A 61,664-nucleotide genomic window follows, 5' to 3' on the forward strand; every position below is an offset into this window, starting at 1 on the left:
AGAACTTTTAGAAGTCAACAATGAGAAAACAGACAATCTGATTAAAAAATGTGCAATAAACCTGAAACACATTTCACTAAAGAGGATATGGAGACAGCAAATGCGCCCATGAAGAGACGTTCCACACCACATGTCATCAGGGAGGTGCAAATGAAAACAACAATGAGATGCCACGACACGCGTGAGATGGCCAAAATGCAGAAACTGAAGGCACCAAATGCTGGGAGGAAGTGGAGCAGAAGAACTCTCTGCACTGCGGTGGGAATGCAAAATGGTACGGCTACTTTGGAAGAGAGTTTGGCAGTTTCTTACAAAATTAATTATACTTTTACCATATGATCCAGGAATCCTGCTCTTTTTTACTCAAATGGTTTAAAAATATACACCTACATAAAAACCTGCACACAGATGTTTATAACAGTTTTATTCACAATTGCCAAAACTTGCAAGCAGCCAAAATGTCCTTCAGAAGGTGAGTGGATAAATTGTGACGTATCCAGACAATGGAATATTATTCGGCACCAAAAAGAAATGAGTGATTGAGCTATGAAAAGACATAGAGGAAACAAAAATGCACACTGCTAAGTGGAAGAAGCCAGTCTGAAAAGGCTACGTACTGCGTGATTCCAATCAGATGACATTCTGGAAAAGACAAAACTACAGAGACAGTACAAAATTCAAAGACTGCTAGGGGCGGGGAAAGAAAAGAATGAGCAGGCGGCCCACAGAGGAGTTTCAGGGCAGTGGAACGATTCCGTAAGATGCTATGATTGTAGGAACCCGTCACTACAAATCTGACCACGCCCATAGAATGTACCACACCAAGAATGACCCCTAATGTGAACTCTGGGATTCTGGTGACGATGGGTCAGCATGGGTTCCTCAGTTGGAGCAAGTGCGCCACTGTGCTGGGGGTGTCGCGAGTGGCGGAGGCCGTGCGTGTGGGGGGCAGAGAACATACGGGAACTCTCCGTACGTTCTGTTCAACTTCGCTGTGAATCTAAAACTGCTCTAAAAACAAAGACTATTTAAAAATAAAATAAATAACAAAAAACTAAAACATTGTCAAGTTTGTAAAACAACAACAACAAAAGCTACACTAACCAAGACAGTGTGATATGACATCAGGATAGACACATAGACCAATGGAATAGAATTTAAAGTTCAGAAATGAACCCTCACCTTGATGGTGAATTGATTTCTGAACAGGGTATCGGACCCCTCACTGGGGGAAACAGTGGTTTCAGCAAATGGTGTTACAGCAGAGGGAGGCTCACATGCAGACCAATGAGCGTGGACGCCACCTCACCCCACACACAAACGTCAATTGTTAACGCAAGCGGACATCAATGTCCCTTCTGATGTGAAGCACTGAGGAGGGCACACCACGTCTGGACATTCCTGCCAAAAAGCCAATTCCCTCAGTCCAGTCGTGTGAAAACATCAGACGGAACCAGATTGAAAGCCGTTCTCCAAAGGAACAAAAAGGTGTTCTTCAGGGGTCCAGATCACAACAGGCGACAGACTGAGGACTGTGGGATTGTCCCAGATTGGAGGAAACCGAGGATGAATGACAACTCAATGCCATGTGGGACCCTGGCCCAGAAAAAGGACCTGAGGGGATGATCACTGAAATGTGAGTAAGGTCTGTGGATTAGTTAGTACATGTTAATTTCCTCATTTTAATAATTGTGCTGTCATTATATAAGATGTGAACATTTGAGGAAGTTGGGTGAAAGGTATACAAGTATTCTTTGTGCTATTACATTAAGTTAATTCATTATTTTATTTATTTTTGGAGAGTCTCCCTCTGTCACCCTGGCTAGAGTGCCGTGGCGTCAGCCTAGCTCACAGCAACCTCAACTCCTGGGGTCAAGCGATCCTCCTGCCTCAACCTCCCAAGTAGCTGGGACTGCAGGCACGTGACACCAACAATTTTTCTATTTTTAGTAGAGACAAGGGTCTCGCTGTTGCTCAGGCTGGTCTCAAACTCTTGACCTTGAGCAATCCTCCCATCTCAGCCTCCCCAGAGTGCTGGCATTACAGGCGTGAGCCACCACGCCTGGACCCTTTGTGCTATTTTTAAAAACACCTTTATTGAGGTATAATTTATGTACGATAAAATGTGCCCATTTCAAGCATACAATTCAAAATTTTTAGTAAATGTACTAAGCTGAACACACATCACCACAAGCCAGTTTTGAACATTTCCGTCACCCCAGTAAGATGTCTCACGCCCCAGCCCCAGGCGACCACTGATCTGGTTTCTCTCTATAATAGATTTGCCTTTTTTAGCCATTTCAAGTAAATGGAATCATACAATATGTGGTCTTTCGTGTTAGGCACAGCATGATGTTTTTGAAGACTTTGTACCGTTTTGGTGGGTCAGCTGGTGAGACTCGAATAAGATCTGGAGAGCGCCTTGATGGCATTGTATCGACGTTCCTCTCTTGTTTTACATAATGGAATTACTGTTATATAAGACTTTAACATTGGAGGAAGCTGGGTGAAGGGCATATGGGGAGCGTGTACTGGTTCTGCAATGTTTTTGTGAGTCTAAAATAATTTCAAAATAAAATTTTTTTTCAAGCTCAGGGTCTGAGCTGTGCACTGCTTATGATGGTCTAGTGCTCAGAAGTTCCCACCTCTTTTCCATGCGACGGCTCTGTTGACCGTTCTACCTTTCAGGGGTCTTTGGTGAGTGGGCGTCCGGCAGCTTCTCAGGGCCTTGCGGGGGCTGCAGTCACACAGGGCACCCGCAGGGGCTGGGGAGGAGCTTTAACTTCCTTCCTGATTGTTGGTGCCTCCAGGGCTGGCCAGGAGGATGGAGGCTGGGTGGCCTGAGCCTGGAGCGCCTTGCCTGGCCCTGCTGTCCGCTGGAGCTGGCTCAAGCCCAAACCCTGAGAGGCTGAGCAAGCTGAGAGGGAGGGAGGTGAGGACCCAGGACCTGAGGAGGCTGCGGGGCCGAGACCCACTCCCTTGTCTTGGACATCTGCCCAGGGACTTCCTCAGAAGCTGCCAATGTCAGGCCTCAGCTTCCTGTTGCCAGCGCTGAGGGGACGAACTCGGTCTGGAGGATGTGCAGGCCTTGGAAAAAATGAGAGCTTGGCAGAGAGGAGGGCCTGGGCTCGAGCACATGGACACATGGCCTGTGGACCAGCCCACGGCACTCAAGCACAGAGACACACATGGGTGGGTAACAGGGAGCTGACTGGTACCAGGGCACACAGACACACACGGTGCACGTGAACACTAATGCCAATGCCAATGCCTGTGGCAGCCTGTGTCCCACCCCTCAGGCAGGGCTGGCTGGGGCAGCAGGGGCCGCAATCAGGGGAGGTTTCAGGGAGGAAGGTGACTCCATGGGCACAGACAGGGCAGGAGGACGGGGATCGCTTTGCTTGCTGGCACTGTTGTCTCTGCGTCCCTGCTCCTAGGAGGCATTCGCTGCTTCAGCTCTTGGTCTCAAGTTGGGGCCAGGCATGGGCACAACCTCGACCCTGAGGAGCTTCCAGGGTGCCCAGCAGGGAGCATGTGGTTTCCTGGGGGCAGTGGCCAGGTGGTGGCAGGCAAGGGTTGAGGGGAGCCCAGCAGGCAGCACGCCCTCAGGCCCAGGACCCGTCCCTGCCCCCAGCACCTGGCCTCGCCCGGCTATTGCCTGTGCACCTCTGTCAGTCTGGACTCGGCCAGCACCGACCAAAACCCACCTGAAGCCCACTCAAGCCAAAAGCAGAAGCGGCATCTCACAACACTGGGAAGGCTGAGCTGCCCAGAGGAGTGGCCAGGCCAGGGGGCCCAGGGCGTCGTGACTCGAGTCCTCAGCCGCCTCTCTCCTCTCCTTGCAGCCCAGCCCTATGTGGCTCCATCCTCCCAGGGTGGCCAGTGGCCAGCAGCCCTCAGTCTTCTCGCTCCCCCCAAGCTTCCTGTCCCAGAGTTTCCAGAACTGCACTTCACTGTCTGGAGTCAGCCTTGGCTCACGTGTCCATCCCACAGGCCTGAGTGCAGGGAGGGCTGGGGACTCGGGAAGGCAGGGGGTAGCGGGTGTTACCCTGGGGGATGCTGGGCAGGCACAAATGGCAGGTGACTATTCTGGGGTCAGAGGCCCATCAGAGCGAAGGCTTTGGCCATCCCAAGTGGGCTGACCCACTCTGCCAGCTGGGAGGCCTTGGGACAGGTGCCGTTGCCATGGCAGGACGGCCTTTGTGCCTCGAGCCCGTGTGAATGGGAGACTGGGGGGCATCAGGTGTCCTGGAAGGAGCAAGAACTCGGTGGGGCCCAGTGTGGCTGGGGGGGTGCGGTGGAGGGGGAGGGCTTAGACTCCATTCGAGGCCACAGGGACGGTTTGGGCAGGGGAGGATGCAGTCAGAGTTGCACGTGACAGAACCGCCCTGGTTGGGGGCGGGGACACAGATAAGTGTGTGTGCACACGGGTGGGGGGGAGGCAGGGCTGGGAGTCGATGAGCCTGGGGCCGGGGGTGGCCCCAGGATGAAGGGGAGGTCTGAAGAGCCAGCCGGGACCTGCCAAGGGTGCAGAGCCTGTGAGACACTGGGCGTCGCTGCAGCTGGACTCACCCGGGGGTGGATGGCTTGGGCTCTGTCGGCACAGTGCCAGGCGTGGATGGGACAAGAACAATTGGGGGAAGTGGCCAGGCTGACCCCAGCTTGCTGCTGTCCCACTCCCAGGCCTGGTTTCTGCCCTGGTGGCCTGGCCAGCTCCCCAGCTCCGTGTGGGCATGGTCCCCCCCAACTCCACGGAGACGGAGGCGGGGCAGGGAGAGCGGGGCAGGGAGAGCGCTGAGGCTATTCTTCCTCTCTTGGGCCAACCTCTAAGCAGCAGGAGATAAGAGCTCTCCAGCTAGCCCTTCCACACACCAGCTTGGGCCTGCCAAAGCCACCGGCACCATGAAGGACGACGTGGCTCTTCTGGCCACCGTCACCCTCCTGGGAGTCCTGTTGCAAGGTAGGCTAGCTCCTGTCTGGGAGGTGGGTGGGTCTCAGAACCCTGTCGCAGGCCTTCTGCCCGCCAGTCCCTGGGGGAAGTGCTGGCCGGCCCGGGCCCAGGCAGAGGGCAGAGGTGGGACCCCTAGCCCAGGCTCCAGTGCCAAGGCCCAGGCCCCTCAGAGCTCGGCCAGCACAAAGAAGCCTGGAGGAGGGCAGCGGCCCTGGGGGATCCGGGTGGGGCATGCGGCTGTGTGAGCTACAGGATGTGGGGAGCAGGAGGGTACCAGGAAGAATGCTCAGACAGCTATGGGCTTGGGGCAGCTGATCCTGCCCTTTCCAGCTGTCCTCTCTCTGGGTGTCCCAGCAAGCAGCCTCTATCCCTCAGCCCTGCCTTCAAAGGCGCCCTCCATGCTGGGACCATGTGGAGCTGGACAGGGTTGGAACCTGCTCTCCCAGCCCCACAAAAGGTGCCAGCTCCGTGCCTTTCCCAGACTGGGCTAGAAGACATATTCCTGGACCAGACATCTCTGTGGCTTGGGGACGACACTGCCCTGCAGTGTGTGGGGTAGGATAAGGCACAGCCTCCAGTGGGGGCCCTGAAGTGGCAGAACAGACAGGCCGATTTGACCACCAGAACTGTGCTGACCTAGCCATCCCTGGGCACTTGCAGTAGGACATGTCAGTAGAGGGCCTGGCACCAAAGGCACCAGGGCCACAGGACTCACTGGGAGATTGGCGGACACTTAGCACTGGGGCCGAGTGTGTGGCCCAGGGCCAAGAGAAGGGCCCTTGCTCACAGGGAACCTTGAGGGCCAGCCTGCCCCCTGCACCTACCCATGTTGGAATGGAGGGCGGCAGAGCCCTGGGGTCCTGGAGTTAAGCTGGGAGAGTCCCAGCTGCAACCAACCACCTGGCAGCAGGAGAGAGAGGGTCTGTCAGATTTAGGCCTGGGTCCAGAATGCCTGAACAGAGAAACTGAGGCAGATTCCCATGTCACAATTTGGAGGCACAGGGACCCAAGCTTCAGTGACTTTGGCCTGGGTCCCTTCTGGTGGTCTCTGTAGGTGGGTGACCAGGGACCACAGGGTGTGTGTTTCCTTGCACCTTGAGCAATGCAGCCAGTTCTGTCCTCAGGCCCTGGTGGCACTTCCTGGTCAGGGACTCTGAAGCTGAGGCCTATGTCTAGATAGCAAGAGCCGGGTATTTGCCTGTGTTTTTCAAGTCAAATGATTCAGGGGCAAAGTCTCACGTGGCTCTTCCTGCGACAGGTGTCCCTGTGGCTGTATCAGCCTCCCTCCCCACCCCCCCCTGCACACTCACAGGGTGGGACAGGGCCTCTCTGCACCCCAGGCCTCAGCCCTACCCTGCCCTGTAGAGTGTAGACTGCCCGGGAGGTCTCCACCTCCTCCGCAGGGAGTTGGCGGGGAAGCAAGCAGGAGGGAAAGTGCAGGGCCAGGATGGAAAAGCCCTCCGGCCCCACGAGCTGCGGGGTGTCCAGACCTGACTCTCCCCCTCCTCCGCAGCCTACTTCTCCCTGCAGGTGATCTCGGCGCGCAGGGCCTTCCGCGTGTCGCCGCCACTCACGACCGGCCCACCCGAGTTCGAGCGCGTCTACCGAGCCCAGTGAGGCGCGGGCGGGAAGCGAGGGAGCCCCGGGCGGGTCAGGGTCCCGGGACCAGCCCGCCGGGCATCCTCATCCCAGCCCGCCCCACCGCAGGGTGAACTGCAGCGAGTACTTCCCGTTGTTCCTCGCCACGCTCTGGGTCGCCGGCATCTTCTTTCACGAAGGTCTGGGCGCGGGGCAGGGGCGCACGCACCGGAGCCCCCTGAGGCCCCCGGGCGTGCTCACCCGCACCTCTCGCAGGGGCGGCGGCCCTGTGCGGCCTAGTCTACCTGTTCGCGCGCCTCCGCTACTTCCAGGGCTACGCGCGCTCGGCGCAGCTCAGGTGAGAACCGGGGCCGGGCCCAGCCGTTCGGGGAGCAGGCGGGCGGGCCCGGGCGGCGGCGCTGGGGGTCCGGTCGGGCTGGGGGCGGGGCTGGGGGCGGGGCTGGGGGCTGGGGGGCGGGGCTGGCCTGGCGGTCCGGCCGGGCTGGGGGCTGGGCTGGGGCTGGGGGCGGGGCTGGGCGGGCTGGGGGCGGGGCTGGGGGCGGGGCGGGGGCGGGGGCGGGGCGGGCTGGGGGCGGGGCGGGGCGGGGCGGGCTGGGGGCGGGGCGGGGCCTGGCTGGGGGCGGGGCTGGGGGCGGGGCCGGGCCGGGCCGCCCCGCTGACCGCCGCCCGCAGGCTGGGCCCGCTGTACGCGAGCGCGCGCGCGCTCTGGCTGCTGGTGGCGCTGGCGGCGCTCGGCCTGCTCGTCCACTTCCTGCCCGCCGCGCTGCGCGCCGCGCTACTCCGACAGCTTCGGACGCTGCTGCCCAGGGCCTAAGGAGACGGCCGCCGGGTCGGCGGACCGGGGAAGAAAAGCCGGAGCCTTCAGGAGCACCGGGGAGGGCTGCCCGCCTCCGCCTCCCAGTCCCTAATTAAAGTTGTCGTGACTGGCCCCCAGCTGCGTTCTCTGGGTCGGAGGGGTCGCGCGCTGAGGGCTGTGGAGGCTGGAGGGGCCCGGCTCCGGGCCATGCCAGTCCGCGGGCATGCCGGAGGGGGCATGGGTGGGGTCGCGAAGGAGAGGGCCTCCCCCGGGACCGGGCTCCATCTGGTCTTCTGCCCTACACTCAGCCTCTGCCGCCACACGCCCGGCCCGGAGCGCGTCTGCCCAGGGCACCCGTTTCCTCCGGGGGTTCACCCCACGGCTCCTCCTCCCCACGCTCAGGCTCTCTCCTCATCTCTCCCCTCCATCTGGCCTTCCCCGCCCCTGAACCGCGGACGCAGGAGCCTGTCGGTCTCTCCCCAGGTGAGGGCAGGGACCTTTTCTGTCAGCACTGGTTCCCAGCGTCTGGAACAGTGTAGGTGTTCAGGACAGCCCTTCGAGACCACTATAGGAATGCAGTCAGTGACAGGTGCCCTCAGGAGAATGGCCAGGTGCCTTGGGGGACCAGACACGGTGAAGACTCAACCAAAGCATCTCTAAAGAAGTAACCTTCAGGCCAGGTGCAGTGACTTACACCTGTAATCCTAGCACTTTGGGAGGCCGAGACCGGAGGATTGCTTCAGGTCAGGAGTTTGAGACCAGCCTGAGCAAGAGCCAGACCCCTGTATCTATTATACAAAAAATAGAAAAATCAGCCAGGCATGGTGGTGGTGAATGCCTGTAGTCCCAGCTAAGAGACTGAGGCAGAAGGATCGCTGGAGTCCAGGAGTTTGAGGTTGCAGTGAGCTATGATGATGCCATTGTGCTCTAGCCCAGGTGACAGAGCGAGACTCTGTCTCAATCCTTTGGTCAATGTAAAGGAGTGACTTTCAGCAAGGCTGCAGAGGAACAGCTTTCCAAGCAGGGGCAACAGTGTGTGCAAAGGCCTGGGTTGGACAGGAGACACTAAAGGTGTCAGAGACCAGGGATCAGCGAAGAGAGCAGTCTTGGGGACCCAAGATGAGGACAGAGCTGAAACCCACAAAGCAGGGGAACAAAGAGGTTGGGAAATGCCTTTGGCTCGAGGGGCAAAGGGAAGGCCTTGTCTCAAGCAGCTGGAACCAGTTGGAGCCAGATACTTGGGGCACCCACGGTGACACGGGAGAGAGCAGTGGGGGTTCCTGACAGGGCAGGGGCAGCTGTGGGTGCCTGGGCCCGGATTCTGGGTGGGCTCCACCCATGAGTTACTGACTGGCTGCCTCAGACCCTCCTGTGAAATGGGGGTGAGGTCAACAGAGATGCTTGCTGGGAGCACTGGGACATGCCACCAGCAGTTGCAGCTACTACGGGTGGGGCGGCCCGACAAGGCTACTGGGCACAGGCCAGACACCTGAAGCGAAGCAAAGCAAAGCGCAAAGGCAGAGGTGGAGTTGTCCAGAGCACTCGTGTTTGAGGCACACACTTCATTAATCCTTTATTACAAGTCACGCTCTTAAGAAGTATATGTGGACTTACGTGAAAAAATCAAATGTATCCAAGAATAAAAAACACAGCACAGAAAGTAGTATATGCATTCCAGTGTTCCCGCCGGAGACAGTGGGCGCCCAAGAAAAAGCTCTTCTAAAACGGCCTGACGGGAGCCAGCCGGGTGCGAACGGTTCCGGGTGGCGCGGGCCGGCCTCAGGCACAGTGTGGGGGCCGCCTGCCTCCTCCCCCGGCCCAGCGGGCTGGGCAGCACCAGCTCCTGGGGCCTCCGGGCCAGCGGGACCCCAGGCCGGCCCGAGCCCGCTCCAGGCACAATCCTGCGGCCCGGGCGGCATGCCTGGCCCTCCGGGGGCAGCAGCGACGACATCCCTGGAAACGCAGGCTCCAGGCTGATCCTCAGTGCACCCTCAGAAGACCTTCCTTAGTCGGCCTTTTTCAGGAAGATCTAGAAGAGCCAGACTAAGGGTTAGTGGGGCCTGAGAGCTCCGCCAGGGCTTTGGGGTTGTCCGCTGTACACTCCCTCCCCCCTCACCTCGCTCAGAATGACCCACACCGGCGAGTCGGTCTGGATGGAGAGGCGCAGGGCTTCCAGGGGACCGAAGGCAGGGTCCACCTCGCCCTCTGCCACACCCTTGTAGAAGGAGCCTGGGGGAGGGCAGTGCTGAGAGGGTATCCCCCAAACCCCAGCCCGAACAGGGCCTGCCTGCTCCGCCCAGCGTCTGCTCTCCCCACCCCCACTCACCGATCTGGAGGTAGCCGTCGGGGCTCCGTGGGTACCGCAGAGTGGCTGAGCGGCCCTCCTGCAGGGCTTCCTTGTCCGACTGGGGGTTCTGGGGACAAAAGGGGCTGAAGCAGGTGGCCATGGGAGGGCCAGACCTCAGTGACACCCACACCCTTCCACACTCACATCAAAGGGCAGCACCTCCACAGAAGTGTTGAAGAGCTTGTCCTCTGGGTGCTCAATGTTCCCACTGCGGAAGAAGAACCTACGGCCAGGCAGGCCTGTGAGCCGCTGCAGGGGCGGCACGCCGGCACACTGCCCAGGCCCCCGCAGCAAGGCCAGGCCCGGGCCCCGCGCAGCAAGACCAGGCCCGCGCCAGGAGCACACCAGGTGGGCGCCAGGGCGGCCGTCAGGCTGTGCAAGGCCACCAGAGCCTTTCTCTGGGACCATGGTGACAGGCAATGGCACTGTCTGATTTGTTATTTACAAGGTAGCTACTCTCAGGAGCCCCAGTTTTCAGGTAAGTAAACTGAGGCATGGTGAGGATAAGTTATTTGCTAGGGGTCACCTAAAGACCTAGAAATTTGTGGTGAGGCCTATACCTGGTGGCCACCCAGCCCCCACCCCCAAAGCGGGCCTCTGGGTTCTGGCACTGACCGCTCCAGGCGCAGCGGCTGGAAGAAGCGGAAGCGGATGAAGTCCCCCGCAGCGGGGGTGAAGGCCCAGAAGAAGTCCTCGCGCAGGTAGGCCTTCTCCAGGGTGAAGTGCTGGTATGTCTTGAGGCTCGTGCTCACCTCCGCCGGCGGGTTCACGTGCTCCTTCCGCAGGGCCTGCTTCCCAAAGTCCTTGTCCTGCAGCCGCATAGGGACAGTGGTGCTGGCGTGGCCTCACCCCCACCCCGTCCCAGCCAGCTCCGCCCGGGGTGAGCCTGGGGCGCGGCCCACCTTCAGTTTCTGGATCTTGCCTGCCAGCGAGGAGTGCGTGCCCACGTGCTGGAAGAGGGACGGCTTGAAGCGGATCCTCAGGTTGGCCTTCTGCCGGTCACAGTGCTTCTGCAGAGGGAGGGTGACACCCCAGGGCTCAGCTCGGCCTGGTCTCCCACAACTTGGCCTTGCCAAACAGCCACCAGGGCCCTCCGGTAGCCTGCAGTGCCCTCCTTGTCAGACACCGGGAAGCAGTCCCTGCTGGCCGCTGCGAGCCCCTGCCCTGGGCGCCCTGCCTGCCTCTGCGCAGGCCCCGCTCACCGCGTCCTTCTCGGGGTTGCAGACTTTCACCCACAGAATGTGGTCCAGGAGCCAGTCGATGGGCTTGTCCCGGTAGAACATGAGGATGAACTCCACAATCAGGCTCAGGTCCAGCGACTTGAACATCTTCCCTGGGAGTGGGACAGGGACGAGGGTGCTGGGTGGGCAGCGCTGTACTGCCCACTTCCTCTTAATCCCTGTGGGGGCCGTTGGGAGGGTCCCACTCCCACAGCAAACCCCGTGGGTGGACTTCAGGTGGGTGTGGACACAAGGGGGCAGGCAGGGACGGTGAACGGAGACACCCTCCATGCAGAGAGCAGATGGGAACAGGCCAGGCCAGGCCCAGTCTGGGCAAAGGCTATCACAGCATGACACAGCACAGCACTGGGACCGGAGGATGGCAGAGAGGCGGAGGAGCTACACTGAAGGGCGTGGGGGGCGGGGCACACCAATAAAGCCCAGCTGGGAGAACTCCAGGATCATCCAGTCCTCCGAGGGCTGCTGAAGTGCGAAGTTCTTCATGGTGCTCAGGTAGTGAGGTTTGGCCACGATGTCATCCTCCAGCTGCACAGGCAGGCAGAGGGGCCAGGACTCAGATGGGCGTGGTGGCAGGGGCAGGCCATCACCCAGATCTGACCAGAGCTGGCCAGGTGCGCTGCAGGACAGGGCTTAGTGCCAAGGCCAATCAGGGACAGGGCAGTGGGGTAGTGGGTCCCAGGGCTGACCTGCACGTAGTAGACGCCCTTGGATTGCGCGTACATCATGAGGAAGCAGTAATCCAGGTTCTGTTTGGTCCTCCACCTGCGGGCCAGGGGCAGGGGCCTCAGGAGCTCAAACCCTCCACCTCCAGGGTGGCTGCTACACAGATGCTACTGGTGGGCAGGCCTGTCCTCCCACCCTCATGCAAGGTCCTCCCAGGGAGAATGGGGAGTGCTGCAGGCAAGTGCCAATCACGGTTCTCAGCACAGGCGGGCAGGCTGCCGGGGTCTGGGGGAATGCTAATACCTGACTCTCTCCTTGGGGTCCCCAAAGGACTCTCGGAGGCGGGAGAAGTCAGGATAGAAGTGGGGGGAAGGGGAGATGACCTCTAGGAGTCCAGAATGGATCTCTGTGGCGAACCTGAGGGACGGGAAGGCCCAGTGGGTGTGCAGCCTCCAGGGGCTGAGGGACACTGAGCCAGCCAAACCCTGTCCCCTTCTCCAGGCTCACCAGGCAGACACAAGCCCCCTCCCCCACAGAGGGAAGGCACTAGCATGTAGGGGAAGCAGCAGGTGCCTGCCCGACACCCCACAAAGACCCTTCCCGGCACCAGCTCTCTGGGGCGGCCAGTACTCACAGGGCCTTGATGTCCTCTGTCACTGCTGAAGTGTACTGTGGGTCAGTCTGTGGGGAGACCAAACACCCTCCTTTAGCTCAGCTGCCACCCCACATGGCCAGGAGGAAGGGGCAGGGGCACAGGCTCCAGATGTCCCCGCATGTGGAGGGAGTGAGCCCTGGTGCTGAGGGCCGAGGAAGGCTGGGCCTCAGAAAAAGCCCTTTGGGGGACACAGGACCGTGGGCGGGGCATCCCGGTAACCGGCATCTCCACGAGGGGGCGCTAAAATGTTTCTTTCTTTTTAACTTTGTCTTGATAAATTGTGGTGAAACTGACAATTGAACTTCTGATAGCTTTTTCCTCTGGGATGATGTTCTGTTTTTATTTCTCCTTCTTGTTATTTTGTGCCATGGCTCTTCCTCTGAATGGCCCCTAGACCCGCGCACTCGCCTCGGCGATCAGCACCACGATGACCGAGTCCTCCTTCTCCTGCGGGCTCAGCTCGGAGATGAGCGAGTGCAGAGTGTCCGTCAGGTACGAGTGTACCTCACGCCGCACGCTCGGGATGCCCATCACCACCGACACTGCGGGGGCACGGAGGGGTGACACAGGGCAGGGCGCAGGGGACGGCCCCGGCACCTGCCTTGCACCCCTCCCTGGCCACGCCCCTACCTCCAGTGCGGCCCTGGCCCACGCGCACCGCCGGCTGCAGACTGCTCTCCTTGGCCAGCAGGTGCGGCAGGTGGTGGAAGACAGTGGGCAGGTGCAGCACGTGCCTGTGCGAGACGTTCCACGGCTTCAGTCGGGGGTCCTCTGGGTGGTCAAAAAGGGACAGGACAGATTAAGACAACGCAGCCAGCCTGGCCCCCCACCTTGTCCTGCCCCGGAGCTCACCTGCTAGGCGGCCCCAGGTGCGATTGCTGTCTCCGTCTCGCAGAGCCTGCCTCTCTGACACGGCCCTCTTGATCTCGTCCAGCACCAGGTTGAGCTCCTTGGAGCGCTTGAGGCTCTCCTGCTCAGCCGCGTGCAAACGGTCCCGCAGTGCCAGGAACTCCCGCTGGTAAATGTCTACCACGTCGCCTGCAGGCGGTACGCACGCCGTCACCAGGGGGCGGCCTGGAGCTGACCTACGGCACACCCCTCGAGTGTGCCACGGGATACATCTGGGCAATAGCCCAGCTACTGCCTGATCCCGTGTCTGCCACACAAGAACACCTGGAGTTACACAGGGCCACTCTAAAGTCGCACTGACACATGCTTGTCCACCAGGGGGGTTAGCACTCTTCCAGTACTCTCCCCGAGCCATCTGAAGCGGGAGCCACAGGACCACTTCCAGCCCCAGGCAGGGCAGTCCTAAGCAGGGGCCGGAACAGCTCAGACTGCGCCCTCTTTGCCCACTGGCTTCTAACCCCTCTTGCTTTTCACAGCACATGCTGCTTCCCAGAGTGGGCGGAGGGGATGCCCAAGGCCCCACCCAAGGCACGAGGATCACCCCTTCCTCAAGACTCCAGCCTTCCCCTACCTCCCTTCAGCCCCTACCTCCTGGGATGATGTCACGGACAGTGGAAGGTGGCCTTGTTAATTAAGTAGCTAACAGAGGAAAATAAACTATCAAACAGAAGAGAAATAAACTCTCAGCATATCATTGCCCCTCCAAAGAAAAACTCACTGCACAAGCGCCCCTTTGTTTTGTTTGATTAAACACCTGGGACCTCAATCGTCTCTAAGAGTTTCCCGAAGAGGCCTAAGCGGACAGCAGGGGTGCGAGCCGCCTCCAGCTCTCGGCCTCAGTTCCTGTCAGGACTACGTTTCAAGGACTTTGATAAGCCGGCCTCACAGAGAAGAAAAAAAAATTAAAAAACACATGCAACAGTTTCACAGCTGTTTTTGCTATCAGTAGGCCACAATTACTTTTTTCTTTCTCTTTGTTCCCAGATAACCTGAAACCTCCTATCCTCCCCACTTTCCTGTTGTGCCCTTCCCGCCTTTGAGAAGTAAAATAAACTTTCTTTCCTAAAACTATTCTACTCCTGGCGTGAGAATTCTTTCTCCAGCCCGCACCGTGAGCTCCTGGTGCGTCCCCACCCTGAGGCAGCAGCATCGCTATGGCTCTCTGGGGACAGCCAGCCTCCCTAGACTCCTTCTCCCACACTCCAAATAGACTGAGCCTGGGCACAGGGTCACCGTCCTCATGGCCATCGCTGGCTGCTCACTCTACACGGGGTTCTCAGCCTCTGGGCTCCGGGCTGGCAGCTGCAGTGGAGGGAGCCCATGCACCTTTGTCCTGGGGAGCAAACCAAGGTGACAAACTAGCCCCGAGGTTGCTCAAGGAAGAGTCAACAGCAGCGAAGGGACAAGCTCTGAATGCCCTGGTGCCTGTGTCTCTGGAGACCTGTGATACACCTGTGCCACCTCAGAAAAGGGTCCACTTGCCAACCCATGTCCCGCCAAGGCCCCCCCGCCAGGTGCCAAGCAACTGGCCGCACTGGTCTGGCAGGCCGTGAGCCGGAGTCAGTAAACAACATCCCTGTGGCGGGAGCCAGCAGTTCCTGTCGCGCTCGGCCTCGCCGTCTAGCCTTTGCCCTCCATCTGCCGTTACATCCGCCTCCTTTTTCGTGTCCAATGTCCACGCCTTCGCACACGCTGTTGCTTCCCGGGAATCCCCTTTTGTCTTCCGGACCCAATGAAAACTATGCAGTGCCTAGGGCCTGTTTCCAAGCTGTGGAGTCTAGGAAGCCTTCCAGAACCACCCTACCCCCAGGCAGCTCTTCCGTTCCTTGACCTCCCTGGGTTCACAGCCCCCAGTGTGCCCTGGGGTGGTGTTGGGGCCCCTACGCTCTGTGCACCAAAAGTCACAATCAAGGCAAAGGTTGGTCACTTCAGGACACACCCGCTTCCCAGCTGGGGCAGAGGTCTAAGTGCTAAGTCCCAGGGGAAGAGGAAGGGGCAGCCCAGAGGAGGGAGAGGCTTGGGGGGAGGGGAGCCAGGCAGATCCTCCCTACCCAGACCCTGCCTAAAGGCCAAGGCAGAGCTGGGGGCAGCCCCTGGGGGAGGGAAGGGGAGTCCGGTTACCAGATCTGTGGTCTGCGAGGCTGAAGCTGGGCTCCAGGCTGGGTTACCCTGGAAACCTGATCCCCAACCCTCACCAGTCCTCCTCTCAGTAACAGCCCACAGGGACACTGCTGACAGGACCAGGAGTACGGAAGTGCTGAGGCCCTAGAGCCCTCAGGAGGGAGCTCAGAGCTCTGGACCTGCCTGGACAGCAAATCCCCACCCACCCCCATGCAGTGGAGCCACTGAGTCCTCTAAGGATTGTGGTTTGTGGATTGTGCCACAGGCCTGTCCAGAGCGGCCTCTGTGGCGGGACCACTCTGTGAAATGAGGGGAAGGGCAGAGGGCTCCCTGACCCTGGCCTTCTCTGTGCCTTACACGGGACAAGTCTGCTCAACATCGGCTCGTCCAGGTGGACAGGCCAGTGGGCGATGCTGCTCTGAATCACCCTGGGCACCTAGGCCTGGGCACAGCCTGCTCCCCACTGTGGCCTCCCTTCCCGCCTAGGTCCTTTGTTTATCAGGAGGGGACCAGCCCCCTGGGCTCCTGTCCACATCAGCCCTTTTGTCATTTCCTTGAACACTGAAGGCCCTGTCCCTGCGAGGCCCCCAGCTTGACCTTGATCCTGGCTTCTCTGATTGTGGGTCCACTCTGTCCTTGACTGTCAAAGCCAGAAACTCAAGCTCTGTGACTGCTTCCCCAAGGGCTGGGCCTCATGCCAGGCTTTACCAGGCCACGCCGACACCCCATACCCTTCGTGGGCCGGGAGGGATCGCAAGTGTTGAAAGGGGCAGCCCGAGAGCCCCTGGCCCTCTGGGCAGGTGCGTGGTGGCAGCAGTTCTGGAAGCTGGGGCTGGAGGGACTTTGGCTTCTCCTTCCATCCACACCTCCCCACCCCAGGGAGCAGTGGCAGGGCCGACCCTGGGAAGGGCTGCAGCTGCGGCCAGCTACTGGGAGATACCCTGCAGCAGTGAGGACTGGGGCCTTTGTCACCCTCCTGCCCAGGGCAGGATAATTGGGACACCCCCGGCCCACAAACCACAATGTTCCCCACTGGTTCCCTGTTGCTGCGGGAGAGATTAAAGACCAAGCGAGGGCACAACCCTTGCACCCTGTTCCGAGCGAAAGGGAACAGACTCCGAGGGGCACAGGCAGGTGCCAGGCCCAGCCAACGGTCTGCCATTCACCTGCAGGTGGGTGGCAGGTGTTGGCCTTTTCTCCGGGCCTTGCACGCTCCTGGGGGGCACAGGGGGCTGTCGATCATCGCTAAGGTGCAGGCCCAGGGTGGAGGACAGCCTGGATACTGGGGAGGGCTGTGTGGCTGAGGCCTAGGGTCGCCCCCCAAGGGTCTGCCTCCCTGGGAGTGGTCCTCGGCAGGTGCTTGGACCAGGCCTACAGTTTGCGCACTGGCAGAGCTGCTTCACAAACTTAGCCAAGCAAGGCAGGATGTGAAATTGGGCCCCAAATCCTCCTCTAAGGCCCATCTTGCCAAGGTCTAAGAGTCCTTCCTGGGCTTGACCCTGGGCTTCCAGGATGCCACCTGCTCCTGCTGAACCTTCCTCTCTGGTTCCTGCCCACCTTCTCCATTCTCTGAGAATTCTGGTTCCTTTGCCTTTCTAATAAGTACTGGGCCTGCTCCTGAGACCTCTACCCTCGGCAATCTGGAGGCCAGGATCCCATCTGGCTTCAGACTGGCTTAGTCTGGCTCTGCCAGGGACCTGATACAGTTACGTATATGTAAGAACGAGACGGGCTCTCTTGAGGCCTCCAAAGACCTGGCCCTACTGGCCCCCACAGGAAGAGCGAGAGCCTTTCAAAAAGAAAGGCCCAGATCACCCCTTCTCCATGCCTCCCTGGCTCGTGGGCTTCCATCCCCTAGGGGAAGGACCCTTGCACCTAAGCCCCTACCTTGAGGTGTCCTCCTGCTCCCCAGGCCCTCCGATGCCAGCCTCCTGATGCCTCCCCCAGGCACAGTAGGCCCTAGATGGAGCCACTTGTAAACGCTCACTCTGCTCTCCCCGAGACCGGCTCCCTATGGCCAGCTGGGCTTCCAGAGGCACACTGGTGGGGCCCCTGATACCAGCCTGAGGGCGTACAGCTGCTGCAGGAGGCACAGGAGCTGTGGGACTGGGTGCAAGGGCTCACTACCCACCCACACGGATGGACGTGCCCCAGCTTTCAGATACGGCCCACCTTGGCCTCCGTGCCAGCCTGCTTTCATGGCCACTCTCCCAAGTGCTAGAATGCCCTCCTGCAGGTGAGACACTCTACCTGCAAAGAACTCTGTCCCAGCCATGCCCTTCCCTGTACCAGGCCCTAGCAGTTTCCCTGAGTCCCTGGGTTGTGGAGGCCCAAGGGATTCTACCCCAAGGACAAGTGCAGTAGATTGGGCTGGGCTAGCAGGAACCCAGTGTGAGTAGCAGGGCTTGGGGGACCAGGAAGGCTCCAGGACCTCCCACAGCCACATGTGCTGTTAGGGAACAGGGAAGCAGTGGTAGGACAGGGGCAGAGGGTCAGCTGGCCCAGCCTGATCCTGCTTAGGCCTCCGGCAGGAAGGAAGCAGCTCTTCCCTGTACCTCCTGTGCTTCAGGCTGGGTGGACAGGAGCCTCAGGCCCCACTCGGCCCAAACCACCCCTACCACCAGCAAGTGACTCCAGCCAGTGCTGGGGTCTGCTGGCACCCTCCACCCTCAAGTGTGCCAGCCAGCCCCAGAGGGCCTGGGGAGCCTGGGCAAGCTTCAGGGGCGGGGAGGGGTAGGGGTGGGGGTTGGCCCAGTGAGGCCATACAAAGTAAGTTATGGGGGCAGGGGCTGGGCTGGCTGCTCAGGAGGCCTCCGCTCATTCCACAGGCCGGAAGCCACAGGCTTCCTGGCCGCCCAGGCACCTGCTGAGGCGTCCTCTGGCCCGATGTCATGGAGGGGGCTTCAGGGGGCTCCGAGGAGCACCACAGGCAGGAGGAGCACCGCGGTGGACTCGGGCTGGGGTGGACAGGAGTGCCTGGATGGAGGGTAGTGCCTGGATGTCTGGCTGTCCCCTCACACCTGTGTAACACTGTACCTGCTCCTGCCCAGGTAACTGGAGCTGGCGCCCTGGGACTACCTGGTCACAGCTCCCTCTGTGACCTTGTGTCTTGCCCCTCTCGGAAAACTCCGTGAGTTCTCAGCTCGTCAGTGGCAGCCACCACCGCAGCATCGGGATAACTGTGCCCACGGAGGCCGGTCCCAAGCACCCCATTTGGCGGGTTGGCCCAGTCAGGCCGGAGAATTTCGTTATTCCGGCAGCAAACAAGTGGGGGCGAGGATGGGAGGGGCATCTTCCCTCGCCGCCCGGCGGGGAGGGGGCGCCCGCGTCGGCTTCCGGCCGCCTCCCGCGGCCGCGGCCCAGGTGCGCTCAGGTGTGGGAGCGGCGCGGGCCCGGGCGGCGGCGGCGGGGGAGGGGGCTCACCTTTCTGGCCGCTGAGAGCTGCGTACCAGGAGAGCGAGAGGAAGGCGCACAGGCAGAAGAGCAGCAGCGTCAGGAAGGTGCCATTGCGGAGCCTCATCTCCTCCGGTGCGCGGCGGGCGCCGGCGGGGCCGAGGCCGCATGGCCCGGGGGACCGGGGCCCGGGCGCGGGGGCCAGGGAGCGACGGGGGCCCCGGCCCCGGGGCGCGGAGGGGCTGGGGGCCCGGGGCCGGGCGGGGATGCGGCCGGGCCGGGATGGGGACCGGGCCGGGGCCGGGGACCGGGCCGGGGACCTCGCAGGCTGCTCCTCCGGGGCGCGGGACACTGGCGGCCTCGCCTCCGCGGCCGGGCCGGGCTGAGCTGGGCTGGGCGGCGGGAGCCGCGGCCCGGCCTGGATCTGGGGCCGCGGCGGAGTCGACAGCGAAGGGCGGGGCGGCCCGGATTTAAAGGGGCCGCAGCACCCGCCGCCGCCACCATCGCCACGAGGGGGCGGGGCAGGGGACCGCGGCCCGCGATCCCGGTCGGCTGGCTGCGGATGGCGGCCCCCGCGTGGGCTCGTGCGACCCGGGCTGTGGGCCCACCCGGGCTCCAGCCTCAGGTAGGTCGAGGCTGGGGCCAGCGCTAGTGCGGGTCTCTTGCGGTGGAGGCGCCGCACCCCGAGCCCCCACACCCCTTCTCGGTAACATCCTCCCTGTGACCCCACCGCACCCAGACCCGGGCCCCACTCCTCTTCTCCTGGGGACCTCAGGCCCTTCCCCAAGTCCGAGGGGGTCAAGGAGGTGGGAGGGGACAGATAATGGCAGGAGCTGGTGTTGCCTCCGGCAGGGCCACTGCGCCGGGAGTGGCCGCTGCTTCCCCGACGCCCACGGGCACTTCCCTGGACCTTTGTCTTGTCTCCGGGATGAAGGCGTGCTGGGGCCCGGGGAGGCGCTCCTCCTCCGTACGTAGGAACAATGGGCTGTGTTCAGGAGTAAAAGCCGGCTTGTCAGTGTAGTGCAGTGACCGGCCCCGGGCCCGGGTGGCTTCCCGGTGCCAGGCGCGGCGCGGGTGGGGCAGGCCGAGCCCCTACGGTACCGCCGCCTCGCGCCGCGCTCCCCTGACGGCCGCTCACGTCTTCACTCTGTACCAACTGCAGGCTGTCCCCAGACCTAGCGGAACTGGGGAGGGGTCCAGCTCCGCCCCTGGGCAAGCATTTGGCGAGCGCCTCGGGGCCTCGCCGCCACCCCGGCAGCCCAGCCCGCACCTGGAGGGCAGGATGGAAGCCCAGGGCCCGGGCTCGGGCTCCGTGGGGTCTGGACGTCACCCCTACAGAGACACTGTCGCCAGGAGCAGGGGCGCCGAGCCGGCGCCGGGGCAGACTTGACCCTGGGGCCGTCAAGGCGTAGGGCTCCATTCTTCGGTGCTCGGTCGGTACTGCTCTCTGCGCTTGCCCGGGAACTTTCTGAGCTAGAGACCCGGCCCCGTTGGAGTCTTCCGGAGGAAACTGTACCATTTTGTGTTCCTGTGTTTTCACTGATGTCTTCTGTTTGTGGCAAAGGATAATGGTTTTCATTTGGATTGTGATATAAAGGGTCCTGAAATTTTTTTTAAAATAAGTATTTAACTTTAAAAGTGAGTTTATTTAAGGAAAAATATTAAAATTATTAAACCAGTAGACATGAAGGAGATGTTCTATCAGCGACCGAGTTTGGGAAGCTCTCCTGGGTCCCCTCCCCCTCCACACTCGGTGGCTCTGGGGCAGGTGGAGCCGGGATGAGGGGCGGGGGGAGCCTGATGTCCCAGTGCCAGGGCCATTTACCCTGAGCCCTACTCTAGCCCATTCATTCCCAACCGTCTCTCTTTGAAACAGAGGCAGCAGTTCTTTTCCGCTTCAGTAATTAATTCATCTGGGCCTGCCTGCGCCCTAAACTCCCTGCACTTCCAGGCAGGTAGCATGCCTGTCACCTGTGCTAGGAGTGGGGCACTCGTGTGCCTCAGGACAGCGACTCCTGCCTGCAGCCACATGGGCACAGGGAAGTCCTGCTTTCTCTGCAAACCCCAGCCTGTGGGCCGTTCCTTGTTTGTCCTTCCTGCTTCCCACACAGCGAAATGCCCTTTTGTGCTGGGATTACCTGCCAGCTCCCAGCCACTTTGTCTTCCTGGAGATTTCCTGAGACAGCCCTTGGAGGGGCCGCTCTTTCTATCCTCCTTAACCTGTGGTCCAGGGACTGGGAATTGGGGCGGTCCAGGAGCTGAGGTGAGAAAAACCCCCATCCTTATTTTCACTAACCTAACTGAAACTTGTGTGAGTGGAACGGCAAAGTCCAGCAGAATTAACAGTCCCTGTGACTGTCATGACAGATCACAGGGACTTCCATATATTGCTCTACAGGTGTTGCAGACACTTCAAAATGGTGGTTACATTCACAATAGTAACTTTATGTTTCTGGTACTTATTAGTTCTGCCTCTAGATCTTATAATTTTATAAGTTAATAAAGAAGCACAGATATTTATATATCATGAATATGTTTTTATATTTTGACATTTGTATTTCAGTTAAAAAAATTTTGGCATTGCAATGCATTTCAAAACATGGTTCTGAGTCCTTCATCTTCTGCAGATACTCAGGGCATCCCTGGCACAGTGAGTTTGGCAGCCCTGCCCTGAAGGCTCACCTCATCGAGCTGATAGCCCTTTCCTTAGATGCCTCAGTCCCTTGTTCATTCATAACAAATGTTCTGTGTGTCCACCGTGTGCCCGACACGCTTGAGTCACTAGTGATACGCACAGTACAGACACACGTGCGCAGAAATCGACCTGGTCACTGCCTTCGCACAGTCTTGCCCATAGCCACCTCACCCAGTGCTGGGAAGGCAAGGTCCATGGGGCTCAGAAAGCTTGTCACGGGGGACATTACCATGCCTGGACTGGCAGATGGACTCCGGGGGAGTGAGGGTAGCAGTAAGACCCAGGGGAGAGGAGGAGGAGCTTTGGCATTGGCGGCCAGATGGCCCAGCATAAGCAAATGCCCTGTTAAAGGAGCCTGGCACGGGGTGAGTGCTGGGAGGGAGGGGCCCCTGGGGCAGACCAGGGCTGGCCGGGCTGCACTGCGTGCACTGTGCACACCTTGTCAAGGACCTGGGCTTTGACCTTTGGAGCTCTGCATAGGGTCCAAAGCAGGAAGAGGAGTGGGGGCTGGGGCTGTACTTGCATTTTGAAATTATCCTTTGCAGGCCAGGAGAGGGCAGGTGAGAATAAGAGAGGAAACAAGGAGGACAGGGAGGGGCTGTTGTAGGTAAGTGAGTCCAAAATACACCACTGCAGCATAAAAATTATTTTGAGCTGAAAACATTTGAGAGCAGACTTTTTACCTGAACAACTTTATCTGCCTGAAAGTAAGGCCTCCCAAAAGAACTCAAGTGTCAAACCTCCTCCCTGAGAGCCGCCAGGGTAAGATTGACTCTTATCCCTGTAGAAGTCCGCCACCACACCCGAACAGACTGTCACGAAACTATTGTGTTATCTTTCCGTAAGATCATATATTTTCTCATAAGTGCCCTTCTCCCCTTCCCTTTCCCCTATTAAGTTGGCATATGAGTCCCCAAATTCTGACTAGTAAATGAATAAAAATCCTGTCTTTTCTCTTTCTAATCTGTCTTTTGTCAGATCAATTCACAGGCCCCCATGCCCCGAACCTAAGAGGGTAGGGGAAAAGTTTTTCCTCCCTGACATAAGAATCTAGGAGAAAGATGGTCTGGAATGGGGGTGGTGGTGAGGGGGGTTGGAGATAAAAGTAGGTGGACTCGGAACAATCTTTGAAGAACGTCCATCATTGAGGTCAAGAACATGTACTAGGGAAGCAGCCCTTCTGGGTTCATAATCCAGCCTCTACCACTTAATAGTTTCATGACTTTAGTCCTTTTTGTGCCCATTTACCTGGGAGTAAAATAGAGCTAATAATGAGCTAGGATAGGCTTGATTATGCCTAAATTTCACAACCCTAAATTTCTGTGATTAAAAAAAAATTGTTTTTTTTAGAGACAGGGTCTTGCTCTGTCACCCAGGCTAGAGTGCAGTGATGTGATCTCAGGTACACTAGCCTCAACCTCCAGGGCTCAAGTGATCTTCCTGCCTCAGTGCCCCGAATGGCTAGAGCTACAAGTGCACGCACCACCACGTCCGGCTAATTTTTTCTTATTTTTTGTAGAGATAGAGTCTCCTTATGTTGCCCAGGCTGGTCTTGAACTCTTGGCCTCATGTGATCCTCCTGTCTTGGCCTCCCAAAGTGCTGGGACTATAGGCGTGAGCCACCATCTCTGCCACTGCGATTTAATAAAGTTATACTTAGGTGTTGTGACCGTGCCTGTATTCCCAGGTATTCAGGAGGCAGTGGTGGGATGATCACTTGAGCCCAGGAGTTTGAGACTAGCCTGAGCAACATAGCAAGACCCCTGTCTCTAAAAAAAAAAAAAAATCTGTACTTCTCAAAACTGTATATCCTTCAAGAGTCCTCTGGGGGCATGCTCATTGTAGTTCCTGTCCAGGCTAGAGGAATTACCAGGGGAGCATTTCAGGCTTCCCTGGCAAGGAGACAGAGAGCTCTCGAAGCTTTGGCATTGGCAATAAATAAGCACTCTGGCCTGTGGGTGATACATGGCTCTTCTGTCTCAGGTCCTTGGCCAGAGCTAATCACATGGTCTTACCTCAAGGGAACAGGTGAGTTAATATATACAAAATATTCAGAATGTTTCCTGGCATGAACGATGTGCCACATGAGTGTTCCTGCTGTTGTTACTATTAATATTAAGAAGTACAATCAACAGGAACTGCAGATGGTCCGAGGGAGAGGGCATGGTCATAGCTGACTTCCAGGTTTCTGGCCTGTGTTGTGGTGACCATCACTGCCATTGGGAACTCTGGAGCAGGCATGAGGTGTGAGGAGGTGGTGGGTCAGTACTCTTCGACACAATCGACCAAAACCAAAATTAACGGGCCTGAGCCATCTCATGATCCACCACTAGACCTGCTGGTCCATAGCTTGGATGCTGAGATCAAGCTTTGATCAAGAGTCTTGGTCAGTGTGGAGGCTCTCGGGCTGGCTCTAGCTTCCAGCCGGCCAGCTTTTAATCGGCTAGCTTGGGTCACAAGTCCACTCCCTACCCAGGGAGCTCCAGTGCTCTGGTGGGCCAACCTTGGGTCACCCTACCCTCAATGGTAGGTCGTGGCCCAGCACGGGCAGGGATTGCGCTTTTACTACTTTTATCCAAAGATCACCCCAGACTGACCTACTGCAGAGCATCGGGCTACACGATGTGCGGATGTGCGGCACACATTGTGTCTGACCTTCACACACCACAGCCACACGTCCCACAAACGCTACCTGAGCCCTGCCAGGCCAGGGACACCAGCAGAGCAAAGAGAGTGCTCACAGTGGGAACGGGGACGCTGGTCAAGGGAGTTTGGTCCAGGGGGAAGTGGTGGGAGCTGTGTGGGGGTGCAGAGCCCAGAGCTGAGGTGGGGGATTGGTAAGTACGTGCGGCAGACGGCAGGCGCGGGAGAGAGAAGCTAGAGCCCCAGGGAGCAGGCTGTGCATGGCAACTTTAAGAGCAGGAAAGGGTTAGAGCCTCAAAATCATGTAACTTTTCCAGAGTTTTCAAAGCGTAGGTTGGGGAGGGAGCGGGCCAGTGCACTTACTTAGAGTGCAGCCCTGACCTGACCTGCAGCACCCCTCTCCAGGAGACCCCAAACTCCCCACCTGCTCTGGACAGGACTGGACAGGACTGAAGCTTCCTGGAGAAGGCCACACTGCCCTCTCCCGCGCCTGGTCTTCCCCACCTCTTTTTTTTTTTTTCTATATATTTTTAGTTGTCCAGCTAATTTCTTTCTATTTTTAGTAGAGAGAGGGGTCTCGCTCTTGCTCAGGCTAGTCTCAAACTCCTGAGCTCAAACAATCCACCCACCGTGGCCTCCCAAAGTGCTGGGATCACAGGCGTGAGCCACTGCCCCAGCCTTCCCCACCTCTTGAACTGCTTTTCTGCATGGATCACTGTGTGGTGTCCTCAAGGCCCTCCTTCCCACTCCTCCTGGCTCCTCCTTTGTTTTTCCAGAACCTTCCCAGTCAGGCTGGCCCTCTGCTTGTGGGGCTAGGTCTCTGGCCACGGCGTGGTGAAGGGAGAGGCTGGTGACAGGCAAGGCCATCAGATCCTGGACCCTCTTTGGAGTCCCCTCCCTGCAGCTACAGGGTGCCCCAGACAAGGCAGGGACAGGTCCCACTCCATGCGGAGGGACATGCGGAGCAGTGGCCTGGACCACTTCTGACAGGTCTGAAGAGTAGCACCAGGTGGGCTCTCCGGGTGCTTCGGGGAGAGTGAAGCACCTGTTGGCCTTCTTGGTGGGATGAGGAGGCCCACCCAGTGCCTGCCTCGGACAGGCCTGGCCGGCAGACACGCTCAGGCCAGCCTCCCCTGGGTGGCTCAGGCCCCCTTCCAGTGACTGCCCCCGGCCCGTGGCCTGAGCCCCCTGGAGAGGCCCCTCCCTGATGGGCGCCGCCGTCCCATCAGATTTGAGAGTTTCTGCAGATCTGATCTCTGGCGCTGAGCTCCCTGACAAGCACTTGCTGACATGGCCCAGCGGCAGGCCCCTGTCAGCCTCTTCTCCCCACTTGGCGTTGGCGAGAGAGCCGTCTCCACGGCCCCTGCACACTGCCAGGCAATGTCGGTTGCCCCCTCAGTGAGCCTGGAGGGCCCAGGGGTCCTGTCCCCGTCCCGGCGGCAGGGAGTGTAAGAATTTATTTCGAGAAATGCCCCTAGCGCGGGCAGCCAACCCCCAGAACAGCTGCTCTGGCCTCCAGCGGCTGTGCCAGAGGGTTTCTGGTGCCCCCAACTCCCCAACACCTTGGCATCACCAAATTCTCTAACCACATCTCTCTATGCCTTGAGTGCCTTTTCCTTTAGAAAGATGTTTCCAAGCCTCTTGTGGGCATACTCCCCCACTCCCTTGGCCCTGACACCCCTTGCCTGGGCTGTGGGCTTCAGCAGGAAAGGGCTAAAAAGAGGCAATGTGCAGTGCTTAGGGATTTTTCCAAGAGGGAAGGTCAGGGAAGGCCCCACTGAGGGGGTCACATTTAGGGCAGGACGATGCCTTGCAGGGCAGGAGGGGAAAGGGTTTCAGATGAGAGCAAGAGCCTGGGAAAAGTCCCCAGGTGGAATGAGTTGGCATGATGAGGAACAGAGTAGGGTGTGTCCCTGTGAGTGAGTGGAAGGCAGTGGCTACACTGAGGGCCTGGAGGCCATTCTCCCCTTGGGCCTACGGCTGGGTCTGGAGGGCCTTTGTCCCCTGTGGTCCTCAATCTCCTAAGGGATTGCCCAGAAAAGCTCAGCCTGAATGTCACAGCAGCCTTGTTTCTGGCTGCCCTGGGACCCACCTGGACACTTGACTTCACACCCAAAGAAAATGAACTTTGGGAAACCATTGCTAAGGGGCGGATTATTTAGGAAAGGGGAAGGGGAAAACTGAGGAAGTGGCTACAACACACCAGGTGGCAAAAACAGAATCAGCCATTCCACCCAACCCTGCTTGTCTCCCAGACCAGCTAGGCTCAGGTCTATAATGGGTCCCTATTCTGTCCCCTCAGCCCCCTCTGCAGTCTCCTCCCTGACCCTCCCAAATACAGCCCCAAATTTGGGCAGCCAAAAAACCAGCACACTTATGGGGCCCCTCTGGAAAGGGCAACTCCAGTCGTCCCACTCCAGTGATGAGGAAACAGACTGGTCACTTGCCCAAAGATGGCAAGTGGTCGATAGCGGGTCTCCTGACTTAGGTGGCAGGCTTTCCCTGAGTGTCGTGCCAGCTCTGGAGGGTGGGAACCGGGCCAGTGGACACAGGGAAGTTGGGGGGCTCCCTGCATCCCGGGGGAGTGGAAGGACGGCAGACATCAGAAGAGGGGCAGGGTCTGGCTGGCTCTAGCAGCCCTGGCCTCTCAAGGCTCTTTTTGCGCAGGGTCCGGGAGAGACTCACGAAGGCCCTGGGTCCGCTCCCCACCCCTGCCGCCCAGTAAGAGCTCACTGAGATGGGTGGCAGCAGAGGGCCGGGGATCCCCCTGTTATGACAACAGTCACGGGACGCTGACTCACTGCCGGCCAGACCACCTGACCGCGGAAGAGAGGGCCCTGCCAGGGGGTTCCCGGGCCACTGCCTTGTTTACCTCCTGCGGCCTCGGTGGGGGCAGGGCGGCGCACGGCCGCGGGGCATGCCGGGAAGGGCCGGGCTCCCCTGGGGAGGGGGTCGGGGCAACGCCCCCCTTTCTTTTCTGCCTGAGTCTCTCCGCCCTCCCCAAAACCCACCACGGTCCCAAACGGCCAAATGGTGACAGAGCAAAGGAGTTCCTCGTGGCAGCCGCGTTACCACCGCTTGTTTGGGGGCGGGGGCCTGTCCTTGGGCACCTGACCCGCTCAGGCGGAGGCCGGGCTGGGTGGCTCTCAGGCCCCTGGGCTGCTGAGTCACGCTCGCAGCACCTGTCCGCAGGCCTTTGCCCAGGACGCCCCGTCCCTGGCACCTGGTCCTGCCTACAGGGGAGTGGGTCCGGCAGGCTGAGGGTCACTTCCCAGGCTCACAGCTAGATGCAGGGACCGTCCTGAGAGGGGACCGCACCGTACTCTCTACCGGCCTTGCCCACTCTGGAGCCCTCTGGGAAGGCTCAGTCACACCTGTGGGCAAGTCACACCTGCCCTGCTGTGCCCCACAGGCAAATCCCCTTCGCACCTGGCCAGGCTGACTAGCCAAATGCCACCCAACACGCCCTGTGGTCTCTGGGTCCCCACCCTGGAGATTCCCCTCCCACCAGGGCCACCCTGAAAGGACAAGAGTTTGACGCAGCAGGTCCCACCTCCTACTCACAGGACCCTGCCTGGGAGGCTCCATAGGGTGACATGCCCCTCCTGACCAACTTCTTGTTCAGGCCTTGAGAACAGGTCACTTTGGTCACATAGCAGCAGTGTATCTTGGTTCCCAGCTGGAGGGATTTGGTGTGACCCCCTTGGTTTCCTGTGAGGCCAACAGGCCTGAGCCCCTGCAGGCGCTTGGCCACCATCTGCTGAGCTGAACCCCCGTGCTGACAGGTGGTGTCTGGCCCCCATGAGTCTCTTGGGCTGCAGTGAACACTTGGTGGCTCCTGCGCTCCAGAAAGGCTGTTGGCTCCTTGGCAGGGTGGGGACGGGAGCGCTCCCCAGCCTCTGCCCTTGTGCTCTTCCAGCACTTCTGAACTGCACTCCTATTAAACAGGAGCTTCTGTGGTGCTTAGGGCGGACTCAAGGTCTGTCCCTCAACCCAGTTAGGGGCCCATCATGGAGATGCTATGGACAATGGAGAAGGCTGCCTCTTGGGAGGCCGACCATGGCAGGGCGGGGACAGCACCTTAGGAGCCAGCTTGTTCTGGAAAGCGGTACCCACTGGACGGCTTAGGAGCCTCTTGGTATCAGGCCTCTCTGTGTCCCCTTCCACTGGGCATCCCCGGCAGCCTGGGGGCTCTAATGCTGAGTCACGGCGACCCGGGGACTATACTGCTGAGTCATGGGCAGGCCCCAGTCTGGGAGGGGCGTGGGGCGGGACCCCTGCCGATCACCTTCCCCCAGGTGCAGAGGCTGGAGCCCAGGCCCGGATAAGTGTGGAGGCCGGCCTCTTGGGGTCCCTAGTGCACGGGGGGTAGTGAAGAGAGGGGTCAGCAATGAGAGTTCCGGGGACACCTGGAGGGGCGGCAGCGGGCAGGGGGAGCGGTCGCGGGGCCCCGACAAGGCGGCTCGCGCGCGGCTGCGGGGGCGGGGCGGGGCAGGCCACGCCCCCAGGAGGCCGGGCGGGGCGGGGCTTCCGCGCGCTCTACAAAAGGCGCGCGCCGGCGGCGGGGCCTTGCGCGGCTGCTGCTCGGGCTGGAGGCTATGGCGTCGTTCACCGTGAAGGCCTACCTTCTGGGCAAGGAGGACGCGGCGCGCGAGATCCGCCGCTTCAGCTTCTGCTTCAGCCCAGAACCTGAGGCGGAAGCCGAGGCCGCAGCTGGGCCCGGGCCCTGCGAGCGGCTGCTGAGTCGGGTGGCTGCCCTGTTCCCCGCGCTCCGGCCCGGCGGCTTTCAGGCCCACTACCGCGGTGAGCGGGCCGAGGGGCGGTGACGCAGGCCGCGCCGGGCCGCCTGCGGCGGGGCCTGCGGGGCGGGGATGGTCGCCCCCTTCCTTCTCGGCAATGGCCGGTGGACCGTGAGTGGGGACTGCTCTGGCTTCTCACTACGCGGGCGGTGGCCGGCGTGGGCCCCCAGTTCGGCCTCGGGTACCAGCCTGGTGACCAGGAGTGGTGACCGAGGCCCGGTCCCGACCCTGTTCTTGCTGCTCAGCGCTGTCCCTCTGGTGCCTGGGGCGGTCAGGCCCGGGGGCGTAAGATGCCACCCCTCCCCCTCCATGATGGTGCAGAGCTTGGCAAGGACGTCCAGGGCGTCCTCTCTGGCTCTCTGCGGGAACAGGGTGGTCAGGCGGGCACTCAGGTTACACTGGACATCTTGCTGCGCCAGGTGGTGGGTTCAGATAATGCCCCAGAAGAGCCCGGGCAGCGCAGCCCGGGAGGAAGGGCTGGCAGGGGAGAGGCAGTGACGTGGATAAACAAGTGCAGAGTGCGAGGGGACTCAGGGCGGTGTGGCCTGGCCTGGGAGCCCGGGACGCGCGGAGAGGTGGGGCACTGAGCGCCGGAGAACGCCGGAGGCCAGGCTGAGTTACAGACGTTGTCCCATTGGCAGTGGAGCGACAGGGTCACAACGTTCCTCAGAGGTGTTCGTGTGGGGACAGAAGCCCAGGAACTCGTTCAGTTTCCTGCTGCACTGGTGTGACCAGTGGCTGCTGGGGGTGGGGTTGGGAGGTTGTGGTGGCAGGGAGGGAGGCGAGTGGCCAAGGCCGGCCCCTGGGAGGGAGCAGCGGTGGGACCTCCCTCTGGAATGCTGCCAGCCTGCCTGCCGCTCCTGTTTAAAAACATGAGTTTTGTGACAACTTTTTTGAGCTATAAGTCACATAGCATACAATTCACCCATTTGAAGTGAACAGTTCAGCGGTTTTTAGGATAGCGATAGGTTTGTAGACCATCATCACAATTTTAGAACCTTTGCATCACTTTGTAATCCCCACATCCTTTATCTGTCATCTCTCCATCCTCCCATCCCCCCAGCAACCACTGATCTGCTTTCTGGATCTGTTCATTTTCCTGGCTGGACGTTTCATATAAATGCAATCATACAGTGTAGTCTTACAAGTGGTTTCTGTCACTTAGGCTACTGTGCTCGTGGTTCACCTAGGTCACAGCACATACTGGTACTTCAGTTCTTTTGGTGGCTGAATAATATTCCGTTGTATGGACAGGCCACAATTTGATTATTTGGTCATCACTTGAGAGACATTTGGGTTGTTTCCCTCTCTTGGTGCCCCTCCTGTTCTTGTAACAGATGTTGCCTCTGGTGGCCCACAGGCCTGGTCCAGCCTGCAGCTATGTGGTAGTTTGGCCTGCATGGTGGTATTTAAAACCATTTGAGCTAACATGTAAAAACTGGAGACCACATACATTTTTTATTAGCTTTGTTCAGGGAGGAAGCAGGCAGATGGGCTCATCTATCTCCGTTTATTCCTAAACCACCAGAAGCCCAAGGCCTTTTGAGAGGGCTGGGCCCCTTGGGAGCAGGGCACAGGTGGGGATCTCCCACAGCTGAAGCTGGATCTGGGCCTGGCAGATGTGGACTGAGGGGACACCTTTCTGAAGGGGCGGCTGGCCCAGAGGCCCGGCAGCAGGCTGCCAGCTGTTGCTGCTGCCCCTGTACACGCCCTCTGCCTCCTGCATGCAGCTGTGGTCCAGGCCCAGGGCAGAGCACTTGCCGTCCCGCGGTGCCAGGCTGAAGGTGCAGTCTCGCCCTCGCCCCTGCTTCCCCTTGGCTCAGGCAGGTGGGCTCAGTTTACAGCCTCGCAGGTGCCCTGTTAGTACTGACCTCAGTCATTTCAGCAGCGTGTGTCCAGCTGAGTCTCTGGGTACTCATGTGTTGTCTTTTATTTTTATTTATTTTTTAATATGAAGGGGGGCAGTGAGGAAGGGGGTGCAGTTTCCTTTTTCTTTCTTTTTTTTTTTTTTGAAACAGAGTCTCACTCTCGCCCTGAGTAGAGTGCAGTGGCATCATCACAGCTCACTGCAGCCTCAAACTCCTGGGCTCAAGCGATCCTCTTGCCTCAGCCTCCCGGGTATCTGGGACTATAGGCATGCGCCACCATGCCCGGCTAATTTTTTTTTTCTATATATATTTTAGTTTGCCAGATAATTTCTTTCTATTTTTAGTAGAGACGGGGTCTTGCTCTTGCTCAGGCTGGTCTCGAAGTCCTGACCTTGAGTGATCCACCCGCCTCGGCCTCCCAGAGCGATAGGATTACAGGCGTGAGCCACCGCGCCCGATCTCATATATGTCATCTTTTAAACAACTTAGATGAGGATGGGGACTTGGTTGCCTTTTCCAGTGATGAGGAACTGACAATGGCCATGTCCTACGTGAAGGATGACATCTTCCGAATCTACATTAAAGGTAAGGGCTGATCTGGGGTGCTTCCTGAAACTAGGTGCTTCGGGCTGAGCAAAAATAGGACTTTAATTTCTTCCAAAGAAGGGGTCAGGAGTCTGAGGGCTGTGTAAGACAGGAACATAACAAATACTGCACCTGGCCTGAGAAAGAGGAATCCATGATCACCATAGGGATGGGGCCTGGTGCCATAGGGCTGGGGGCAGCTTTGGGAGCCTTGGTAGGAGCAAGGCCCAGGGTGTACAGACCTGGCCCCCTGCTGTCTCTCTGCTGCCTGGGCCACAGGTGCCTGGTTAACAGGTGCTGGGACGGGGAACCTCCTCACAGGCTCTTGGTTGCTCTTTGCTGTCACCTGAGCAACTGAACTCCGTGCGGACTTGGTGAGGGGAGGACTCCAGGGGGCCTTGCCCTAATGGCTCTCTCCACCCTCCCTGCAGAGAAGAAGGAGTGCCGGCGGGACCACCGCCCCCTATATGCTCAGGAGGCACCCCGCAACATGGTGCACCCCAATGTAATCTGCGATGGTTGCAACGGGCCTGTGGTGGGAACCCGCTACAAGTGCAGCGTCTGCCCAGACTATGACCTGTGTGCTGTCTGTGAGGGGAAGGGCCTGCACAGGGGGCACACCAAGTTCGCGTTCCCCAGTCCCTCCGGGCACCTCTCCGAGGTGAGCAGGCCCTCCGAGCAGGCTGGGGGGGACGCGGGGTGTCAGGGGCCCCTGCCCCTCACGCCCTGCCCTCTGCTTCCTCCTCCCCCAGGGCTTCTCTCACAGCCGCTGGCTACGGAAGCTGAAACACGGGCACTTCGGGTGGCCAGGCTGGGAGATGGGCCCACCAGGGAACTGGAGCCCACGTCCTCCTCGAGCAGGGGATGCCCGCCCCAGCCCCCCCGCGGAATCAGGTGAGGCTTGTGTCTGAACTGGCTGCTGAATGGCGAGTCTCCAGGCAGCCCTGCACGCAGGGCTGTGTGCCACGCCTCCCCATGTCCTGAATTCCCGCCACGCCCTGTCATCCTCACAAGAGCCCTGTCCAGTGGGGAGTATTATCTCCACTTCACAAACGGGGGACTGAGGTGCCTGGGTGCCCGAGGCCACTGACTCATCTCCAGCTCTTCCCACCTCACCAGGCTGCCCTGGAGGTGCCCCTGAGGTCCGGGCAGGGAGGCCCTTCCCCTAGATCTCTGCGGTGCACTCTGTTCTCTTTTGTGATAATTGTCAGGAAAATCAGAGCTAAAGTTGTTCAACTCTATTTTTTTTTTTTTAAGACAGTGTTTCACTCTGTCACCCGGGCTAGAGTGTGATAGTGTCATCACAGCTCACAGCAGCCTCAAACTCCTGGGCTCAAGTGATCCTCCTGCCTCAGCCTCCTGAGTAGCTGGGACTACAGGCATGTGCCACCACACCCGGCTAATTTTTTTATTTTTCGTAGAGACGCGGTCTCGCTCTTGCTAAGGCTGGTCTCAAACTCCTGAGATCAAGCGATCCTCCTGCCGTAGCCTCCCAAAATGCTAGGATTACAGGTGTGAGCCACCACACCTGGCTTTGCTCAAGTGTTTCAAAAACAGTCTCAAAGTTAAAAACTAACCATGGCCTTGCATTCTAGATTTTTAGATTCTGATTTTATTCGTCTTGCTGTGTCCTTTGATTCACCTCATCCTTTAGGACAAAGATGAGGATGTTTATTTAACTTTGAGTCAGTAACGTATCTAGGATGTGGTCAGTACTTCCCTGTCGTGTGTACTGAGCCCCTGTGGGGTCACTGAGCACCAGGTCACAGAAGAAGGTGGAGTAGCCCATGCAGAGGAGGGTGCAGACTGGGAGGGAGGGGAGGAAGATGATGATGTTACTGGGGGGTGGAGGTCACCTGGGATGACAGGGACCTTGGCAGGAAGGTGACAGGTATCAAAGGCACTGAATTAAAGATACCTTTTTGTTTTTAAAAAATCAAAGCTTCTGGTCCATCTGAGGATCCCAGCGTGAGTTTCCTGAAGAATGTGGGAGAGAGCGTAGCAGCCGCCCTCGGCCCCCTGGGTGAGTGAGCCTCCTTGTCTGTCCCTCAAGGCCAGCTGAGGGCTGTGGTACTCAGTGCGTGCCTTCTGTAACTTTCACCTGGGATCCCTGCAGAGGAATGGGTAATTGACGTGCCCTTGACACTGGTGAGGTTTTGTTGCCTCAGATCAACCTTTGCCAAGTGCTGGACCACAGGCAATTCAAGGTAAATTCACTGACACATTCTCGAGCTTTCCATGTGGACTCAAGTGGAATCAGCCAGCATTTGGCTGGGATAATCCCAGCAGGGAGACTAACTGGGTTACGGTTGCAGAGCTGGCCTGTCACCTTCTAACTGTCCTTTACTGAGGGAGTAACCGTCTGCATTTCCCACTAAACTGAGCCTTGAGATTTGGACTTGAGGACTTGAGTAGTGGTTAGCTGAGATGCCATTTGTTTTTTTTTCCTTTTTGTTTGTAACCCAAAAACCATTCCTGGGTGCTTCTGAGTGCTGGGCCTGTGCCAGAGCTCGGGGGAAGGGAGCTGGGGAGGCAGGTGTTCTTCGTGACACGGTGCCTCAGACTGCAGACTAGGTCCGCTGGTGTGGGTGCACCCCGTGGGCACCCCCAGAGTAGTGCCACCTGACCTCAGGTGCAGGCTCCGAGATACACTCCTGTGGCTTTAGAAAGTGCCTGCTGCATTCATCCAAGGCCCTGGAGGTGGGTGCTGCAGGGTTAGGCTCGTGGCAGTGAGAATCAGCTCATGAAGGTGACTTCCAGTCCGAGGTTGTGAGAGCTCATCCTTGTGGCTGCAGTGGCAGGTGGTGTCCACCTGGCCTGTCCAAAGGTTGTGTCCAATGTCCATCAGGAATGCTGATGGGAGGGGCTCCCAGACCCCGCCCGCCGCCCCCTGCTGTGGCTACAGGGCTTGACCGCCGTCTGCTTCAACCCCACTTGTTCTGCTTTGAGGCAGCAGTGACATCTTGGCATTGCTGCTGCTAAATTAAACAGCTCAGACCACACATGGCTTCTGTACTGGAGTTAGAGGCTTTGAGAGAATGAGAAAAAAGTCCTTAATGCCTTCCAAGGAGGCGGAGCAGTGATCAGAGTCTAACTGGGAGACAGGCTGTGCCTAAACCCCGTCTGCCATTCACTCGGGACACGGTAGAAGTCTGAAAGATTTTGCAGTTGAATTTTGAGGCCTATTCCTCCAGCTAATAGGCTGTTAGGGACCCTGGGCAGCTTGTCTGGAGGAAACAAATGAACAGTGATTCTCAAGCCTGGCTGAGCATCAGAATCACCAATGGAGGGTTTTTTGGGATATATACTTTGGTGTATGGAAACTTGATTAAAATTATTATGAAGAACAAAAGCCCTTCACTAAAAGAACGAAGGTGAGGTATGCCGGAAAGCCACAAAGCCAAGTCTGGTTCAGGCAGGGACTTTGAAACAGCACAGCCGCCAGCCCTGGCCTGCCTTGGTCTTGGAAGTGGGTGCTGATGGGGCCTGGGCCTCTTGCTTTGGAGCTTTCCCAGGTGGCTCCGGGTCTGGCACCTGTGTTGGTGGAGCAGCTCACAACTGACCTGGACTCCCCACGCAGGACACGGGCATTATTTTGGAAGTGCTTAGAGGCCTTTTGGGAGAAGGCTAAAGGCTCTAAAGTGGATGGGGCTGGTTTCTCCTAACCAGGGGGAGCCTAGAGCCCTACAAAACAAGGACTGTGTCAGCAAAACACGCTGGGTGGCTTCAGCGGGGGAGAGCCATTGGTGGAGTGGCTGAAACTCTGTTGTTAAGTCACGGGTATTTTTCTTTCCTTTCTTTATGAGGAACTAAAAGCAGGATGACTCACATGGTAACTGCCTAGAAGGGACTGCTCCCAGCGCAGGGCCCAGGGGGAACGAGTCAGCAGCAAGCTTCGGTGGCAGTTTGTGTGTGGAGGGAGCGGTGACTTTCAAGTACAGAGCCAGGGCCTTTTTGGTAGGTGCTACGAGAAGCAGCTGCGTGAGCCCACCACTGAGGCCCAGGACTGTCTTGGCCTGGAGGTCACAGTCACTGACATCTAGGACATAAAGCAGCATGGCCCTTCCCGGTCACAGTATCTTTGATCAGCACACCCACACATAGAGGCTTTGGGGGCAGCAGGTCACAGGCCATTGTCCAGTGTTGTAAGCTCTGGGTTGAAATCTCAGGGTTTATTCAAGTTGGAGAAACTCTAATTCTACAGGGTGTCCCAAAAGTCTCCATACAAATGAAAAATTTTGTAAAATTTCATAATGACTGCTTTGTAAACAAAGGTACATATGGCTACAATTTCCCATTTTCCCTATGTATGGCAACTTTTTTTTTTTTTGAGACAGAGTCTCACTCTGTTGCCTGGGCTAGAGTGCCATGGCGTCAGCCTAGCTTACAGCAACCTCCAACTCCTGGGCTCAAGCGATCCTCCTGCCTCAGCCTCCCGAGTAGCTGGGACTACAGGCATGCGCCACCATGCCCGGCTAATTTCTTTCTATTTTTAGTAGAGACAGGGTCTGGCTCTTGCTCAGGTTGGTCTCGAACTCCTGACCTGGAGTGATCCTCCCGCCTTGGCCTCCCAGAGTGCTAGGATGACAGGCGTGAGCCACCACGCCCAGCCTGTATGGTGACTTTTGGGACGCCCTGTATAATCTCTCTGCTCTGTTTACAGAAGTGTTCAATCACTCATCCATTTTTAAAAAATGTACTATTCTTTCATCTTTTGTTTGCTTCATAAAGAAAAGTTGGAAGGAAAAAAGAAAAACGATTTAAATACTACAGATGGAGGCAGCTGGAGTTAGGCCTGCTTTTACCCCTGCTCCCCCCTCAAACGCTACTAAAACAACAGTAAAGGCTTAAACAAGTATAAAGCAACAAGGACAAAAAAAGGGAAAGAAAGTAAGAGAGGAAAAGATAAGAAGATGTCATATTTTGGAAGACAGGAAATGAACGGGGTGGCAGGCAGCTCCCGAGGGGTCGGAGACCTGCATGGGGCCCCCGTTGAAAGGCAAGACCATCTGCTCAGGTGTCAGGAAAGGCAAGAGGTGGTACTGACATGGCCAGGCTACGAGGGGACAGGTTGAAAACCTCTAGTAAGGGTCACTGAGAGACTCCGAGGCCCCACTCAGCCAGGTAATGGCCCTTGCCACCCTTGTAGGGCACCTGACCCAGGGGAGCTTCAGCCAGGGGATACCGGGGACACAGCAGCATGCACCAGCCGGACACTGGGCATCGTGAGCGAGGAGTGGGCCTACAGCGGCTTCCTTGGCCAGACAGGAGATGGGGAGTTCCTGCTGAGGGAGGCTGAATGCCCCAGAAGGGTCCTACAGCCCCCAGCAGCTGGGCCGCAGTCACCCGACAGAGGGGAAGCTGAGGCTGGCCCCGGCCCCCCAGAGAGGGCTTCCTGTCGGCCTCTTCATAGCGCCTTACCGGGCTCAGACAGCCACAGTCACCGGCCACCCAAGGAGAGCCTCTGCACGTGGACAAGAGGCCTCACAGAGTGATAGTGTCCTGAATGAGATATAAGGGAGTATTTTATCCGTGAAAGGGAGTGGGATACTATAAAAAGGGGAACAAAGGGAACACAGTAAGAAAGTTCTTGAAAATTAAAAAAAAAATAGGCAGGAAAAAAAAACCCTAAAAATTTAAGAAGGCTTAGATTCTAAGATTGTCTCAAGGAGCTATTCCAAAAGCAAAATAAATAGAAATAGGAGAGAAAAGATGAGAAAATTAGAAGATTAATCCTAGAAGCCCAATATAGGATGAATAGGAATTCCAGAAGGAGAAAACTGAAATGAGGAGATGAACATGGAATGCAGGACAGTGTTTTGGCACTGTGGATAACCTCGAGTTTGAAAGGGGCACAGAATGACTGGAATAGTGACTGAGAAAGGTCCCTCAGCAAAGCGTACGGTTGTCAGACGCCAGAACCCTACGAGGGGCTCCTGAAACTCTGCGGGTTACTGTAACGCTTGTGGGTACCAAGGGCAAGCATGGGAAGCCAGCAGACAGGGGAACAACTGGTGACTTCCAAAGTCAGTTAAAAAGGGTTTTCAGCCTAGAATTCTGTACTCAGCTTTGATCAAACATGAGAGCAGAACCGTGTTAACCCTGGCTGGAACCAAATGAAGAAATGAACCCAGGATGAAGAACAGAGGTATCGGGAAACACGGGAGCTCGCACAGGAGAGAGGGAAGGGGTTGCCAGGTGCAAGTGACGGCCACCACCGCCACACAGCCAGGCACCTGCCCGAGTGCTGCCGGCCCGGCTGCAGCGGGACCTGTGTGCTGCAGGGTGCTCCAGGGAAAACGCCAGAACTGATGGGGCCTCTGATCTGCTTTGCCCTTCTAGAAAATTGTAGAGACGCTGCTGGAGAGATGGGGAAAGTTAGCAAATGAAAAAAGAGGGCATTGTTAGTGGCAGGAAAACAAAAATCTATACGAGGACATAATCACGTCCACTGCTTGGCCCAGCAAAGAACAACATTTTTTTTTTTTTTGAGACAGAGTCTCTGTTGCCTCAGGTAGAGTGCAGTGGTGTCATCACAGCTCACAGCAACCTCAAACTTCTGGGCTCAAGCGATCCTCCTGCCTCAGCCTCCTGAGTAGCTGGGACTGCAGGCGAATGCCACCGTGCCTGGCTAATTTTTCTATTTTTTTTAGTAGAGATGGGGTCTCAGCCTTGCTCAGGCTGGTCTCGAACTTCTGAGCTCAAGGGATCCTACTGACTCGGCCTCCTGGGGTGCTAGGATTACAGGCGTGAGCCACCGTGTCTGGCCCAAAGAACAATATTTATGTAGTAGTACTTCATAAACACGGAATGTTGCTTTAACCAAAAAACAGTTTTTTAAAAAGGATAGGGGAAGGGGAGGTAAATATTGGTCTAGAGTAAGAAACAAACAGATGTAAACTGGAGCATCAGGTAAGAGCAGCGGGAGCCGAGGGAGCCACAGGGGAGCTCTAGGGCACGGGCAGGGCATGGGGGAGTCAGGGAGTATGCACCGAAGCCTCCGGAAGCCTCTGGGAACTGTTGGTGCTAAGCTGTGGGTGTGAGTTCTTGGATAAATCTGAATTAAAAAACCACAGGTGATTCTCCCGTCGGTCCCTGGCGAGTGTGCAGGCTGCCCCGTGCTGCCAGCCAGCGGCACGCTCGTGTTGGAATGTGTGCACCTTCCCTGTGGGGTATGAGGGGACACTGCTCGGGTGGTCGGGACGCTAAAAGCCTAGACTTCACCACTGTGCGATTCATCTCTGTAACCAAACACTACTCGTATCCTTAAATCTGTTGAAAAAGAAAAAAAACATACTTGGCATAGCACAAAGCCCTGTGTGCCAGTGTGGCGTGACACTTGGTTTTCGCCGCGGCCGGGGCGTCTGGCCACGTGGCGTGTGTGGTTCACCCTGCTCACAGCGGTTGGCCCAGCCTCCCATGCAGCCTGCTCTGCGTGGGTTGGGTGAACAAGGTCTCTGTGGACTTTGTGGCTCAGAAGCTGCCCTTGGATGTCAGCTGAGGTTAATGTTTTACTAAACTGGAGGAACAGACAGGTCCAACATGGTGGACATATTGGGAGAGTGTTTGTAGAAGCCAAGGAGATTCAGGGCCAGGATATTGGGAGAGGCAGCCCCTGGGACCTTGGCGATCGCAGGGGACCTTCTGCCTCACGGCTTTGTGTCTTGGTGGGTCCCATGCTGGCTGCCTGGCTCCGGGCCGAGCTCTGGTAGAGCCCAGCGTCCGTGTCCGTCCGGCGAGTACCACCTTCCCCACCCTCACAGGCTTGTGGGGACTGAACGGGAGACCTGGGTGAGCCTGCGGTCCCCACATGCCGAGACCCTGCCTGCAGGCACATCTCTGGCTTTCTGTTTCTTGCCTGGCCTCTAGGCATTGAAGTGGATATTGATGTGGAACACGGAGGGAAAAGAAGCCGCCTGATGCCCGTCTCTCCAGAGACTTCCGGCACAGAAGAGAAGAGCAGCTCTCAGCCAAGCAGCTGCTCTTCTGACCCCAGCAAGCCAGAGGGCAACGTCGAGAACACTGAGCAGTCTTTGGCAGAGCAAATGAAAAAGATCGAACTGGAGTCTGTGGGGCAGCCTGAGGCAAGCCTGTTCCCCTCCTGCCACCTGTCGCTGCCTAGTGCTTTCTGCCCCCACTGCTGCCTCATCCCCAGCCCCTGTGGAGCCCCCCTTATGCAGCCCGAGGGTCCCTGGTGCTGTTGCAGAGTTGTTTGTGGCGCTTAAGTCACTGTGAACCTGCTAGGACTTTGTAAGGACAAGTATACTTGGTGTTTGCCAGTGGCTCAGCGTTGCTGCAGCTCCTTGCCAGCCCTGCCTGCGTGCACGGCACACACGCATGCACACGCCGACTCCTCCAGGAACGGGTGCTGTGGGCAGGCTGGCCTGCTGCCACGTCCCTTGTGTGCTCATAGTGACTTTTGTTCCAGGAACAGATGGAGTCTGACAACTGTTCTGGAGGAGATGATGACTGGACCCATTTGTCTTCAAAAGAAGTGGACCCGTCGACGGGTGAACTCCAGTCTCTACAGATGCCAGACTCTGAAGGGCCAAGCTCCTTGGACCCGTCTCAGGAAGGGCCCACAGGGCTGAAGGAAGCTGCCCTGTACCCACATCTTCCACCAGGCAAGTGGTGTGGGAGCTTTTGCATTCCTGCCTTTCTTCCAGCGCATCCTGTCACCTTGTGGTTTCAGCAGCACAGATCGCAGGATGGGGTGTTCTCTGCTGCAGGGCTCCGCTGTCGACACAGGTCGGAGTCGGCTTTGTCCTTGGAGTTTACACTGAGGGTAGTAAAAGAGCTCAGATTTAGACCAAGAATGAAGCCGGCACCACTGGGTTTGGCACCGGCTCGTGGTACTGGCAGTGGACTCAACGCCATCTTCACTTTCCCCACGGCAAGGGCTGACCTTAGAGCAGGGGTGTCACGGCCAAGATCCCTGTAGGAGCCAGGCAGGGAGCCACCATGTGAAGTGGGTGGTTTGGAAAGCAGCAGAGTGGGGTGGGGACTGGCAGACAGAGACAGCTGACACCAGTTTGGGTTCTTTATCATCACGTGGCAGTGACATGAACAGTGCTGAGTAACTCTGTGAGCCAGCCGTCGGGCTGCTGGTATGTATCTTCTCTGCCTCAGAGCAGGGGGCGGCAAACTATGGCCTGTGGGCCAAGAGGGATTCTTATATTTTTAAATCAAATGGCATGTGACAATTAGATGAAATTCAAATTTCAGTGTCCATAAGTGAAGTTTTATTGGAACACAGCTGTGCTCGTTTGTTTCCACACTGCGCGGCTGCTTTGGTGCTGCGGTGGCAGAGCCTGCACAGCCATTCAGGAATCGTTACAGTCTGGCCCTTCCAGAAAACACTTGCCAGCCGCTGCCTCTGGGAGGGCTTGAGACCCCGGGGCAGGGCTGGCCCCTGGCGGCACTGGGGACTCCTGGCCAAAGGCCGGGCTGTGCTGTCTGTGCCTTGGGTTGCACGTGGGGCTCCGCAACGCCTGCTCATGGCTTCTCACTGTTGCTGGCAGAGGCTGACCCGAGGCTGATCGAGTCCCTGTCCCAGATGCTGTCCATGGGGTTCTCCGACGAAGGCGGCTGGCTCACCAGGCTCCTCCAGACCAAGAATTACGACATTGGAGCTGCTCTGGACACCATCCAGTATTCAAAGCACCCACCGCCATTGTGACCACTTTGTTCACCTCTGTGTCCTCCTTTTTGGTCTCATAGTTGTGTTGAGCTAGTGTGACGCAGGCCTCTGCATGGGCCAGTTTCTCTGCCTTCTTCTTCCAGAATCGGGGGGTGGGGTGCATGAAGCCATTCAGGCAGCAGAGCAGGTGACACGAGGGGAGGGTCTGAGTGTGCGCACTGACATCTGAGAACGAGCCTGGCCTCCCTGGGTGCCCGGGCTCCTCGCAGCTTCCCGGGGCAGAGACCCGGCCCTGGTCTCCTCGAGAGGCTGCCGAGGCTCACCGCAGCGCACCCCTGCCTCCCCCCTCCCTCCCCCCTGCCAGGGGCACACGCGCAGCCCAGAATGTCTTGCCTAATGGCCTTCTGATTTTTTTCTTTTTTAAGTAACTAATAGTACTGAGCTGATTTTCCGCTAGAAACCTGATCTATTCTGATTCTAGGTAAGGTATAGCCCACGTGCTGTCAGGAGCGGAGGCGAGCTGGGAGGTAGGGCAGCCGGTGCCGTGGGCGCCCACGGGGGGACCGGGAAGGGAGGGCCACGCGCGATACTGTGCACGAGCGCTGCTCCCGTCTCCTGACCACCACAGTTCAGTTTGCTCATTTCCAAACGCGTCAGCTGCTTTTAAAGCGAGAAGAGCTCTCTGTAGCCATCCTGTTTCTGTATTTGTAAACAATCTGTAATTAAATGGTATCAGCACTTTAATCAACAATGTTGTCCTTACTGTCAGTTGCAACAAGAGAAACGATCTGTTAGACAGTGATGTTTGTTGTCGGTCCTTCTTGTGCATTGTGCCTGTTAGCACCCGGGGGACGCTGTGTCCCTGGCAGAGAAGTCCCGTGGAAAGGGGCTCGCGTGGTCCGTGCGTCCCAGTTGGTAACGTGCTAGTTTCAGTTCACAGATCATCAAAGTCCTCCCCAGTTGTAAAGAGGTCACATAGTCGCAGTGGTGGGGGCTTCTGTGCCTCTTGGACCAGGGACCCACTCTCTGCCCTAGGAGTCCCCATGCCCCACAGCTGCCCAGGGGCCTTCCTACAGGGCCTCTCAGATCCAGATGTGGGGGGGTGTGTGGCCCCAGGAGGCTGGACAGTAGTGGTGAGGCTCCTGAGGTGGCCTTCCCTTGGGGTCTGGGCCCTGCGGGTCCCTTGCTCAGCCTGTGCTGGACCAGCTGGGCTGGGGCCCCTCTGTCGTGGTCCCTGCGGGTCTGTATCCACATGTGAGCTGCCCCCAGGTGACAGGAGAAATCGTGCCCATTCAGGTGGTGTGGTTTTGACGTGCTGGGCAGGATTCCGTAGTCCCCACAGACGAGCACCGCGCTCACTGGTGCTGCAGCCCACAGAGTGCTGGCGGCAATGGCTGTCTTGTCCCACCTGCCCGATCAGGCCAGCACAGCCCTAAAAGAAATGGGAGAAGACCCCACCCTCGTTCGTGAGAACATCTGTAAGTGCCCCCTGTGGCCACCTTGGCTGTGCTTGTGCTGCACTTGCTGTGACCTCTCTCGACCCTCACAAGCCTCTCAGTTCCTCACCTTTGAAACAAAGCAACAGGCTCGTGGGGACTGTGAAACACCACGATGCAGCCCAGGGATTGGCACACGGTAAAGACTCGGTAACTGTGGTCATTCCTCTGTGATTTGGAGATTCAAGGCTACGTCCTTACCTGGGGTCACCCAGCTAGGTAGTGGCAACACCAAGGTTTGCACTCTGCCTCCTGGCTGTGAGCCAGTGCTCCCTGCATGGTCTGGGGCTGACCGAGGCGGACCTTGGCTGACAGTGACCAACGCCCAGCAGTGCCCCTGGCTCAGGCTGAATGTGCACGGGGCCTGCCAGGGTGGGAGCATCAGGAGCAAGACATCCCAAGTGAACAGGGTCTCCCGTGCAAGAGTGCACCCCTGGGGAAGTGCAGGTGTGGAGGGAGCATTTTCCCAGAAATCCAGGGTGGGCCCTCTGACTACCACTGGCCAAAGGTGCCCCCTCCTGACTCAGAAAATCCCTGTTGGCCAACTTTAGTTGACTCCAAGGTGTCAGGGATGCCCTCTGGCCTTGAGTTAACATCACAGAGAGGATGGGAGGGAAATGGGGTACAGACCATAGAGGAGGTGGCTTCAAACAGAAAAGACAAGAACCCCAGGCGGGAAGTTGGGCTTTTGAGGGTATAAACCTTACACTCCACCAACTGTCAACAAAACAAGACAATAAAAAAGTCCCATGGATGTTCAGTGGTCACTGGGACCACAGAGAAATACTGTCCTCCATCACCCACCTGGGGTTCCAAGGTGACCTCAGAGTCGCCCAAGCCCTGGACATCAAGGCTGCGTGGAGGCTGGACTGTGCTCTGGCTCCATTTCCTGGCAGAGGGACAGTGTGTCAACAGTCCTGTTGTCAAATGGTGCCCCCAGAGCCTGACTCCATGGTCACCTGGCCCAACAGCTCAGGTGGGAGCCTTCTCATGCCTCCAGCTTCCCAGCTGGCAGCTCGGGCTGTCCAACTGCAGCCCAGGCCATCCGTTTCTCTGCTCTGTAGCACGTAGTTGTGACACGTTCTTATTTGAAACTAGACTCTACCTCCCAAAAGCACTACCCGAGATCGCCGGAGATCCATAGCCCAAGGCAATCTCTCCAGAAAACTCACTGAAATGGACAGAGGAAGTCCGGAGCAGAACTTTCCAGAAAGTGAGGTCTTTGCTAGGCTAAAAGTTCCCAGGTCCATCAGCTACCCTGGTCATGCTTCCCTTTGTGAGCCCTGCCCTTGGATTCTTCCCTGAGGTCAGTCTGGTCTGAGACAGAACCACGTGGGCAATGTAAAGGGGGCCCCAGCCTGTGCCCGGCCAGGCCAAGGGGCTGGCAGTGACGGTGGCTGCCCCAGTTTTCCTGCCTGCTGGCACTCACCACCAAGGTGCCCCCCCTTGGCCGACAGCTAGCAGTGGCTCATCAGTCCCCGCTGCAGAAGGCAGCGTGGGCACTGGGCCAGGGATGGACGGGAGGCACGCGTGGCACCTTTTTCTCGGCAGGTCTTGACGGAAGGGACAGTCTGGCTCTGTTTTGGATAAGGGCTGTCTGTCGAAACACGCTCCTTCCAGCTCCGGCTCTTGGGAGTCCTTTTCCAGATACTTCAGCCAGCGGCTCTCTGAGGGCTGTGATTTTTCCTACAGGATTGGGAAAGTTGATTGTCAGAGTTGGAAAGAGGCAGTTTTATTGAAAATCCCCAGCCCAACTCTTAGGTCTGAGGCTCTCAGGACCCCTGTCTACCCTGACTTCAGGAACGGCATCTGGCTGGAGGGTGGGGCCACAATCCTAGGACACAGGCCTGGGGAAGGCAGGATGGCACAACTTGTCAAGACCCTCACGAATGCCTGTGTTCCCTGACCCAGCAGCTCCACACTGAGATGCCAGTCCCGGTGCTAGAAATGACAGCAAATGTTATTCACAAGAGCAAAAGTGTGGAAACAACCTAAATGCCTCATACTGAGGGGAATCAATATGGGTACATCCACTGTATTCTGGAAATGCTTTTAAAGAATGAAAATCATTAAAAACTATATAGCAAGAAAGAATGATATATATAGGTGAAAACTTCAGGATACAAAGTATTTTTTATAATAAAAATAATGTAAAATTAAGTCTGTAAATGGACCTACCAGACTGGAAGCACAGACATAAAGACGCCAGAAGAGCGCCTCCCTCTGTTTAGAATGAAAATACGAAGACTGGGAGTGAGGGGACATGGCCAGCAGGGTCCCACGACCAGTGTGCGAGCAGGGCGCTGCCCTCGGGGAGGCGGGTGGCCCACATCCCCGAGCCCCGGCAGGACGCAGTGTTCCATACGCCCCCGGCAGCCTGGCTGTCGTGTCCCCTCCCCACCGACGCCCTGACACGCGCCGGCCCCATCGCTGTCTGGGCACCTGCTCTCACTGGGTGCTCTCACTGGGTGCTGCGGACAGAACGCCTGGCTGCCACTCCCGCTGTCGAGAAGCTCGCGGTCTGGAGCAAGGCAGGATGGAGCCAGGTGTGTCACAGCGGCGCCTCCCCTCTCAGAGGCGCACCCGAGTGCTGCGCCAGCAAAGCTCGAGTGAAGTTCGGGGCTTCCCCAAGCAGGCGGAAGAGAAAGTGCTTCCACAGAGAACCAGGGTGGTTCGCACCCATGGCTTCTCCACCCTTACAAGGGGGACAGGTTTAGTCGTTTGTGGGTTCCCTGTTTAAGCCACGGTGGCAACCGTGTGCTGCACGATGACTAGTGGACACGTAAGTGGAACCCCGCCTGTCTCCCAGAGCCACCAGGTGTGCGGCGGGCTTACCTGCAGACTCAGGTCCTCAGCCTGCCGATGGCCCACAGTTTCTTCCTCACTGGCACCTACAGGTCCTTCCAGAGACCTTAGGGAAAGATACGTATGTCCTTTGTAAATGAGCAGGATGATGAAGCACAAGGAAGACGTGAAATCAGCAGGATGCAAGGACTCGATGATGGAGATCAAAGACTGTTTAGGGGACCTTGGGGACGGGCATCTCTGTTGTCTTGGTGTGTCCAGTTGTCTTCTGGCAGTTCGGAAGGCCAGGCAGAGGGGCCATTCCATTCCTCTCGCTGGGGCTGGTAATGGCCCCTGTCAGTAGGGAGCATGACACAGACAGAGAGGCGGGCCCCTGACCTCGGGACACGGGAGGTTTGCTTCCTGGCTTGGCCAGTGACCAGCTGTGTGACTGGGTACATCACCGTACCCCAGCTTCCTCATCCACACATGGGGCTGACACGGCATAGGTGACGGCAAAGTACACGCAACAGTGCACAGACACGTGCCCTGCTCAGGGCTGGAACAGAGGAATGTCTCAAGCACGAGAGAGAAGGAGCCGCGCTGAGCCGGCCCATCGCAGCGACGCCCTCGCCTCCCAGGGCCAGCGGGGGGCCTCTGCGGTCCCAGGTCGGGCTGGACAGCCAGTGAGGACATGTACTGCAGGAGGAGCGGGGGTGAGCGCCAAGGCCGGGTCCTCCCAGGTCAGGGCTGTCACATGTCAGAGTGGAACTCTCTCTAGCGAACCTCATGCTCTACACCACATGGGGGCACTTCTACCTCAGTTTCTTTGTGGAAAGAAGTCGGTGGTCCTCACAGGGCTATTATGAAGACGAAATGAGATCACACACGTGAAAACACCCACCCTGCCACGTGGCCGATACGCAGAAGTTCAGGTGAGCAGTGTGGCCAGAACTCTGCTGACCTTGCTATGATCAAGAACGCAATCGCAGCCGGGCGTGGTGGCTCACGCCTGTGATCCTGGCACTCTGGGAGGCCGAGGCGGGAGGATCGCTTGAGCTCAGGAGTTTGAGACCAGCCTGAGCAAGAGTGAGATCTGTCTCTACTAAAAACAGAAAAATTAGCCAGGAGTCGTGGCACACACCTGTAGTCCTAACTACTTGGGAGGCTGAGGCGGGAGGATCGCTTGAGCCCAGGAGTTTAGGTCTCCATGAGCTATGATGACACCACTGCACTCTAGCTAGGGCGACAGACCGAGACTGTGTCTCAATTAAAAAAAAAAACCCAAAAAAAACAGCTCCGCAATCCCACTAACAGGAATCTCTCGGCACCCTGAAGACAGTCCGCTTGTTTCCGAAGTCACCACTGAGCAGCTGCTGTCTGTTTCCCTTTGCAGGTGAGCTCTCTTCTCTCTGGAGGCGTTTTAGCTCTTCCCTTTGTTTTCTGTGTTCTGCAAGTTCATTATGTGGTTGTTAAAGGACAGATCTTTTTTTAACTCTTAAAATTAACTTATTGAGGTATAATTAACACATACTAAAATGTACCAATTTCTTCATCAAAACTGTTGAGCCTAAGAATACTGAGTTATAGAAATGCCCTCTGTATTTCTGGAGACAAGATTTGATTTCAGAAGTCAAATAAGGCTTTGCCTTAAAGAAAAAATAGATGTGTTAGTTCAAAAGCTGCCTCGTCTCAGGAGGGCGTCTGGTTGGTCAGTAATAGCTGCACTTCAAAGAGACAGCTGTAAACTGGGCCTTTGGTTCTCACCTGTTTTGAAAGACAAGGCAGGCCTCCCTTAGAACCAAAGGTTGCGGGAGCTGACAGGTGAGGACCCCTGGAGATGAGAGCTGATCAGATAGATATGCTAATGCCCAAGCTGGGCCCAGAGGAACCATGCAGTTAAAGTAATTAACACAAGGCACAGCCCATGTTGACTTCTGAGATCATCTCTGTCTCCAAGAACACAATCACCGGAGCCAAGATGTCTCTGTTTTTTGCTAAAGTAATAGCCTTATCATAAAACTTAGAAGTTTGCCCCAAGACGATTTTATAACTCATCGTTCCCCTAGTTAGAGATAAAGGATCTGTAGTGGCCTTTTAGGAGACTTTGACCCTAAAGCAAACTGCCTGTTAGTATGTAAATGAGCCTGTATCTACCCTATAAAATACCTGTGTGGAGTTCCAGCCTTGGATATATTTTATGCGGGAAGAAATATATCCATCCGGATACCCTCCTTACATCTATTTTCATAAACCTTTACTTTATAAACTGTATCTTTGGCTCTGTGTATTATTATTATCATTATTTTACTTTTATTTCTGTTTCCTACTATTTTTTCATCCTTTGCGATGACCCCTGCCTGAGAGACCTGATGGGAAGAAAAAACTTCTTTGTGGGGAGCGTGGCTAACTCCCCGCACAAAATAAAATTTTTTAAAAGTACCAATTTAAATGCATAGCTAGATGAGTTTTGACAAATACTTTTTAACTAGCACCTCAATCAAGATATTGAAAATTTTCATCACCCCCAACGGTTCCCTCAAGTGCCTGTGCAGGCGACTTCCTCCAGTCCCCAGGAGGCTGCACGGCGTGCGCTCGCCCCGTCTGGCTTCTTTCACTCAGCAGCGTTTTCCAGAGCTGCCCCCGCCGCGTTGCTGCTGCGCGGTGTTCCCTCGTCTGGCCATACCACACCGTGCTCGTCCACTCGCCCGCCAGCACTGTTCGTGTGTCCAGCCTCTCACCAATGTCACGCTGCGTTGAGTACCATAGCATTACAGTAAATCTTAAAATCAGGTTAAAGAAGTCATCCAACTTTGTTCTTCTTTATCAAAATTATTTTGGCCATTCGAGGTCCTTTGCATTTATTTTTTTTTTCTTTTCTTTTTTTTTTTTTTGAGACAGAGTCTCACTCTGTTGCCCAGGCTAGAGTGCCATGGCGTCAGCCTAGCTCACAGCAACCTCAAACTCCTGGGCTCAAGCGATCCTCCTGCCTCAGCCTCCTGAGTAGCTGGGACTACAGGCATGCATCACCATGCCCGGCTAATTTTTCTATATATATTTTTAGCTGTCCAGATAATTTCTTTCTATTTTTAGTAGAGACGGGGTCTTGCTCTTGCTCAGGCTGGTCTCAAACTCCTGACCTCGAGCAATCCTCCTGCCTTGGCCTCCCAGAGTGCTAGGATTACAGGCGTGAGCCACCGTGCCCGGCTGAGATATCATTTGTAACTCATTAACAGGCCCAAGGCTATGCAAGACAAACCTGCACATCCTCAATTTACACAAATATGTCCAGTAGCTTGTCTCTGATTAACAGACTTATCCTAAAACATTCGAAGCCTTTAGACAAAAGCTTCATGTCTTTAACCAATTACAAGTCAAAGAATCTTTAAACCTACCTATAACCTGTAAGCCCCTCCTTTGAGATGGCCCACCTTTTCGGGCCAAACCAATGTATGGCTTCCATGTATTGATTTATGACTTTACCTGTAACCCCTGTCTCCCTGAAATGTATAAAACCAAACTGTAACCCAGCCACACCAAGTCCACCTGCTCAAGGCTTCTTGGGTGTGGCTCCAGGTCATGGTCCTCAAATCTGGCTCAAAATAAACCTCTTTAAATTATTTTACAGAGTTTGGCTTCTTTTCCATTGACAGTATCCTCCATGTCTCTCAACTTTCCTCATATTTTCTGCTTTTTATCTTTCTATACTGCATTGTGAATAATTTCTTCAGATTTATCTTCCATTTCATTAAGTCTCTCTTCAGCATTTAATTTACAGGGTCGCCATACATAGGGCAAAGTCACCATACATAGGGCAAAAGGGAAATTGTAGCTACATGTACCTTTATTTACAAAATACTGATTACAAAATTTTATAAAATTTTTCCTTTGTATGGAGACTTTTGGAATGCTCTGTATTTAACCTATCCATTGACTTTTTCATTTCAATAATTGTTCTTTTAATTTCTATAAACTCTTTTTGGGTCCTTTTCAAATATATTTCGCTATTATCTAAAGTCCCTCATATTATAAACCCCCCTGCTTTTTTTTTTTTTTTTTTTTGAGACAGGGTCTCACTCTGTCACCCAGGCTAGAATGCAGTGGCATCATCATAGCTCACTACAACCTGAAACTCCTGGGCTCAAGCGATCCTCCTGCCCCAGCCTCCTGAGTAGCTGGGACTACAGGTGCACACCATCATGCCCAGCTAATTTTTCTATTTTTTTGTAGAGACAGGGTCTTGCTCTTGCTCAGGTCCTGGTCTCAAGCGATCCTCCTGCCTTGGCCTCCCAAAGTACTAGGATTACAGATGTGAGCCACTGCACCTGACCTACAACCCCCTTCTTTTACTTTGTTAAATATATTAAGCATGCACTAGTATGTATTCTGAAGTCTATGCACATCTGACTTTTCTGATTATTGTTTCTACTGTCTTTTGCTCATGGTGACATGTTTCCTTGAGTGCTTAATGCTTTTTAACTCTTGAGTATACGTGACTTGGAACTTTATCTGTGGGAATTCTTTAAGGCCCAGGTTGAAGATGTGTTGCTTCAGAGAGGAGCTGCCTTTACCTCTGCTTTCTGGGACAATTGAAAAATCCTCAGCTGAGGCTTTTTATACAGTGTGTGTAAAAGGCTAAAAAACCATGCAGCAGCTTCCTTGTGCTTCCAAAATCTTGGAGAGGCATTTCCCCCTCTTTAGCCATAGCCAAGGTCAAAACAGGCAAACTACGTGCTGCAGGGTGGGGTGTCTGTGCACTGAGGGTGCAGTCCTCTGGGGGCTGTTCTGTGGGGAAGTCTCCAGCGGACCTCCCCACACTGACAGGCCCTAGGCCTTGTCTTTTGTCTCCCGCACCCGCCCAGCTGTCTACATGGAGGCTCCAATCACCCCAGTGGCTCACGGGCTTCCTCTCTGGATTTTGGCTTTTACTCCATTTTTGACCTCGAGGGTTACTTTCCTATCTGTTCATCAGTGCATTGAGAACATTATAGCCAGCATTTTTCAGTTATTTTCAGTGGGAGGATTTCCCAGGGTGTTTAATTGCCATATTATAAGACATGGAAGGAAGGGACTTCATTGTATCCACTATTCAGTCAATATGAAAACAGGGCAAGAAAACTGGGCTCCTCTCAAATCACCATACCTGAGTGACAGTTCTGAAACCTGTCCCTGCAGTAGATTTAACTTTTGAACGTGACGTCTACAGTCAGCACCAGAGCCCTCACCGTAAGCCTGAGAAACAAAAAATATATTAAGTTTTAAAAATGTTGGCAGAATGCTGAGAAACAGATCCATTTGAGATGCACCCCAGGGAAGACAAAGCTGCAAGGCCCAAAGATGCCTAAAGCAGCATGCAGGAATCCTCACGACTGACCACTATTTCTAGAATGATTTAAAAACTATCAGGCTCTGTAACTAATCGCTTAGGTCTGTCTGGCTGCCCAACTGGTGCCCTGAACTCTACCTATCAGAGCCAAACTCAACTCAAAGCCTTACACAAAATGGTTAATGAAAGTGAACAAAAAGTACAGAAAAAAGTAGCACATATTGCCAAGAAATGTATGAAGTACTTAACCCTTACTGACAATCAAGGAATACAAAATAAAATGAGATACTTTCTTCCACTTAGCAGTCACTAATTCAGCCAGTATTTATCGAGCACGTATTATGTACCAGGCCCTGGTCTAGGTGTGGACAATACAGCAGTGGACAAAACTCCCTGTCATCACAGAGCTCACATCCCAGTGTGTGAGAGGGGACAGGCAATAATCAGATGGCGGTAAGTGCTCCTGAGAAAGACAAGGCAATGAAAAGGGGTGGGATACAGCTGGGGACAGATTCACAATTTTACAGGGGCTGTTCAAAGTGGTCAAGGCATGGGTCATTGAGATGGTGACATTTGAGCACACATAGGAGGATATAGGGGAGCAAGGCACAGAGCTGTCTGGGGGGAGAACATTCTCCCAGAAGCAACGACACGGAAAAGAGTGCAAAGCCCCTGAGCCTGGCATTTTGGAGGAACAGTGAGGAGGCCAGTGTGGCTGGAGCTGAGTGGTGTTAGGGGAAGACAGTGAGAGCTGAAACTTGAGAGTGTGGGCCCTACCACAGGCAGAATCTGCGTCACAGGCCTGACACCTGCTCTGCTGTTGCCATCTTGAAATTCTTAATAATTTGATCTTTGAACCTGTGTTTTCTACGTGAACAGTGATGGGACAAGGAACACATCTGTGAGCAGATACACACACTACACGTGTCTGCTGCTCCTCACCACCCCATCTGCAGAGAGCATTCTTTATTTTTCTTTATTTTTTTAGAGATAGGGTCTTGCTCTATCACCCAGGCCAGAGTGCAGTGGTGTGATTACAGTTCACGGTAACCTCAAACTTCTGGGCTCAAGTGATCCTCCTGCCTCAGCCTCCCCACCAGCTGGGACTATAGGTGTGTGATACCATACCCCGATAATTTCAGAGAGTGTTCTAGATGCCTCATAAGCACAGAATTCCTGGGGACTCATGGTGCATAAGAGCTAATAAGTCAGGTGAGGACTGAGAACCAACCATTGTTTTTAGCAGCCCGGAGATCACACATGAGCAATTTTAGTGGATGGGTGGGGAGCTGAGTGGGGAGCGTAGTCCTATTCGGAGCACGTTCAGGTGAATGGAAGAGAAGAACTGGAGACGGGTGGCAAAGCTGAAAAAGACCGATAACCTCGATCTGGCGTGACCGGTAGGGGTGTGCTCTCCCAGAGGGCAGAACGGCTGGCTGAATGCAGAAATGCTTCTCCCTGTGTGGGCACAGAACTAGACCGCATTCTCCAGTCTGCCTGCGGGCAGGGGTGGCCACGAGACCAGGCTCTTTCCAGTGGAATGTTGTCTCCTTACAGGCCTTGTCCTAAAAGCTTCTCAGGTAGCTCCTCCAGGCTCTTGCCCCTTTTGGTGGCTGGGGGCAGTTGCAGATGAGCCTCAGGGAATAAAAGAGCCCCAGGATGACAGCAGCCTTGGTCCCTGAGATCCCACACCAAGGATAGTGCCCTGCAGACCTTAATGTCCTCTCAGGACTGTTCTGAGAACGAGAGAAACAGCTATTGTGTCAAGCCACTGCCATTTTGGTATGTGTTTGTCACTGCAGCCTCGTCAGCCGCCAAGTCACGTACCATGGCACAGGCATGGAGGCATGAGGGAAGGCAGACCTTCCTCCAGGAGAATTCAGAAATGCGCACGACATCTAAGATAAGCTGCAGTCACCATGTGGGGTGTCTGCCTAGCTGACGAGCCAGCCCCTGTCTTCTGAGACCCAAGCCCAGTTCACTGCACTAGTGCTTCTCCCAGGAGTTTATCACCGGGACTCAGCTATTCCAGGTGGCTTGAAGTGAGACTCTGTGAACCCAGCAGAAAATGTTACTGTGAACTGTCTAGGCAGAAACAGAAAGGGACGGAGAAGAGAAAAGGGAGGAAAGATACAGGGAGAAACTGGGTGAGGGGAGCAGAAGGGAAGGGAAAGCTGAGGCCTGGCTTGCTGGCAGCCGTTCAGTTCTTGGGGCCAGTTCTTTAAGGGGTCAGGGATAAATTTCTGCCCTTGTATTCTCTAAGATACTTCATTTCCTTGCCAGCACATTCTTTTTTTTTTTTTTTTTCTTTTCCTTTTGCTGAAGCCATTCTGAAGTGTTTCTGTCTGTGTTTGCAACTAACTAAAAGAAACTTGACTGAAAAACAGCAACTTAACTTCTAGGACTTTGTCCTAAGGAAACAGTAAATAGTCGGTCAAGTGAACTCAAAAACTTCACTGCAGAGCTGTGCATAACACTGAACAGGAAAATCAAGGTAAATGCCTGTCAGTGTGGGACTGATTACGTATTCATCCAACAAACACATATGGAACGCTGGCTATGTGCCAGGCACTGTGCTGGGTGCTGCGGATACATGAGCACATGAAATATGAAACGGCTCTCTTTCACGGAGTGTGCAGTCTGATGGGCAATACTCACACGTCACACCGACACATAATTTCCCACAGGATACTGAGAAGAGGGAGGGGAGCCCCAACAACGAACACAAAGGCCCCAGGAGGGAGCAAAAGTGGATTGTATCAAGGTCAGAAAGAAAGCCACTGTGGCTGTAGGAGGAGAAAAAGGAGGCGAGATGAGGTGGGAGACGCGGCATCAGGGCTGGAGCAGGTGAATAAAGGCAGCCCAACAAAGCAGGACGCGGGACAGGTTGTGCTACCGAAGAGCTTAGTAGGACACGATGGATGGACTTCAAAAGATGTGCTCAATGTCAAGTGGAAAAAGCAGGCTACACAAGAGCATTTACAACATGTCCCCTGCCACTCCGTGCTCCCTGACCACCTCCCCTTCCCAAGCCCACCCTCTCCCACACCCCGGCTCCACCAACAGCCCACTGTCCACTCCTGCTGGGGCTGATTCTCCTGTTCTCTCTGACGGGCCCCGCCCGACCTTCCCGTTCATGGTGCTCGGTCTAGTTTTCAATTATGTGTGGTTTCTCCTCCCCTTCCACAGGGGTGCATCTGCAAGGGCAAGAATGACAACGGTCTCACTCTCCACTGTTTCCCTGTGCCTGGCCCATGGGAAGTACTCAACAGACACTCGCTAAATGAAGAAACATTTTTGACAGTGCCTTTCCAGGTACTGCTCCACTCATTTTACTTCCTGAAAAACCGGAGCCCAGGAAGCAGGCGCTCTGTACCTGGGGAACTCTGCGAGAGAGGACGTGGTGCCAGCTGCGGCTCCGCGAGCAGCCCCTCTGCGGGCCGGCCCCACCTGCTCTCTGTTCGTCAGGACTCACCCGCAGAAAGGACTGCTGCTCTCCACAAGCTTTGCATGTCCACTTCACACTCTTTTTCACCTACAAAGAAATTTCAGAAACATAACTCAGATAATTATTTAAAACAAAGTACAAACGGATTAGAAATTATTTAAAAAGATCGATGGAAAAGAGAGCCCAGAAATAAACCAACACGTATGTGTGAAAATTTAGTATATTATGAAGGTGGCATTTAAGCTTGAGGAAAGAACAGACTATTTAATTAGGGTGCCGGGAAAACTGGCTATCCATATGAAACAAAATCAAGTTGGGCTGGGCACACTGGTGCGGGCCTGTAGTCCCAGCTACTCGGGAGGCTGAGGTGGAAGGATCCCTTGAGCCCAGGAGTTCAAGGTTACAGTGAGCTATGATAATGCCACTGTACTCCAGCCTGGGTGACAGAACAGGCACCCTGTCTCTAAAAAAATTTAAAAAAAAAATATAGCCTTTATAAAAGCAAATATCTAGATAATGGACGAAAACAGTCCATTTGTTACAGCCACAAAGAAAATGTTACCAAGGGACACCAGTGAGATGTAATGAAATACCATGCTTACCATCAACAAAGATGTCTATGTTTATTCATAAAAATTAATATGATTAATATGATCCTAATAAAAAAGCCACAGGTTTCTTGTGGAGTACCCAAAGGACAAGCAGCATCTATTAAAAATTTAAATGGCTTATATCCTACGACATAGCAATTCTACTTCTCACCTTCTACTTTAAAACACCATAAAAATACTGTGCAAGCATGCAAGTAAGAAATCCATCTTTAAAACGTTTGGAAGGACATGCAGTAACTGGTAATAGATTAATTCTGGAAGTTGGTGAGAGATAAGCAATAGGATCTTTGCAATTGTATAGGCCTAGCTCTGCCATTTATTGATGGCATTTATTTTTTTATTTTTTTGAGACAGAGTCTCACTCTGTTGCCTGGGCTAGAGTGCCATGGTGTCAGCCTAGCTCACAGCAACCTCAAACTCCTGGGCTCAAGCGATCCTCCTGCCTCAGCCTCCCGAGTAGCTGGGACTACAGGCATGTGCCACCATGCCCCACTAATTTTTTCTATATATTTTTAGTTGTCCAGCTAATTTCTTTCTATTTTTAGTAGAGACAGGGTCTCACTCTTGCTCAGGTTGGTCTCGAACTCCTGACCTAAAGCGATCCTCCTGCCTCAGCCTTCCAGAGTGCTAGGATTACAGGCGTGAGCCACCACGCCTGGCCTGATGGCATTTATTAATGGTAGAAATCACTCAATTTCTCTGGATTTCAGTATTTGCTGCTCTATAAGATGGGAATGATACCTAATTCAGAGGTTGCTGAAATTAAATGAGATATGTAAAATGCCTCGTATGTACCAGACTTGCTATTAAAGGCTTAACTTCCTCTTTGGTTTTAAGTCACATTTCATAGGGTTGAAAATGACTATTAGACATGTGTAGGAATTTTAAAATGTAAATGACTTCCATTTCTTTTCAACTCCTAGAACAGTCCAAAAAAATAAAGTTAAAAGTTTCTGAGCCCCTAAAATAGCCCTTACAAAGTCTCAGTATTAACTGCAAGCTTTGAGATGCATACTCAACACCTTCCTGACTTATTTTTTTAGAAAGAGTCTCGCTTTGTTGCCTGGGCTAGAGTGCTGTGGCGTTAGCCTCGCTCACAGCAACCTCAAACTCCTGGCCTCAAGCAGTACTCCCACCTCCGCCTCCCAGAGTGCTAGCATTATAGGCCTGAGCCACCGAGCCCAGCCCTTCCTTTTTTTTGACATAGTGTCTCCTTCCCTAGTCCGGGGCTAGAAGGCAGAGATAAGTAATAGGATCTTTGCAATTGTGCAGGCCTAGCTCTGCCATTTATTGATGGCATTTATTTTTTTATTTTTTATTTTTTTGAGACAGAGTCTCACTCTGTTGCCCAGGCTAGAGTGCCATGGCGTCAGCCTAGCTCACTGCAACCTCCAACTCCTGGCCTCAAAGGATCCTCCTACCTTGGCCTCCTAAAGTTCTAGGATTACAGGCGTGAGCAACCTTGCCTGGCCCCTTCCTGACTTTTTTTTTTTCTTTTTTTTTTTTTGAGACAGAGTCTCACTCTGTTGCCCGGGCTAGAGTGAGTGCCGTGGCGTCAGTCTAGCTCACAGCAACCTCAAACTCCTGGGCTTAAGCGATCCTCCTGCCTCAGCCTCCCGAGTAGCTGGGACTACAGGCATGCGCCACCATGCCCGGCTAATTTTTTGTATATATATATTTTAGTTGTCCATATAATTTCTTTCTATTTTTAGTAGAGACGGGGGTCTCACTCTTGCTCAGGCTGGTCTCGAACTCCTGACCTCGAGCGATCCACCCGCCTCGGCCTCCCAGAGTGCTAGGATTACAGGCGTGAGCCACCGCGCCCGGCCCTTCCTGACTTTTTAACAAACATTCTAAGCAAGTTTGATGCTATCCTTTCTCAAGCCATAGCAGATTAGCAGGTAACTAGCAGGAGGAACTATCAAAAGTGGATACGCTGATGGCAGTGTTAGGTGACATCAAGCAGGGAGATAGAGAACAATCTCTAGAAGAACACTCTTTTCTGAAAGATTAGGTTAATGACATCCTGTATCTTTCATGTTGAAAGTCAGGGAAGCAAATACGTCTTAGAAATACAGACTATCCTGTTTAAAGTACTCCAGGCAAGGCCCGTGCGGTGGTTCACACCTGCAGTCCCTGCTACCCAGGAGGCCAAGGCAGGTGCATCTCTGGAGCCCAGGAGTCTGAGGTCGCAGTGAGCTGTCATCACACCACTGCACTCCAGCCTGGGCGACGGAGGGGCACCTTGTCTCTTAAAAACCAAACCAAACCAAACCAAAACACCTCTAGGTGTCCGTGGTTTATTCTTTGGCCAGCAGGCATCAGGTCCCTCACGCCATGAGAATAAAGACGGAGGATAGGCCGGGCGCGGTGGCTCCCGCCTGTAGTCCTAGCCCTCTGGGAGGCCGAGGCAGGTGGATCGCTCGAGGTCAGGAGATCGAGACCAGCCTGAGCAAAAGCGAGACCCCCGTCTCTACTAAAAATAGAAAGAAATTATCTGGCCAACTAAAAATATATAGAGAAAAAATTAGCCGGGCATGGTGGCGCGTGCCTGTAGTCCCAGCTACCCGGGAGGCTGAGGCAGTAGGATCGCTTGAGCCCAGGAGTTTGAGGTTGCTGTGAGCTAGGCTGACCCCACGGCACTCACTCTAGCCCGGGCAACAGAGTGAGACTCTGTCTCAAAAAAAAAAAAAAAAAAAAAAAAAAAGAAAGACGGAGTATAAGCCACGACGGACACCAGAGGGCGCCCAGGCGCCCACTAGGGACGCCTCAATGACACATCCGCGCGTTTTCTTCTCTAGTCCCAGTTCTAAAAACTGTCATCTCCTTTGTATTTAAACGGAGGAAGAGCCACTCTCGGTTCTGCATACGGGATGCCATCCTCAACCCGGGTCCCCCGACTATCTGGTATAATTCACGAGAGGTCGCCTCTACAGAAACCATTTCCTATGGTTCCTACAAGAACAAGCAAAAACACGAAAATGCAATGCTCAGCACGACGTCATGGGGAATGACGTCACTGAGACGCTGTCCTCACTGGGTAACAAGTGACTATACCACAACCACCACCGCCTGGTTATTTGGGCTCCAGGCATAGCCCGCAGCCGCATGAGAAAGCGCCCACGGCTCCGCCGCATCCCGTCCGCCATTCCTGCGCCCGCCCGACCTGGTGCGCCTGGAAGAGGCGGCAGCTGCAGCACCGCAAGACCCGGACCCGCTGAGGCGGCGCCATTGCGGACTCCGTAGCCGGCGGGCGTACGCGTGCGCCCTGTGCTCCCTGACGTGCGCGTGCGCCCTGTGCTCCCTGACGTGCGCGTGCGCCCAGCGCTCCGGCCCGCCTGAGGCCTCCCCTCCCCCCGCGCGCTCGGGCCCCTCCCGCTCCAGCGTCGCCCGACGTGCGCGTGCGCCCAGTTCTTCGGCCCGCGCCGGCCCCGCCCCCCGCGCACTCCCGGGCCCCTCCAGCCTCACGGGCGACCGCTTGTGGCCGGTTGGGACCTCGGAGGGGCTCTGGGCCTCTGGGCGCTGCGGGGTCCGATGTCCTCGCGGACTTGGGTTCCCGCCTTTTCCTGAACCGTCGTCTGGTGGGCTCGCTGGGCAGAGGGCGCTCGGTCGGCCTTCCCGGCGCTGGGCGGGCGTGGAGGGAACCTGCAGGGCGTCTGGGCAGCTGGGCAGTAGTCTTTGAGCCGGGGCCCGGAGAACGTCCCCGGGAAACGGAGGCAGCTCGCCAGCCCCACTTCCCGGAGAGGGAGGCGGCCGAAACTGAAAAGCGACCCTCCGGCAGCCCGCTCCGACCCCCTGGGGACGCGGAGGAGCGAGGCTGCTTGGAGGGCATCGCGACCTCTTCCACTTCAGCCACACCAGGACCCGACGCCACATTCCAAGAAAAAATATGTGTACATGAATTTTTAAAGGATTACAGACTTACTGCAAAAATGACGGAAAAAATACCGAAAAGTAGAAAAGCAATTTTTCCTAGTACTTAAGACGACTACTCATTATTTTGGTGTTTTTTCTGGGCTGAGACGTTCATGCGTGCTTGACAACGTAAACCATCTTCTGAAAAAGAATTGTAACGCCTAACCCTGACAAGGATGTGCTCTTCTTAGAGTAGGCTGGTGGAACAGTAAAATGAAAAAACCATGAAAAGCAATCTGGCAGTTACTACTTCCCTAAGAAAATAATCCGTAACTCCCAGACAGATTGTTTATGCATTAGTGTTAGCTGAAGTATACAGTGGAAAAATTATAAAGAATGGCATAGATCATTATACTGTTGTTACCGAACCCACAAGTGGGGTTCAATGTTGCCCGCGCACAGAAAGCCAAGTATTGGGACAGAGGAGTGTCAGGAGGAAAAGGATTTATTTCCGTGAACTCATCAACAGGGCCGGGGAGGTATGAACTGCCTCAAATCCGCCTCCCCCAGCAGCAGGGTCAGGGGGTTTTCTGCAGGAGAAATGAATAATGCACCAAGGATGTGAGCATCACTGCGTGGGCGGGGCGCAGTGCAGGGCACACAAGAGCAGTGAGAAATCATGCTAGTACATAGGTTCCATGATCAAAAAGTGGCGGAGCGGCTGGGCGCGGTGGCTCACGCCTGTAATCCTAGCACTCTGGGAGGCCGAGGCGGGTGGATCGCTCGAGGTCAGGAGTTCGAGACCAGCCTGAGCAAGAGTGAGACCCCGTCTCTACTAAAAATAGAAAGAAATTATATGGACAACTAAAATATATATATATATACAAAAAAAATTAGCCGAGCATGGTGGCTCATGCCTGTAGTCCCAGCTACTCGGGAGGCTGAGGCAGTAGGATCGCTTAAGCCCAGGAGTTTGAGGTTGCTGTGAGCTAGGCTGACGCCACGGCACTCACTCTAGCCCGGGCAACAGAGTGAGACTCTGTCTCAAAAAAAAAAAAAAAAAAGTGGCGGAGAAGTCCCTCCCAGGGTGGAGATTTTAGTGTTATAATTAACTAGGGGTTAACACTGGTCTTTCAGCCTTGTGCGCAGGCTCAGTGGGTCTCGCTTACCTTGTCTACGCCAGACAAGCAGGCAGTGTGAGGCTTTGCAGGAGGTTCTGCCATTCCTGGGAAAGAAACTCAAAAGAGAATGCATCAGTACAACAGAAAGTTAAAGAGTTCTGGTCAGCAAATTTTGCTAAAGTTCTCTGTTTTCTGCCTAATTGAGACTATAGCTGCTAAGTTACCAGGACTGAGATAAATCTCACCGTCAAGGCCACTTAGAGCTGCCAGCCCCCGCCATAATGTGAACACTAAAAACTTATTTGAAATATGGGGGAACTAAACATTATTGAGAAAACATTTTCTTGCTTATAGAACCGGTTACACTGTTCCATTACAGAGAGTTTGAGTTTGAAGTGAAAATGCTGGCACCTGCGTTGTTGGGAAGCAAGGAGGTTACAAAATGTACAGTACATGATTTCAATTACGTGACACCTGGCACTATTTCCAGGGGTGTGTGTGTGTGTGTGTGGTTAGGGTTGGTGGTAGGTAATTTTAATTTTTTTTATATTTTATTTTAGAAACTTTGTATCATAGACATATTCAGAAAAAAATAATTTTAAAAATTGTGTTGGAGAGACTGAATACTCAACCTACAATGGCCAGTGTATGACAATAGAACTCTGACCAGCACCCTCTGCAGTAATCGGGCCGAAAAGCTAAACCAGGCCAGGCACGATGGCTCACGCCTGTAATCCTAGCCCTCTGGGAGGCCGAGGTGGGTGGATCGCTCGAGGTCAGGAGTTCGAGACCAGACTGAGCAAGAGTGAGACCCCGTCTCTACTAAAAATAGAAAGAAATTATATGGACAACTAAAAATATATAGAGAAAAAATTAGCTGGGCATGGTGGCACATGCCTGTCGTCCCAGCTACTGGGGAGGCTGAGGCAGGAGGATCGCTTGAGCCCAGGAGTTTGAGGTTGCTGTGAAGCTAGGCTGATGCCACGGCACTCACTCTAGCCCGGGCAACAAAGCAAGACTCTGTCTCAAAAAAAAAAAGAAAAAAAAAGCTAAACCACAGCCTCTGCAGCAGTTGAGTGAGATGGGGAGGACTTGGTCACCATCCTCCTCCCATTTTTTTGTACCCCGCCCCCCAACCTGAGAACCAACCCTAGAAAGTCAAATATGCTCCCCAAATCACTCACATAAAACATTCTGCTTCTTGTTCGCTGACCTCCAGCTTTTAACAGCCTGCAATCAGAGCACACTGAAAGCCTTTCCGCTACTCTGCCTGCCTTTGAGTCTGCCAAATACAAGTGGTGGCCGACTCCCTTGCTATATAGCAGCTCTGAGTAGTCTTATTTCTCATTTGGGTGGTCTTCCTTCATTTCCACGTTTGATTTATTGTGGGTGAGAAAAGGCATCTGCAAAGAATGTTTTATGATTGATGAAAGGAGCAGAATAAAAAATTTCATATATAGTATTAGTTCAACTCTGAAAAAAAAAAACACACCAAAATACCAAATTATTACTAGTCTTAAGTACTAGGAAAAAGTGCTTTTCTACTTTTCTGTATTTTTTTCCTCCTTTCTGCAATAAACCTGTAATCCTTTAAAAATTCATGTACATACGTTTTTTCTTGGAAATTATAAGAATGATGAGTGGTTTGGTACAACTTAAAAGACAGGGTCTCTCTCTGTCACCCACGCCAGTGATCCTCCTACCTAAGCCTCCTGAGTAGCTAGGACTACAGGCTGGAGTCACCGCACCTGGTAATTGTTTTATTTTTCGTATAGAGGTCTTCATATGTTGACCAGGCTGGTCTCCAACTCCTGGCATTAAGTGATCCTCCCACCTCAGCCTCCCAGAGTGTTGAGATTACAGGTGTGAGCCACTGTGCCTGGCTAATAGGTGGTTTTAAAATACAGTCATTCATGTTTACTTATATAAAAATATATTTTAAATTTTTATTGGTATTATTCACATATTATTTGATGTTATTGTTCTGGTTGTTAAACATTTTGAATTATCTTCCCAGGTTGAATGATTGCTAGAAAAAAGTACTGTTGTACATTTTTGTATATTTTTATCATGCGAATAGGCTAGATTCCTCTTTTATATTCTTCCCTTTAATTTCTT

At 55.2% G+C, this 61,664-nt stretch overlaps 4 protein-coding genes across 8 annotated transcripts; 2 read left to right on the forward strand and 2 right to left on the reverse strand.

The window, feature by feature from the left end:
• The first annotated feature begins 4,265 nt into the window (after positions 1-4,265).
• LTC4S (leukotriene C4 synthase) lies at positions 4,266-7,610 on the forward strand. 3 transcript variants are annotated; one of them, XM_069468319.1, is made up of 5 exons: positions 4,266-4,960; positions 6,465-6,564; positions 6,659-6,729; positions 6,806-6,887; positions 7,223-7,610. In XM_069468319.1, the coding sequence occupies exons 1-5, from the start codon at positions 4,903-4,905 to the stop codon at positions 7,362-7,364; spliced, it is 453 nt and encodes a 150-aa protein (XP_069324420.1). In that variant the 5' UTR covers positions 4,266-4,902; the 3' UTR covers positions 7,365-7,610. The 3 variants fall into 3 exon arrangements, with proteins under 3 accessions (XP_069324420.1, XP_069324421.1, XP_069324419.1); XM_069468320.1 differs by having other exon boundaries at positions 6,644-6,729; positions 7,338-7,464; XM_069468318.1 differs by having other exon boundaries at positions 6,644-6,729; positions 7,223-7,425.
• Positions 7,611-8,893: 1,283 nt separating this feature from the next.
• On the reverse strand, positions 8,894-19,827 carry MGAT4B (alpha-1,3-mannosyl-glycoprotein 4-beta-N-acetylglucosaminyltransferase B). 3 transcript variants are annotated; one of them, XM_069468593.1, is made up of 15 exons: positions 18,706-19,827; positions 13,105-13,290; positions 12,883-13,023; positions 12,661-12,794; positions 12,232-12,278; positions 11,901-12,014; positions 11,621-11,696; positions 11,345-11,459; positions 10,896-11,026; positions 10,596-10,703; positions 10,309-10,502; positions 9,838-9,916; positions 9,673-9,760; positions 9,463-9,591; positions 8,894-9,375 (listed from the first exon to the last, which is right to left on the reverse strand). In XM_069468593.1, exons 1-15 carry the CDS (start codon positions 18,800-18,802, stop codon positions 9,338-9,340), a joined length of 1,677 nt encoding a protein of 558 aa, XP_069324694.1. In that variant the 5' UTR covers positions 18,803-19,827; the 3' UTR covers positions 8,894-9,337. The 3 variants fall into 3 exon arrangements, with proteins under 3 accessions (XP_069324694.1, XP_069324693.1, XP_069324692.1); XM_069468592.1 differs by having other exon boundaries at positions 9,463-9,575; positions 18,706-19,640; XM_069468591.1 differs by lacking the exon at positions 18,706-19,827 and having other exon boundaries at positions 9,463-9,575; positions 13,105-16,543.
• Positions 19,828-28,594: 8,767 nt separating this feature from the next.
• SQSTM1 (sequestosome 1) lies at positions 28,595-41,190 on the forward strand. The gene is made up of 8 exons (XM_069468594.1): positions 28,595-28,816; positions 31,170-31,265; positions 31,697-31,926; positions 32,018-32,159; positions 33,208-33,288; positions 39,135-39,349; positions 39,694-39,889; positions 40,787-41,190. Exons 1-8 carry the CDS (start codon positions 28,612-28,614, stop codon positions 40,942-40,944), a joined length of 1,323 nt encoding a protein of 440 aa, XP_069324695.1. The 5' UTR covers positions 28,595-28,611; the 3' UTR covers positions 40,945-41,190.
• A 190-nt stretch (positions 41,191-41,380) lies between these two features.
• MRNIP (MRN complex interacting protein) lies at positions 41,381-57,821 on the reverse strand. Its single transcript, XM_069468595.1, has 7 exons — positions 57,737-57,821; positions 53,987-54,046; positions 50,329-50,417; positions 45,237-45,312; positions 43,939-44,087; positions 43,206-43,290; positions 41,381-42,337 (listed from the first exon to the last, which is right to left on the reverse strand). The coding sequence occupies exons 1-7, from the start codon at positions 57,800-57,802 to the stop codon at positions 41,840-41,842; spliced, it is 1,023 nt and encodes a 340-aa protein (XP_069324696.1). The 5' UTR covers positions 57,803-57,821; the 3' UTR covers positions 41,381-41,839.
• Positions 57,822-61,664: the final 3,843 nt, after the last annotated feature.

This window comes from Eulemur rufifrons, chromosome 5, assembly GCF_041146395.1.
Source record: "Eulemur rufifrons isolate Redbay chromosome 5, OSU_ERuf_1, whole genome shotgun sequence".
In the NCBI taxonomy this organism is placed as follows: Eukaryota; Metazoa; Chordata; class Mammalia; order Primates; family Lemuridae; genus Eulemur; species Eulemur rufifrons.

Excerpts from the sequence above, each read along its gene's own strand:
- SQSTM1 (XM_069468594.1), top strand. The coding sequence starts at position 28,612 with ATGGCGTCGTTCACCGTGAAGGCCTACCTTCTGGGCAAGGAGGACGCG. Across the intron at positions 31,266-31,696 it reads CTTCCGAATCTACATTAAAG|AGAAGAAGGAGTGCCGGCGG; the intron begins GTAAGGGCTGAT and ends CCCTCCCTGCAG. Across the intron at positions 32,160-33,207 it reads CAGCCCCCCCGCGGAATCAG|CTTCTGGTCCATCTGAGGAT; the intron begins GTGAGGCTTGTG and ends AAAAAATCAAAG.
- LTC4S (XM_069468318.1), top strand. The coding sequence starts at position 4,903 with ATGAAGGACGACGTGGCTCTTCTGGCCACCGTCACCCTCCTGGGAGTC. Across the intron at positions 6,565-6,643 it reads GAGCGCGTCTACCGAGCCCA|CCCGCCCCACCGCAGGGTGA; the intron begins GTGAGGCGCGGG and ends TCCTCATCCCAG. Across the intron at positions 6,888-7,222 it reads GCGCGCTCGGCGCAGCTCAG|GCTGGGCCCGCTGTACGCGA; the intron begins GTGAGAACCGGG and ends CGCCGCCCGCAG.
- MRNIP (XM_069468595.1), bottom strand. The coding sequence starts at position 57,802 with ATGGCGCCGCCTCAGCGGGTCCGGGTCTTGCGGTGCTGCAGCTGCCGC. Across the intron at positions 54,047-57,736 it reads GCCTCTTCCAGGCGCACCAG|GTGAAAAAGAGTGTGAAGTG; the intron begins GTCGGGCGGGCG and ends ATTTCTTTGTAG. Across the intron at positions 42,338-43,205 it reads AGGTCACCTTGGAACCCCAG|GGCTGTGCTGGCCTGATCGG; the intron begins GTGGGTGATGGA and ends CATTTCTTTTAG.
- MGAT4B (XM_069468591.1), bottom strand. The coding sequence starts at position 13,642 with ATGTGCTGTGAAAAGCAAGAGGGGTTAGAAGCCAGTGGGCAAAGAGGG. Across the intron at positions 13,024-13,104 it reads CACCTGGGGCCGCCTAGCAG|AGGACCCCCGACTGAAGCCG; the intron begins GTGAGCTCCGGG and ends TTGACCACCCAG. Across the intron at positions 9,576-9,672 it reads CGACGGCTACCTCCAGATCG|GCTCCTTCTACAAGGGTGTG; the intron begins GTGAGTGGGGGT and ends GCCCTCCCCCAG.